Here is a 72,089-nt window from a genome sequence, read left to right on the forward strand (position 1 = left end):
GAGATACTAGCTAGGTCACCTGAGAGATGTTGATGCTGATTGTTCTGCCTGTAGGATATGGATATGGGGAGGGAGAAACGGGATAGGAGCTGGGCAATGACTCAAAGCATTGAGGGTTTGCTTTTTTCCATACTGAATCCTGGCTCGATCTTTATTCAGCCTCACATTATTCTCTAAACACCAAACCAGGAGCAATTACTCAGTGCCCTGAAGGGGGAGCTCCCAAACAGATTTGGAAGGGTGTTAAGGGGTTGCTTCTAGCTTGGAGCAAACATTTTGAAGGATATCAAGATGGTTAAATAGATTACTAGGAATTTCATCAAATACAAGGCTGAGAAACTTTTCATTAAACATAGGATTCTTGCAAAAGTTTGAGTAAGTATGTCATGGACAAAGCCTAAATGGTGAGGCCAAGTGAAAAAAAGAGAAGTCTCATTCAAGTTTGCTTAAGTAGAACTTCTCTGTGAACAGGGAAGTCTGAAAATAAGCCTGCCTCTAACAGTGGCTAAAGCATTTTGTTCTGAGGAAATATCTGTCAACATCTGTACACATTTTAATAGTTCAAACTTTGGTTGAGGATGATGCTTCAGGCTTTGAATTGGTGGTATTGGGTAGAAAACATGTGTCTATTTTTAGTTACAAATCTTACACACTCCTACACAAATAAGTATGTAGTCTGAATGTCAATAATGCCATGGTTGAGAAACAGTGTTTTATAATTACAAATATATGTAATTGCAAATCTAGAGAGTCTAGTGAGATTTCTGGCTCATATAAAGTATAAACCACTTACATGAAAGGCATAGAGTGAAGCTGAATGTGGCCGGCTGCCAGTTGCACCAGAAAGACAAAAACTGTCATAAAGGGTTTTTGTTAAAGGGAAACAGCTTTCATTGCAGTTAAGAGTACAACGTATGTAGGAGCAATGTGCTGGTTTATCTCCTTGTTATTCATTTCAAAGAATATTTATGCAGGTAAAAGGAGAATCTTAAGAATTCTCTTTGTCTATTTTTACACAAACATATGTGAACTTTTGGTTAAAGTAGTTGGGTCCTCGAAGTCATTAGGTTATCGCTAGCCTCTTATCTATTTCCTATATAAGGTATTTTATGTTTATTTCCTCACTGCTATGGGTCTTCAGTTTTGCTAACATAAAAAGAACAAAAAATCAATGTATCAAGGGAAGAGAGTATAAGAGTTTCTTTTGAGGGACTAGAGAGATAGTATAGCTAGCAGGGTGCTTGCTTTGTACTTCGCATATAGTCAGCTGGGTATGACTGCTAACTAAACAAAATTTTCTTTTTAAGTTTCTTTTTGTCCTTTGTAAAGTCTGAATTATTACATTTATTATTTTTATGGTGGAACAATTCTTAGTGTAATATAATTATTATCTTTTGTCTCATTTTATTAATGTCATATCTCCGTATTTCTCTAGGACTGTATTAGGTAAGACATGTTCTTTGGGGGCCAGAGTTTCAAGAAAATCCTATTTTGACTTTATTTACATATAACATTTGCTTATGTTCTTCTAATTTCAGCAACATAATTTATTTTCAATTTTATTCATTTCTGCTTAAATAATGTCACGGCAAATTTTATGGTATGCAAACTGTATACATGTACAGACCCACCCCCACATTTTGAAGGGCTTATGCTGTTTATTTTAATATATGCTTTTTTATGTCAGCTCTCTTAATATTTTTGTAAAAGAGGTCTCTATTTTCATCTTGTAGTAGGTTCAACAGATTATGTAATTTACTGTGAATGATAATGTATTTCACTAGAAATATGTTTTGATTAATTGTTCTAAATAAAATGTAATTATATTAAAAGGAAATTTCAAGGAATTATTTGTACTAAGGTAAACTTGAGAAAACAGCCTGAGGGACTAGTAAAGAAAGAAAAAAAATATTTGAAAGAGCAGCCTAAAAGTTTGGTGAGGAAAAAAATGTTTGGTCAGTTAGAGAATTTTACTTTATTTGATTAAGAATTCAACAAAGACCCTTTAAAAATGAAAGGAAATAAAAGTTAAATTGTAAAGGATGAAAATAATAAAGAGGACTGAGAGACAGTACAGCAGGCAGGGTACTGTTGACCAGTTGACCAGGTTCAATTCCCAGCATCCCATAATGTTCTTGGTGGATGGCCAGAAGTACTTCCTGAGTCAGAGCCAGAAGTTACTGCTGAGCACCTCCAGGTGTGGCCCAAATGAACACACCAAAAAAAAAAAAAAAAAAAAAAAGTAAAAAGAATGTGTACTTGTGACCATTCCATAAAACATTATATTGGTTGGGAAAAAAATAGAACTAAGCTATAATTAGATTATCAACCCCAATCTATTTGATTTCCATACATAAAGAGAAAGCAAGAGAAATAATAGAATTTTGACAGAAATTGTATTTAAAAAAATACTGCCTTTTGTTTCCATTTGAAGGCATAGGCACATCTCTAGCAGGTGACTGGTGGAGGCTAGGAGTTAAGAGTTCTTGTCCCCTTCTAAGTCGGAAAATTCAGCATGTAGACTAAGAACTCAACTGCAAATTAGCATCAGATTCAATGAGATTAACAAGGGACAAGTAAGAAGTAAGGTATTACATACAAAGCTACTAGAATATAAATTTACTAGTTCATATTTTATTAAGATTTACTGAATTATTCATATATAAAAGTTTATGTGTGTATTATCTAAGTGATGTCATAATTTTTATAACAAGGCATTTAAAACCAGTGGCAAGAAGTTCACAACTCAGAGACAAATAACTTCTAGTTGAATATGCTTTCATTATTTGTGATTCTGTATTCTAATTTCCCAAAGTTCAAAAGAATTTATTCTTTTCTATTGATTGCCAACTTGACTTTGTTCTTAAGGCACCTTCGAATATGTCTTATTTTCTCATCCCATCTTCTTTAACAGCTGCTTTCCCCTTCTACTACATGTACGTACATACAGAATTTTACTTCAAATGTTCTGACATGACAAACACTAAATATTTTCAGGATATTGATTTTTTTATATTTTCAGCTAATAGAACAGAGATACAATCAAGATGGTTACATTCTTGAGCGTTAAACTATTGCTTATAGCTCTGCACTCCTACACAAAGGACTTGAACACTAAACATTTTACTTAAAATCTATAGGTGGCTCTTACATCAGGCTTACATCTCACATTTTAGAAGATAGCACACCATTAATGCTGTATTGGCTACCAGCTGTATCTGGCACTCATGTTGATTTCTCCTTGTAAAGCCCAAGAAAAAGATTGCTCTTGAAACTCTTGCCAATTGTCTTGATAATTAGAGTCACTCAGCAGGCTACAACTGAACAGAAATATTCAATGGAAATTTTCAGCTCAGTGTCTGAAAACTTGTTTCTGATTGCTTTCTTGAACTCTTATGTATAGTAAAGGTTATATAAGTTTTAAAGCCCGTGCTTACTTCTGCAAGGCTCCTAAGGATGACTTGTCAATAAACAGCTATTGGATATCTACTTTGAACAAAACAAAACACAAATGACAACAGACTCTGGTTTATAAAATACATCCAGAATACATGGTATGACAAGAAAGAGCCTATTATTTAATATCAGTGATGCAGTAGAATAATGAAAGCAGTCAAATATGGCTAATGAGAATTTAATATGTACAATCTTTCGAAGCAAAAAAACCAACAAGATGTATCAACTGCCTTAAAGAGCAATTCTGTTCTTTGCCTCGGTAAATTTATTTCTGGATATTTATTAATTATGTAATCAGATTTATCAACAAAAATTGTATTTGCTTTCAAGTTTGAACATTTTGATAATTGTTGAAATAAAATGATCTTAAAAGTCAAGTACTGGAAAATAATTTAAATAAAACAGAAGAAATAAATAAACTTTTAATGGCAGTGTGTACTTAGCATAACATTAGGAATCAAATAAGAATTAAAATATATGTACATACGTAATATATATGCATGTATAGGTACACAGATAAGCATATATATAATATGAAGAAAACTATGTAGCTAGGGTTCAGTTAAGGGAACAATATACTTTGTGTATTTCAGGTGTGAGGAATTTTGCATTCAGTTTAGCTTTTCCAAAATGAGCTGTTACAATTCTCAAAATCTCAGAGAAGCTCTAACCAATTATCTCAGTCAACAGCAGCCAAGTAGAGAGTTCTTCAGTGCCTATTGGGAAAGCCATTTTGGATCTCATGTGAGCCCCTGAATCTGCCTGCCACTTCAACCTCTCAATTTCTTTTACTCCTTGAATATCCTGCCATTGCCACTTATTTTAGAGAAATGAGTCCTGGGAAATGTAGTTCTCTGCTTTTCTGAAGGGGACTTCAGAGAAATCCTTAATTCACAGCTAATTATCATTGCACAGATACATGACATACTGTTTGCAGGGTATATTTGGTATTAGAATTGGAATAAAAGAAACAAAGTTTTCCTAATATTTCTTCGAAGTTCCATATCTTTTGCTAGTAATAAAACATCTTATTTTACAATAAAAATATAAGCTTTAAATTATGTATAGGCAAAGGGCTAGAACATCTAAGATTGTGAAAGGTGGGCCCTTTTTACCATATTTGTTATGGTAAATATATGTGTATATACACGTATGTAAATACATATCTATTTGTTATGTAAAGTATGTTAACATCTTACATATAGATTTACTGAATACTTCACTTTCTACTTCAAAAACACAAAGCACAACCATTTCCTCATTTATATCAATATGTGTTTCTGTTCTTAGATATCAATTGGAAATACTTGGTAAGGATCTGAAGAAACAGACTCTTTTTCACCTATTCTTGAAGGTAACTTTAGGAATTAAGTGTAGAGGATAGCAAAAATCTTCAACCTTAAGATAAGTCTTTGGCAAAGGATGATTTCATGCGCAATTTGGTTTAAGTTATTTACCTGAAAACTTCTTTCCTAAGGATATTGTCTCCCACTGTTTGGGAGATACCTAGTGTTCTTATCTCTTTTCTGTGGAGAAGCAAGGCTTAATTCTGTATACTCTTGTTTTACTTGTTTTCTTTGATGGACTGGAGAGATAGCACAATGGGTAAGGGTGTTTGCCTTGCACATGGCCAACCTGAGTTCCATTCCTCGTCCCTCTCTGAGAGCCCAGCAAGCTACTGAGAATATCCCGCCTGCATGGCAGAGCCGGTCAAACTACTTGTGATGTATTCAATATGCCAAAAACAGTAACAACAAGTGTCACATTGAGACGTTACTGGTGCCTACTAGAGCAAATCGATGAACAATGGGAAGACAATGCTACAGTGCTTGTTTTACTTGATTTCTTTTATGATAACCTTTCTTAGATAACTTCTCTCTCCTCTTGAATATTTTAGTTCAAGTTTTGTTAAACTTAACTTTGTATAGCTTCTTGGCCTTTTGGCTGAGATCAAGTGAAATTTTGTGTTGCTTGCAGTCTGCCCACCCATTTCTGTGGTGCTGAGAGTAAAAATAGTTCTCTGGCATGCAAGAACTTAATTGCTGAGCTCACTCCTGACATTAAGGATAAAGCTTAACGATAAAGCTTCACTCTTGGCATTAGTTTTTAAACCAAGGTCTGAAATCAGCTGGCAAGTTCCTGGACTCTGTACGGTTTCATGATATATGGAGGACGCATTCCATGTTACTAAACCTATGTCTACTTTTTTTTTTTTTTTATAAAACTCTCTTTGGTGATTGTTTGACTATTTCTACTGATCTATGAAGAACGAAGAGGACTTTTAAATTATTTTTGTTATACAAAAAGCATAACAAAAGCTATTGTCCTCTTTTGGCAAAGTTGATGACCAATACAGCTGCCAGTAGAAGGGATGAGAGATTTTAGAAAAAGATACAAAATGTTTTTGCATGGACATAGGGACGTGGGTTTGTAATTATGAATCCAGAAGACATTTTTATAAGTGCTTTATCAAACAGTTTCCTGGAATGGTTGCTTAGAAGCTTAATTTCTATAAATTCTTAAGTAAATTCTCCACAGAAATTGACCTTGGACAGCAATTATGGGGCAACCCTCAAAAGTCATTGCTGTGGGAAGGAAATATAGAAAAAACAAAAATATTTTTGTGTCATTAAAGAGAAAAATATTCTCACATGAAATTACATGTGAATGATTGTGTATATTTACATACCGTAAAATACTAAGCATTAAGGATATCTTGGCCTTCTGGGCTTCAAGGGCTAATGAAGAAAATCTAGCTGAGTGCACTTAGAGGGTCATTTAGATATTTGCAGCCTCTGGATCATTCAACTGTAAGTCAAGGTGTTTACAAGTTTTCAAATTCCTCTTGTACTCTGGCATTCTGTGTCACAGCAAATCTATTGCAGGCAGAACCTGGCTGAAATGCTAAACTCAGAAATCCGCTCTTTAATTCCCTCACCAAGCATCTTACTCTCTTTCTGCTCTATTGCCCGTAGGCCATATCCCCAAGCACCCACTATTTGGGATCTTTCCAACTGTCTTCTCTTAGTCAGAGTTCATCAGCTCCGTGTCTCTTCCATATCTAATATGATACATAATATGTGCTGCTGCACTGGTGTGAGCTAATGAGGTAAAAGCTTGCCAGATGGCATATTTGCATTTTAACAGGGGCCTTCTGGAAACAATGCCTCAGTACAAAGGAGTGCTATAATTGGTGAGAATGCTATCAAACAAGGTAGACCATCTAAGGAAAAAGACCATGTATAATAAAGATAAGTCAATCAAAGCTTATCAAACTGAAACTCTATTCCTACTTTGAACTCACAGTACATTGACATGGAGAGAAAATTTTTGGAAGTGCTGTGGGGGTGGAGTGTATTTAGTAGGGCTTATTTCTGGCTCTGTGCTCAGGGATTACTCCTAGCACTGCTCCTGGGACTATTTGCTGTACCAGGGATGAGAGATCAAACTGAGGTTGGCAAGGTGTCTTAATATCTGCACTGTCTCTCTGGTCTATTTCTTTTTGTTTCTTTTGGGCAAAGTTTCTTAGACTATGATTCATAGATATGCTGTTGTGTTGTTGACTCTGAGTTGAAAAGAGTGAACACAATAAGTACAAAACAGAATGTGAACATCCAGAATGGTTTCAAATTCTCCAGTTCATGTTTTAAAGTGTTCTCTGGAGAAGTCTTGGTTCTTTTTCAGAGGAATTTTCCTCATCAAGTAAGGACATTCTGTACTTAAATAATCCACTCCTTTATGTACACTATTATCATATGCCAAAGTTACTTCTGCTTTACAAATAAAATCACATTTGGGTAATGATGACAGTACAGCATGTAGGGTGCTTGCATTGCACAATGTCCATCCAGATTTGGTTCTCAGCATCCCATATGATCCCCTGTGTCTGCCAGGAATAATTCCTGAATGTAGGACCATAAATTAGCACTGAGCCTCACCAGGTGTGATACCACCCCTACCCACCCAAAAAAGAAAAAAATAGAAAATATTTAAAGGGAGATGCCTGAGTCAGTCAATACTTCCTAAGTGGAAATAGCATTAACCTATGTATCAAAACATTTTGCCAGAGATATAACTGAAGTAAAGGCAAAGGTAACGCACATGACTAGAATGTATGAGGCCCCGACTTCGATCCTTGGTACAATATGACACCTGTGTACCTCTTGGTGAGGGTCTGAGAGCCACCATATTTTTAGGAAAATCACCACATCATCAGATCCTCCCCACAGGATGGAGCATTGCCAGGAATTTGCCTTCACTGATCCTGAGCACCACTATTTTTTTAAACAAAGATAAAAGTGCTTGACATCTAAGCCCTAATAAATATCAAGACAAAAGTCATATTGGCCGACCTGTTTCAATATACATATCTTAACTCTTGCAAATAATTTGTCACAATTGTGGAAGTTACTGATTATCTCTAAATCCATTTTGTGAATAGTTTGTAGCACTTAAATAAAAGTCTGAAGTCTCCTACTATACTCAGAGATGGGAAAGACTTTTTAATAATTACATTATTTTATGATTACATTCATTGACTAAATTGTAATAAACTAATGCACGCCAACAGGCATGCGCACTCGCGGGCTCTCAAGGCGGCTGTCTCACCGCCCGTGTTCAGTGCTCTGGAGCCGCTTTGTACAGGCTGAATCGGGACAGCTGTTGGCCAAGGACAGGCGAAAGAACGAGGACCAAGCTGCTTGCTGGTCAGTTACCTTTTATTCAATCTTCCATCTTTCTCATCTCTAGCACTCCTAACTCTGTCCTCTCTCTGCATCTACTGCTGCCCCTCTCTCCTCTTTCTCTTCCCTGCTTCCCTTTTTTTCTCTCCCCTTTGCCCCTAGGCTCACAGCCAGGTAGCAAAATCAACATAAGAAAGCCCTTCAAGAGGGCCCTCAGGTTCAAAGGCAACACTACCTAAGGGCATTCCAAAGCCCTTCCTGACTCTTAAGGTGTTTTACTCCTTTCCTTAGTCCAAACACTCATTCACATCTTAATACTAGTTATTTTTGTATGGACATAGCAAGAGATAGATTGAGGTTTGCAAGGCATCTCTCCTGGGAACATCTTGCCAGATTCAGACTATAGCACTCAGGCCAGATTAGTCATTCCTAACCCTAGCAGGGTCCAAATCTAGTTATCACTGTTTGGATCATGACAGCATTTGTCCATGACCGAGCTCTTAACTTTTTTTTTAATTTTATAGTTATTCCCCAATGACCTCATTTATGCCATTCCCCAAAAATCCTCAACCATCTTTGCGATTTGTTTCAAAATCACTTTACATATCACTATTAAAAAATCATTGATGCACATTGTTTCTTATTGATGAACTTTAAGTTTTAAAACTATTAATTAAAACAATGGAATTATACCATGTTTGGGCTTTGAAATAATAATAAAATAATACAACAAAAGGCATGTGCTTAAACACTTTTTAAGTTGATGATTTAAGAAAATATTCTTCCATTACATTGTTCAATATCATTCAAGGAACTGAATAACTCCCTTCAGGCAGCTGTTTATTTTGATATATGATAGTGACAATTCACCTATGTCAAGTACAAATAGTATCTTGTCCAGTAAGACACTATATTTATTCGCTCTAGAAAAAAAATATTGATCAATATTTCTTAAATTTTTCTGAAAACTTGGGAGGGAGGGAGTGTCATTAACTAAAGAGCCCAGAGATCTTTTGAAAAGAAACTAATGAGGAACCCAATAACTCATTCCAAAAGTCCTAAATCATTAACCTTCCTAAGATTGAAACAGGTGACCCAAACATAAGGACAAGAAAAATATGAAGCATGAAAAATTGCTGTGGAAGTAAAAAGTAAAATTGATCTTGCGTCAAGTCTTGTGGTGAAAGGAAGATCGTTTTGTGTTCATAAAACTTCAGTCTCTGAAACATATTCAATCACTTCTTAGACAATTTTGTAGTGTAAGGTAGTTGACAAACTAACAATGGGTTTAGGATAAATGTTCCTTCCCATGCTGGAAGGATCCTTTTCCAAAAGGATCCCCATGAAATCTCTAATTCCTTAACTGAGGAAAACTGAAACAAACAGCTTAGCCAAACCACCAGTTCTGAGACATGATTCTGTACTTTACTAAGCTTTTAGAACTTTTATGTTTTTTTTGTTTGTTTTTTGCTTTTTGGGTCACACCTGGTGATGCACAGGGGTTATTCCTGGCTTATGCACTCAGAAATCTCTCCTGACATTGCTCAGGGGACCATATGGGGTGCTGGGATTCAAGCCTGGGTCGGCAGCGTGCAAGGCAAATGTCCTACCCTCTGTACTATTGCTCCATCCCCAGAACGTTTATGGTTTGTCTGTCTCTTAAATGGGGATATCTATCGTTCCAGTACTTATAGCAATAATAATGCAACCAGCATTCCTTCTTAGGAATGGTTCACAGTGCTGTGTGTCAATGATGACTGTTCTGACATTGTTTCCATCCTGTGGTTTCCGAGTCTTGGTCCCCATTCATGTGAATTTTCACCTTTCTAGGAATATCTCTATTAAAAATGGGCGGAGAAGTTGAGAAGATTTTTTTCCAAAGAAGACAAATAGTTGTTAAACAAACAGATTAAAAATGCTTATGATAACTAATAGTCTGGAAATGCAAATAAATATTAATATATTATCTTCACACTAGGAAAATAGTATATATTGTAAATATCAGAAACAATAACACCAGTGAGAATTTGTAGAAAAGGGGGGCCTTTATTTCACTTCCGGTGCAAACATAAAAAGGGTTCAATGTCTGTGGAAAACAGTTGAAGATTTCTTTAAATATAAAATATAGAACTATCATATAATCTATCCATTCCACTCCTATATATTCCATGAACACAAAAACATTAATTTAAAAAGTTATATAGAGACCTTTTTTCATTGCAGCACTATACACAATAGCCAAGATATTAAAATAATACAAAATACTTGAGAGGTTAAAGCACTGCCTTGGGCCAGGAGGACTGTTCCACGATCAGATGTCTACCTCTAGGACTGGGGGAGAGGGCAATGAGTATAGAGAAGGGACAATTATGACAATGTTGGGTGGAGGGGATCCCTCTGGATGGGAGATGTTCACTGAAAGTGGGTAAAGGACAAAACATGATGGCCTCCTAGTATCTGTTTTGCAAAAAATAATGCCCAAAGGGCGGTATGTATATGTGTGTGTGTGTGTGTGTGTGTGTGTGTGTGTGTGTGTGTGTGTGTGTGGAGAGAGAGAGAGAGAGAGAGAGAGAGAGAGAGAGAGAGAGAGAGAGAGAGAGAGAGAGAGAGAGAGAGAGATCTTCCATAGAGGCAGGCGTGGGGGAAGAGGGAGGGGGAGAGAGAAATACTTCGTATATTCTTGCTGGTAAATGTAGACTGAGAGAGAGATTGAATTTTTGAATGTTGTATGAAAATGTAGAAGGTCATAAGACCTTATACCCCAAACTAGAAACTAAACATTGGCAAGACTTTAGAAATAAAGAACTTTTAGACACTATTAATAGGAATAAAAGCTAGAAGGTCTCAATTAAAAAGTAACTGGGGGGCTGGAGTGATAGCACAGCGGGTAGGACATTTGCCTTGCACATGGCCACCCCGGGTTCGATTCCCAGCATCCCATATGGTCCCCTGAGCACGGCCAGGAGTGATTCCTGAGTACAAAGCCAGGAATAACCCCTGTGCATCACCAGGTGTGACCAAAAAAAGCAAAAAAAAAAAAAAAAAAGTAGCTTGGAAGCTACTTGAAAAACAGATACAAATTTAGAATACATATGACTCAACAAAACCAGCCATAGTCATTAACTCAATACCAAAATTTTAAAAAATTAAAATATTGTTTATACTCTTGTGTTCTTAATAGTATGATTGATTTAAATATGAATTTTATGCCCATCAGAAGATTTCTGAATAAAAACACTGTGATGCCTATACTCAATGGAACTAAGCTGTTAATAACATGACATCATACTTTTGTGACAATATGAATAGAACTTGAGGTGAATCTGCTAAAGATATCAGGAAATTAAGGAAAAATATTAGTTTCCTTCACTCCAATGTAAACAAAAATAAGCAAAGCAAACAAACTGGTGAAACAATAAAAAATATTCTTGGGCTCTTGCTAAAAACAGAGTAGCTATCAGAGGGTAAATTGAGGAAGAATGAATGGAAAGAATTATCTTTTATTTTGTGTTGGTCCTAAAATTTTGGCAGTGAGTATAGTGATTCTTCTATACACACAGAGGTTTGGAGTTGTACTTGCAAATTTGTACTGTAAATTAATGGAAAACTAGTACAGCGGGTATGGCGTTTGCCTTGCACGAGGCCGACCTGGGTTCAATTTTTCCATCCCTCTTGGAGAGACTGGCAAGCTACTGAGAGTATCCCGCTCGCACGGCAGAGCCTGGCAAGCTCCCCGTGGCTTATTCAATATGCCAAAAACAGTAACAAGTCTCAAATGGAGACGTTACTGGTGCCCACTCAAGCAAATCAATGAACAACGTTACTACAGTGCTAGTACAATTTCATTTTAAAAATAAAAGTCAGTTAAAATATGTCAGAACTTCTCATCAAAACAGGTAGAAATTTAAAAATGACTCATAAATATTATATATATATACCTAAGTGGTATACAAAGCATTTGTGTATTTGAGGCCTGCATTTTTTCTAATACCATTTCCAACCAAATACACAGCAAGAAGTTTCTCTCTGATTTTTGACATGTTATACCTACTTATTTGCAAATATTTATTTCTTTCACGTATGTAAAATGAATTTATAATAGTTTTGCTAGCTTATAAAAGTATAATTTTAATCCTTTGAATAAATATTAGTAACTATCTCAATCAAGGTAAACAACCTCCCACTTCTCTATTAAAGAATAGTTTACTCTATATATTTTTGCTATAAAATCTCCAAGAAAACAAATGTTCACAGCATACCTTTAATACTATTTATTTTTTGTAGCACTTTTGAACTTATAATTAAAATTTATTGGCAAGTAAAAGCAATATGTGCATGAAGTTACAATATGCTTTGTATGAAAATTAGTTTTTCCACAAACACAAAAAAGTCCAAATTGCTGCTATACTAACCTAATAGTAGTGTTTCATTTTATCTAATCTTCCCAAAGATTGTAAGATGAAAAAAATTGATTTATCTTATATTTATCCTATTTTAAGCTCAAATATTTCCTTATGACCTCCTTATTTTTTACTTATTTTACCCATATTACTAGACATTTGACTGATGAAGGTGTGTATGTAGCTTATGAGGTTGAATTTGATAGCAAGTAAAGCATAGCCTATAAAATCTGTAAAATCCTAGAAATAGTATGTAAGAAACAAATGAATGAATAGAGAATTATATTGATTTAAACATGGGATTCCATTGAAATTTTAATTTCATAACTAAAGTCAATGAGAATTTTAGATACATTTTTGTTTTGTTGCATGAGTATTGTGAATGGTTTTATATGGTTATATAAATTACACAATTATGAATGTCCTTAAATTTTACTATAACCCAAACTCTCTTAGTTCTTAATGTAAAGGTCATATATAGCTCTTTAGTTATTGACAGCTCCCCACTGTATTCATAGATCACTGGATCACTGTCACTGTCATCCCGTTGATCACGGATTTTCTCAGGCAGGCTCCAATAACCTCTCCATTCATCCCATCCCTGAGATTTTAGCAGCCTCTCTTCCCAGCAGTGCCACATTGGAGGCTCTTTCAGGGTCAGGTGAATGAGACCCATCATTGTTACTGTATTTGGCATATCGAATATGCCACGGAGATATCTTGTCAGGCTCTGCCATGTGGGCAGGATGCTCTCGGTACCTTGCCTAGTTCTCTGAGAGAGAGAACTAGGCTATAAGAGCTTCCAGGAGCATGGTTTTATAGTCTCTGGTTGTTGGCCATTGATAGGATTACACGGGGGCAGTTTGTGAGTGTGACTGCCAAGCTACTGGAAAATAGGGGGTCTGGGTGGAGGAGGCCCCATCCCAACCCGAGCAGGCCTGGAGATCTAGCTCAGTCGGTGGAGTATGAGACTACAAAAATAAATATGAATATTTCAGGAGGCAGAGTTCACGAACCCCTCTTGTGAAAAAAAATTTACATACATTTCTGTAGACCATTTTTGAATATAGACTTGTATATAAAAGTGCTTCTTTATATAGAAGATTGCTTGTCTAGAATCTTACTACTGTATCACTGTATCACTGTCATCCCGTTGTTCGTCGATTTACTCGAGCGGACACCAGTAACGTCTCTATCCTCCCAGCCCTGAGATTTTAGCAGCCTCTCCTTTCTTGTCTTTCCCAATGATTAGAGGCTCTTTTAGGGTCAGGGGAATGAGACCTATCGTTACTGTTTTTGGCATATTGAATACGCCACGGGTAGCTTGCCAGGCTCTTACTACAGTTCTATAAAAAGAAACACTGGGCCACAGAGCTAGTATAGAAGGTAAGAAAAACAAAATCATGTTTCTCATGTGACTGGCCCTAATCGGTCCCAGGTGCCACCAGGAATGATCCTGGACCAGAGAGGAGTAAACCCTGGGACAGCCTCTGGGAAACCCCAAAGAGTGCACAACATTGCTAATGACACTTCTCTATCTCACAACTATCCCCAGGCCCATATATACTATCTCCTACTTGTTACACCATGGGGTTCCCCACCTCGGTCCAGAGAACCTTTCTCCTTGTGCAGTTTGGTCAGGATAGACCTCAGGCCAGCTGTGTTGTTGACCCATTCAATAATCCCACACACATTGTTCAGTGGGATGACAGCATATGTTCAGATATGAAGTTCTCTGCGGTGGGATTCTGCATCTTTCCATAAGCACTATTTGAAAAACAGGAGCTGGAAATTCAGATGTTCTAAATATCATCATTTCACAGAAAAATGAATGTCAGGGAAAGCTAACCAGATGAAATATATAAATCATTTTTTCAGAAGTTTAGGCTAAATAACTACTGGGACAGTAATACCTAATCGACTTCCTAATCATAAAAATGATTACCCAAGAGGTAAGGGCCAGAGAGATAGTAAGGTACTTGCCGTGCACATAGTCGGCCCGGGTTCAATCCCCAGCACCACACATGGCACAACCCTGAGCCTGGCCAGGAGTGTTCCCTGAGCACTAAGCCAGGACCAAATCCTGAGCACTGCCCGGTGTGACCCCAACACCGAAAAAATTATTACACTGTTTTGGTATAAATATAAAAATATTGTGGTTGTTGAATTGTATCATCTTTTGCTATAAAGGCTCATAAAAACAAATATAACTATATATGATTTAATTTTAATTATTTTATACTGCCTGACTATTCTCATGCTTTCCAAAAAAGTTGCTAATTTAGGATGTTAAAGCAATATATAATATTCACATAGGAATTTATTAACTATGTATAATACATGAAATATCTCAAATCATGGTGATATAGTATCAAATATACCTCAAAAATTCTCTATTGTAGATTACATTGCTTTGTCCTTTTTGCCACGCCACAGGAAGCTTAGGTTTATTGGGTTACTACCATCACAGTGCTCCATTCCTCTGTTCTCTGTGTTTATTTGTAACCTCTTTCTTTGTGCTCTGTTAGCCTGTAAATATTGTTTTTATCGTTTCCTTAAGTCCTTTGCATAGTTAATTCAGAGTAATGTTGTTTATGTATAGACACAAGAAGACAGTGAATGCTATGCTTTTGTACTTGGGAGTTAATTGACTCCGAATGATATTTACTCCTGGGAAACTGTTCTGTCAATTTAAGCCTCAACTGCCCTTACTTCCTAGCACTCCAAATGCAGGGTCCTGACGAGAGGTTGGATGGACCCAGGGAAAGCAGTGAGCTACCCTGGCATCAAAATGGGGCAGGCCAAAGTGCCATGATACTTATGGTCATGGACAAATTCTGTCATGATTCAAAATGTAACATCTAGATTAGGACCATCTAGGGTTAGAAAAGATTATTCCGTCCTAAGCACTATAGTCTTAGATCTATAGTGATTTGTTCCCAGGAGAGCCACCCTACAAGCTTAATGTATCTCTTACTGTGTCCATACAAAATAACTAGTATTAAGAAGTAGAATTAAGGCTCCGCGGCCCTGAGCACCCCGGGCTTCCCTCCCCTCCGGGCTGCCGGCCGAGTGGCCGGCACGCCACCCCCAGCACGTTGACCGCTGTCGGGTTGTGGGGAAATGGGCGTGGCCTAACCACCAGGGGGCGTGGTCTAAGAAAAGTGGGCGTGGCCTCATTGCCGGCGGCCAAAGCTCACACGGCCGCAAGTAGTTTCCTCCACATCCCATCCAAGACTAACATCCTAGCTATTCGCAAGCAGTAGGACAATAAAACACAAGACTTCACATAAGAACTGAAGGAAACATCTCAGTAGGAGACCAGGTTCTACAACCGGCAAATAAAAAGCCAACCACTATTAACTGAGCCTATCCACAATCCTTTTTCGCAACAAAAGGAAACAGGGACACTCATCATCAAGGGCCCTCTTTCATATCATCACAAACAACATGAAGAAACAGCGAAAATCCCCATTGCAACCAGAGGACGATCAAAGAAGTCCGGAAACCTCAATGGGCGCTTCCTACAAACTTGACCTCTCTGAGAAAGAATTCAGACTTGAAATCCTCAACATGTTCAATCAACTCAATGCAAAGATGGACAACTTCAAGGAAGACCTGGCGGAAACAATACAACAGACAGCCGACAAAATACGGGAAGAAATGAGAGCAGAAATAAAAAACCTTCAAAAAGAAATGAAGGATTCCGTACATGAAATCAAAAACTCTCTGGCTTCCCTCAACAATAGGATGACTGCAGCCGAAGACAGAATGAGTATGCTTGAAGATGAGCTGCAAGAGGCCTACAGGCAACATCAAACCATGGCAAGAGACCTCAAAATAGCTCTAGCCAGAATCAGAGTCCTAGGGGATGAATTCAAGAGGAACAACATTAGAATCATTGGACTACCAGAACCACAGGGAACCAACCCCAACGAAAAAGACACAGTCAAACAAATCACTGCGGAAAACTTCCCACAGCTGGACAATGCAGGCATCCAGATTCAAGGCGCCCGAAGAGTGCCAGCTAAAAGAGATCCTAACAGAAAAACCCCAAGACATATCATAGTTACAATGATGGACATCTTCCAGAGAGACACAATACTCCAAGCAGCAAGGTCCAAGAAGGAAATCGCATACAAAGGAGCACCCCTTAGGCTCACAGCAGATCTATCAGAGGAAACCCTCCAAGCTCGAAGGCAATGGTGGGATATAGTGAAAAAACTCAATGAAATCAACGCTTCACCAAGAATACTTTATCCAGCTAAAGTCTCATTCAAACTAGAAGGAATCATGCACTACTTTGGGGATAAACAACAGCTCAGGAACTTCATAGACTCAAAACCAAACCTAAAAGAAGCACTAAAGGGGCTATTGTAAGACAAGAACAACCCCTACAAGCACAACAAACCCTTGCACAAAGACGGCACAAAATCCCATAACAATAATCTTCCTTAATGTCAATGGTCTGAATTCACCAATTAAGAGACACAGACTGGCAAAATGGATTCAGAGACTCAACCCAACATTCTGTTGCCTGCAAGAAACACATCTGAATAGCCAGAACAAACACAGACTCAAAGTCAAAGGATGGAAAACAATCCTGCAAGCAAACAACTCCCTCACGAAAGCCGGGGTGGCTTTACTAGTATCGGACAACATAGACTTCAGGTTGAAAAAGATTAGAAGGGATAGTGAAGGCCACTTTTTATTAATCAAGGGATGTGTACATCAGGAAGAAATCACACTCCTAAATGTCTACGCACCCAATGAGGGACCAGTTAAATACCTACAACAGCTGCTAAGAGACCTCGAGAAGGACATCTCGAGCAACACAATAGTAGTTGGAGACTTCAACACCGCACTGTCTCCTCTGGACAGATCTAGAAGATTAAAACTCACCAATGAAATACTGGCTTTGAAGGAAGAAATAGAAGAGAGAGGGCTAATAGATCTATACAGGGCTTTATATCCCCAAAAAAGGAATACACATTCTTTTCCAGTGCACATGGAACATTTTCCAGAATAGACCATGCGCTGGGCCACACAACATACCTCAACAGAATCAACAAGATAGACATTGTACCAGCTATCTTTTCAGACCATGATGCACTGAAGATAAAACTTAACTGTGGACAGATGCAGAAAACCAAATCAAACACCTGGAAATTAAATAGCTCGATATTGAACAATGAGTGGGTCAGGAAGGAAATCAAGGAAGAAATCAAAAGGTACCTAGAAACAAATGAGAATGAAGACACGAGCTACCAGAACCTGTGGGACGCAGCTAAAGCCGTTTTAAGGGGAAAATTTATAGCTCTCCAAGCATTCCTCAGGAAGGAAGAAAGGGCCCACATAAATAACTTGACTTCACAGCTCAAGACCTTAGAAAAGGACCAACAAAAGGAGCCAAAACCAGGCAGAAGGAAAGAGATAATAAAACTTAGAGCAGAAATTAATGACATGGAAACCCAAAAGACAATCCGGAAGATCAATGAAACCAAGAGCTGGTTCTTCGAGAAAATAAACAAGATTGATAAACCACTAGCAAGACTCACAAAGAAAGAGAGAGAGAGAACACTTATAAGCCGAATCAGAAATGAAAAGGAGGACATCACAACAGAAACCAATGAAATTCAAAAGATCATCAGAGACTACTTTGAAAATCTCTATGCCACGAAACAAGAGAATCTAGAAGAAATGGATAAATTCCTCGACTCCTATAATCTCCCAAGGCTGAACCAAGAAGACCTGGAGTACCTGAATAGTCCAATTAACATCAAGGAAATTGAAATGGTAATCAAAAGTCTCCCCAAAAACAAAAGCCCAGGTCCAGATGGATTCATTAGTGAGTTCTTCCAAACATTTAAAGAGGACCTTTTGTCAGTCCTTCTCAAGCTCTTCCAGGAAATTGAAGAAACAGAAACCCTCCCTAACAGTTTCTATGAGGCTCATATCTCCCTAACACCAAAAGCAAACAAAGACACCACAAAAAAAGAAAACTACTGGCCAATATCCCTGATGAACACAGATGCAAAAATTCTCAACAAAATATTAGCAAATAGAATTCAACAACTCATCAAAAAGATCATACACCACGACCAAGTGGGATTCATCCCGGGGATGCAAGGATGGTTTAACATCCGGAAATCAATCAACATAATCCACCATATCAACAAAAGAAAAGATAAAAATCATATAATCATATCAATAGATGCAGAGAAAGCATTTGACAAGATCCAGCATCCGTTTATGATGAAAACACTAGCCAAAATGGGTATAGAAGGGACCTTCCTCAATATAGTCAAAGCCATTTATCACAAGCCTATGGCAAGCATTGTCCTCAATGGGGAAAAACTAAGAGCCTTCCCTCTGAGAACAGGGACGAGACAAGGATGCCCACTCTCTCCACTTCTGTTCAATATAGTACTGGAAGTACTTGCAATAGCGATTAGGCAAGAAAAAGACATTAAGGACATTCAGGTAGGAAGGAAGAAATCAAGCTCTCACTATTCGCAGATGATATGATACTATACTTAGAGAACCCTAAAACCTCTACCAAGAAACTCCTAGAAACAATAGACTCGTACAGTAAAGTTGCAGGCTATAGAATCAATACCCAAAAGTCCATGGCTTTCCTATATGCAAATAATGAGAGAGAAGAAAGTGACCTGAGAAAAGCAATCCCATTCACAATTGCGCCTCAAAAAATCAAATACCTCAGAATCAGCTTAACAAAGGAGGTAAAGGACTTGTATAATGAAAACTATAAAACACTACTTCAGGAAATAAAAGAGGACACGAGGAAATGGAAAGACATCCCCTGCTCATGGATTGGAAGAATTAATATTGTCAAAATGGCAATTTTCCCCAAAGCATTGTACAAATTCAATGCGATCCCAATAGGGATACCCTTGACATTCTTCAAAGAAATGGAGCAAGCACTCCTGAAATTCATATGGAACAATAAGCCCCCACGAATAGCTAAAGCAATCCTTGGGAAAAACAAAATGGGAGGAATCAACCTCCCCAACTTCCAACTCTACTATAAAGCGGTAGTCATTAAAACAGCATGGTACTGGAACAAAGGCAGAGCGGCAGACCAATGGAACAGGGTTGAATACTCTGACATACACCCCCAAATATGTGATCATCTAATCTTTGATAAGGGAGCAAGAAATGTGAAGTGGAGCAAGGAAAGCATGTTTAACAAATTGTGCTGGCAAAACTGGACGGCTACATGCAAAAAAATGGGCTTAGACCTCCATCTATCACCATGTACAAAAATCAGATCAAACTGGATTAAAGACCTCAACATCAGACCAGAATCCCTAAGGTACATTGAAGATAAGGTCGGCAAAACCCTCCACGACATTGAAGCCAAAGATATCTTCAAAGCTGACACGCCACTGGCTAAGCTAGTGAAAACAAAGATAAATAAATGGGACTATCTCAAACTAAGAAGCTTCTGCAACTCAAAAGAAACAGTGACCAAAATACAAAGACAGTCTACAGAATGGGAAAGGATATTTATGCAGTACCCATCCGATAAAGGGTTGATAACAAGGATATACAATGCACTGGTTGAACTCCACAAGAAGAAAACTGCCAACCTGATCAAAAAATGGGCTGATGAAATGAACAGAAACTTTTCCAAAGAAGAAATCCGAATGGCTAAGAGGCACATGAGAAAATGTTCAACATCACTAATCATCAGGGAGATGCAGATCAAAACAACGATTAGATATCATCTCACACCACAGAGACTGGCCCACATCCCCAAAAACAAAAGCAACTGGTGTTGGCGTGGATGTGGGGAGAAAGGGACTCTCCTTCACTGCTGGTGGGAATGCCGACTGGTTCAGCCCTTTTGGAAAACAATATGGACGATTCTCAAAAAGTTAGAAATTTAGCTCCCATTTGACCCAGCAATACCACTCCTGGGAATATATCCCGGAGAGGCAAAAAGGTATAGTAGAGATGACATCTGCATTACCATATTCATTGCCGCTCTGTTCACAATAGCCACAATATGGAAAAAAACAGAGTGCCCGAAAACAGATGATTGGCTAAAGAAACTCTGGTATATTTACACAATGGAATACTATGTAGCTGTCAGGAAACATGAAGTCATGAAATTTGCATACAAGTGGATCAAGATGGAAAGTATCATGTTGAGTGAAATGAGTCAGAAAGAAAGAGACAGACATAGATTGCACTCATATGTGGAATATAATGTAACTGAGAAGTACAAGTTGGCAACGATGCAACTTCTGGCAGATATCTCTCTGGACTTAGTTACTAAAATACTAAATTACAGAAACCCAAAACTGAGAGGCCGCTAAGTGTGGTCACTCGACCTCATACCTCTTCATCCTCAGCAATGGAAAACAAATTATCTAATGCTTCCTTTTCAGCAGGTCTGACTTTAGGGGAGAGACTCTCCAAACAATAATAGTGAGTTTTGTTGAAATATTGTATGCAATCAAAGTGAAAGTAAAGTGAAATTTATTAGTTACACAGGCGCCCCCCCGGGGGGGCTTAGGGTGGGGGGGCTAGGGGCGTGGGGGGGTTTGGGGTGTGAGGGGGCGGGGTAGAGCTATACTGGGATTCTTGGTGGTGGAATATGAGCACTGGTGAAGGGATGGGTATTCGAGCATTGTATAACTGAGATTTAAACCTGAAAAATTTGAACTTTGTAACTTTCCACAATAAAAAATTTAAAAAAAAGAAGTAGAATTAAGATGTTAATTAGCATTTTAATAAAGTTATTGGACTAAGGAGAGGAGAAACACCCCTAGGTGGTATTTCTCTCCTTTGAGACTGATCCGTCATCAGGAAGGGCTTTTGATATGTTGATTGTGCTACTGGACAGGGTGTGGTGGCTACCTCAAATGCTGGGGAGTTGGAGAGAGACGAGAAAGAGACCAGGCCAGCAAGATGGAGCACAGAGAGACTAGAAGGTGGACAGAGGGAGAAGAATGTAGGGGAAGAATGCAGGAGCAGGCACATAGAGAGACAAGAGACACGGCTACATGAGGGGGAGTGGAGAGATGAGCGGGAGAGACAGGAGGAGACGGGAATGAGGATCAGTGTGAGACTAGAATGGGGAGCTCAGTGAGACTGGAACAGGCATGTGGAGAGAATGGAATAAATGGCAACTGATCACCAACCAGTCTGGCGGCCTCATTTCCTCCTTCATCTGTCCATAGTGTTGGCCGTCTGAGATGGGGGGAGGGGGAGAATCAGCTTGAGTTCACTGAATGCAGGTGATGAGAGAGAGCAGGGTTCTCCCAAGCCACTTGGAGATTACACACTCTATTATTAACAAGTTTATAACTCAATAAGTTTACTTTTATTTATTGTTCTTAATTGAATCATCATGAGATACATAGTTACAAAGTTGTCCATGATTAGGTTTTAGTCATACAATGTTCCAACACCCATCCCTTCACCAGTGTATATTTCCAACCACCAATGTTCCCTCCTTCCATATCCCCCTCAAACTGCCTCTATGGAAGACACTTTCTCTCTCTCTCTCTCTCTCTCTCTCTCTCTCTCTCTCTCTCTCTCCATTCAAGGCATATGGTTTACAATGTTTACAAAACAGGTACTGAAAAGTTATCAGGTATGATGATCACTACCTCCTTTCAGCACTCAGTTTTTGTCCCGAGTGATCATTTCCAACTATAAATGTCATCGTGGTACCTTCTCTGTCCTAATTGCCTTCCTCCTTGCCCCACTTTGTGTCTAACTTCCAACCATGAAACAGTCCTCCTGGCCCTTGCTTCTACTAATATGAATATTAGTCTCATACTATTATTATATTACACAAAAGAGGGCAATCAGTCCATGCCTGTCCCTCTCCCTGTGACTCATTTCACTCAGCATGATATTCTCCATGTCTATCCACGTAAAACCAAATTTTTGACTTGTTTTGCCTGGTGGCTGTGTAGTATTCCATTTTATAGTTGTACCAAGTTTCTGCATCCAGTCATCTGTTCTTGGGCACTCAATTGTTTCCAGATTCTGACTATTGTGAATAGTGCTGCAGTAAACAAAGAAATGCAGGTGACTTTTCTGCATTGTGTTTGGGGTCTCTTGGGTATATTTCCTGGAGTTGTATTTCTGGGTTATCTGGAAGCTAAATTTCTGATTTTTTGAACAATGCCATATTGTTTACCAAAAATTCGGCAGTCCCACCAACTATGAATCAGAATCCCTTTCTCATTCATCTCATTCATCATGCTGGCAGCCACACCAAAACTGATCGATTTGTTCTTTGTGAAGTGAAATGATAACTCTATGTTGTTTTGATTTGCATCTAATCATGCAGATGATTAGTGATGTACAGCATTTTTTCAAGTGCCTTTTGACCACTTTTATTTCTTCTTTGAGAAAGTTTTTGTACATTTCTTTCCCCATCTTTTAATGAATTGGATGCTTTCTTTCTTGTAAAGTTCTACCAGTGCCTTATATGTCTTTGATATTAACATAAATCAACATAGATGTATGTTGGGTAAATAATTTTTCCCATTTCATGAGCTGTTTTTGTATTCTGGTCACTGTTTTCTTTGAGATGCAGTAGCTTCTTAATTTAATATAGTCCTGTTTGTTTATCTTGCTTTCACTTACTTGGTGTTTCATTTTTGAAGATGTCATTAGGTTTGATGTCATGGAGGGTTCTGCCTATGTTTTTCTCTGCATACCTTATGGACCCAGGTCTGATATCGAGTAACACATTTTGATCTGACTTTTATGCATGGTATTAGAAAGAGGTCTGAATTAATTTTTGCATGTAGCTGCTATGTGGAGAATGCCCCATGAGCAAGGGAGAAGAATATGTATTAGGCTTTTGGAAGGATGAAAGCACCTGGATAAATCTATTCCCCCTCTTCCTTTCTTCCATTTCATTCATTAGAGCCAGTATTTCCTTGCTGAGTTTTAGTCTATTCATCCATCAAGATGTGACAAAGTGGTGTCAAAGTCCAACTACAACATCCAACTACAGTTGTGTTGCTACCGATGTCCTTTTTGAAGTCTAATTGTTTTAAATATATTTCTGATCCTTCACTGGGTACATATAAGTTTAAGAGTGTAATTTATTCCTGATATACATATCCACTGAATATGTATGAATGGCCTCACTGTCTCATAAAGTTTTCAACCTGAAATTTATGTTGTTGGATACTAGTATGACCACCCTGGCCTTTTCAAAGGAGCCATTTGCTTGAAGAATTATTTTATAGCCCTTGACTTTGAGTCTGTATTTCCTCTGACTATTCAAATGTGTTTCTTGTAGGTGTTAGAATATTGGATTCAATTTTTTAATTAATTTTGCTACTCTGTGTCTCTTAACTTGTGCATCTAGACCATGTGTAATAAGAGAGATTATTGTGCCATATTTCTGTGAAGTTTGTTGTTTTTGTGGAGTTTGTTTTGCCTTATAGTAGCCCCTTCGGTTCTATCAAAATTGTTTTTAAGCCTATGAAGTTTCTTAGCTGTTTTTTATCTGTGAAATTGTGTATAATACCTTCAAACCTGAATGGGAGCCTAGATGGGTAAAGTATTCTTGGTGTGACTTTATTTCATTACAGTTTTCTTTTTTACCATTATATCCCACCATATAGTGAGATAGATAGATGATAGATAGAGAGAGAGAGAAAGAGAGAGAGAGAGTGAGCCACTCTCTACATGTTCAGATGAGCCTCACGCATGGGGAACCCACAGAGGAACTCAGGTGTGGGGGACCCGGGGCCAAGATCTCCAAGGCTGCTTGGATCAGGACTGGGCCTTTTCCACCCAGATCCCCCATTTTCCAATAGCTAGGCAGTCACACCCAGAGACTGCCGCTGGCACTGTGTAATCCCATCAATGGCCAACATCCAGAGACTATAGAACAAAGCCCCTGGAACTGTGCTTTTCGATGCGGCCAAGTGACATCAAATAGCCTAGTTCTTCCTCTTGGAGAACCTGACAAGGTACAGAGAGTCTATTGCTTATTCGGGAGAGCCTGGCAAGTTCCCCATAGCATATTCATATCCCAAGTACAGTAACAGATATATACATACCTCTTGGAGAGCCCGGTAAGCTACCAACAGTATCCTGCCCGCATGGCAGAGCCTGACAAGCTATCTATAGCATATTCGATAAGCCAAAAATGCTAATGATAGATCTCATTCCCCTGACCCTGTAAGAGCCTCCAATCATTGGGAAAGACAAGTAGAGAGAGGTAGCTAAAATCTAGGGCTAAGTGTAATAGAGATGTTACTGGTGCCCACTTGAGTAAATCGACAAACAACGGGATGACAGTGAAACAGTGATATCCCACCATTGACCTCTGGCCTGGAAAGTCTCCTGTAACTCAAAGAGCTGCTCCTTTATATGTAATTTCGTTTTTTGATCTTGCTGGTTTAATTATTGCATCTATAATTTTTGTTACTCTTATTAGAAAATGTCTTAGAATATTTTCATTAGGGTTTCTTTTAGCTGGGACCTTCAGGCTTCCTGGATCTGGATGCCTGCATACTCCAGGTCTGGGAAATTATCAGCAATGATGTCTTTTATTTTATTTTATTTTTATTGAATCACTGTGATCTACAGTTACAAAACGTTCATGTTTGAGTTTTAGTCATACAATGATCAAACACCCATCCTTCCACCGGTGTATATATTCCACCACCAATGTCCCCAGTATCCCTCCCCCCTCCTCCATTCTACCACTTCTTCTGCCTTTATGGCAGACAGTTGCCCTCTTTCTCTTTCTCTCTCTCTCTCTCTCTCTCTCTCTCTCTCTCTCTCTACTTATGGGTATTATGGTTTCAGAAATAATGTCTTAGCTGATATATCCTCATTGGGCATGCTTCCTGTTCTTCTCAGACTCCAATAACTCTTAGTTTTTCCTACTGAATTCATCCCAGTGTTCTCTTGTCTACCATTGATTTGAGGTATTTTTTCATCTTTTGTTCTTGCCTGGAGATTTTCTTCATCTTCATCTCATTTTCTTCAAGCTCATTGAACTCATTCTGGCTTCAGCTGCTATTACTCTAGTGTTGAAAGCATCCATTTTTACATTTAACCTACCATTCTTTTAATAATGATATTTATTTTGTATTTTTTATTTCTTTTCTCAGATTCTTCTGTTTTATTCCATGTCTTTTCCACTCTTTCTTTGAGTTCATTAAATATCCTCATCATTTTTTCTGAGTTTTTTATCAGAGATATTATGGATGTGGATATTACTGATTGAAGCTTCAAGGTTCCTACTTTCATCTTCTTTCTGTGGTGAGGTTCTGTGCTGTTTCCGCCTGGTGTCTATGGTCATCTAGAATCAAAGAGGTGATTCTTTGCAATCCACTATCATTATCCCCCCTTGATGCCATGGAGGTGTGGAGGAACTCCATGGAAAGTGGTCTCTTCTTTCCTGTCAAAACTATTCCCATCCAATTTGGTGCTCCTGTTTAGTGGAGTTCTTTATTCAAATCTCTAAATTTACGGTAATGATAATGGTATTGACAATCCATTGAAGGGTAAAAGTTCTCTATAAACTCAGATGGTTGTCTGGGTCATTGGGACAAAGTTTAAAAGGTTGGCATGGATGCTTTGCATGTAGGGAGCCTACGTTCCATGTAGCACAATGGATTCTGAACTCTGCCAGAAATGACCCCAAGTAACTAGTCACAAGCAGCCCTTGAACACTGTTGCGTACAGTCAAAACTGATGTTGATGATGATGATGATGATGATGATGATGATGATGATGATGACGACAATGATGACAATGATGATAAGAAGGCTGGAAAAAAATTGTTTCCTTGCATTTGTAGAAAAGATGACTGCTTACTTCTCCAAGGAGAGCAAAAAGACACTGTTTTGTTTTTTGTTTTGACACATCCAGAGGGGCTCAAGGATTAACCCTGGTTCCTTACTTAAAAATCAAGGAAGTATGTAGGATACTTGGCAGCTTGCAAAGCAAGTGAACTATCCACTGTATTACCTCTCCAGCAACTCCATACCATCTTTAGAAAGGGCTTCACTGCTAAGTTTAAGCCTACGAGAGATAATTTCACTTTATAGTGATACATAATATAGAAAATAAACTAGAAATATAGTAAAAACACATGGAGTTCTCAGATGATACTAAGTAACTGAAGAAAAATAGTGAGCCTTCATTATAGGAAGGTAAGTACAAATTAATGTTAAACATATTTTATGTTAGTTATTCTTTTAAAAATGATTAAAAGCATTTTGTCTATTATTGACAGATTAGAGCAGTGGTATCTTCAAATATTGCTGATAGAATTTTAGATAGGTATAGTCTTAAGGAGGATATTTTAGTAATATTTATAAAATATAAAATAATAGTGACCTACAAACAAATTTAGACTTGCTATATATTCATAACAATCAAGAAAGTCTAATTTGCATAAGAATAAGCTCTTAGATAAGTGTATAAGAACAGAGTACAAAAAATTCCATGCAGATAAATACCACCAAATAATTTTTGATAAAGTATCAATCAATTTTAATAATGTACAAATAAATAAATTTCAATAAGAAAAATATGAATTTTTCAACAATAATTGACCATTTATAAACATTTTGTTGTTGTTGTTTCTACTCAGTAATGAAATTCCAGGTTGTGATCACTTTTTTTTGTAACAAACTGCATATTGCAACGGAAACTATACTAACCTAAGCATCAGTAGATTTAGATTTTACTCGTGACTGTTTAGTTGAGATACCTTCAATGGGTCTTTATATTATTGGCACTGAGTTATAATTTTAAAAGGGAAAGGGAAAAATAATCAACCCTCTTGTACTTCCACTGTCACCGTCATTGTCATCCCGTTTCTCATCTATTTGCTCAAGCGGGCACCAGTAACGTCTCCATGGTGAGACTTGTTACTGTTCTTGGCATATCAGTATGCCATGGGTAGCTTGCCAGGCTCTTCGAGAGGGATGAAGGAATCGAACCCAGGTCAGCCACGTGCAGGGCAAACGCCCTACCTGCTGTGCTATTGCTCCAGACCCAGGTACCTTAAGAAAAGAAAAATTATAGCATCCTGAGACACACCATCTGATAAGAGCATACAACTATTTCAAGGAAAGATTTGATACTAGACTGCATGATATGGGTATTGTTAAAATAAACCAAAAATACAATTAGTTCTCTATTACAAATCCTTGATTTCCCTCATTCTAAACCAGGATTATAGATAAATGATTAGTAATAATTAGTACCTAAAGGTTAGTGTTGTATTGAGAAAAATATGTATTTTCATATAAATATTAATCACAAACATGATTAAATACCTATCATTTTTAAACATTAAAGATTTTTACTATAGTTAGAAACTTGAAAAGATTATAAGAAAGTGGGTTACTAACTTGAGTTATCTTGTTTGTTTGTTTTGGGACTAGGGCGATAGCACAGCTGGTAGGGCATTTCCCTTGCACATGGCTAACCTGGGCTTGATTCCTTCATTCAGAACGCCCAGCAAGCTATCGAGAGTATCCCACCCACATGGCAGAGCCTGGTAAGCTACCCGTGGCACATTTGATATGCCAAAAACAGTAACAACAAATCTCATAATGGAGATATTACTGGTGCTGGACATTACCACTCCAGCAAATCAATGAACAACAGGACGACAGTGATAGTTTCATTTAAGTAGAAGACCAAAATTGTGTGCCAATGATTTATGGAAGTCACCGCCACCAGAAAGTAGAGGAAATGTATGAAACAGACATCTACTCAGAATCTCTAGAAGGAAGTGAACCATCCAACACCTACATATTTTGTAGTGATCTAATATGTTTAATAAGGGATATATTTTAATTGCTACTGGAAGGGAAGATGTGGTGTCATTTGTGAAATAATTTATTTGCAAATAAGTGGATCTATTTGCATCATGTTGTGTAATGAGTCAGAAAGAGAGGGACAGATACAGAAATATCGCACTCATTTGTGGAATATAAAGAAGCAGAATGACAGACTTACACCAAAGAATAGTAGAGATGAATACCAGGAGGATTGCTCCACAGCTTGGAAGCCAGTCTCACATGTAGGGGGGAAGTGGCAGCTCAGATAGAAAAGGGACCACCAAGTATGGGGAGCATAGAGGGCCTGCTCAGGATGGGAGATGTGTGCTGAAAGTAGACTATAGACTAAATTATGGTGATCCAATACCTCTATTGCAAACCACAACACCCAGAAGGAGAGACAGCCAAAGGGAATGCCCTGCCACAGAGGCAGGGTGGGGTAGGGGGGGATGGGGTGGGAGTGGTGAGAGGGACCCTGGGATCTTTGGTGGTGGAGAATGGGCACTGGTGGAGGGATAGTGCTTGATCTTTGTATGACTGAAACTAAGCACAAAAGTTTGTAAGTTGTTACTTTACCCGACAGTGATTCATTAAAAAAAAAATTAAAATTAAAAAACTTAGTATAAATAAAGAAAAAAAGAATAGTAGTATGACTATTATAGTAACTTGACACAGACATTGAAAGATAAGGTAACTATAGTTAAGAACTGAAGTTCTCTGATAAATTAATACAAGTCTCTATTCTACATAAAGTTAATTTTCCATGCTAACAGAACGAAATGGAAGAATATCCAAATCAGTGAGTTCCAAGGTATTGTCCCCAACATCTAAAATTGCCAACATTATCAGAAACTAGTTCAAAATGTAAAAAACTTAGGTGCCAAAAGACACTTACTAAATCATAAACTCTGGGAATTCGATTTAGGAATATACATTTGACCAAACCATCCAGGTAATCCTGATGCATGTTGAGGTTAGAAATCTCTAATTCATACCTTCTCAGGCAGAGCAATCTGCTTGTTTTGTTCATAAGGTCACATGATAATGCTCATGGATACGGCATAGATTAAAAAAACCTGAGTGAGTGCTAATAAAAATAACATCATAAAAGAAAGAATGTGTAAAAATAGTCATCCTTGTATTCTTCAATAATGCTTGGATTCATTCACACCAATATGTTCTCATTCATCTCTCTCTAGCAATCTAAAATTGATCAATCACATAGTTAGGGATTGTTAGTATGATCCTTCTGAAAACTAGAGTACAATGATGAGCCATCTTGAGATCTTATCTCTGAATTTTCACATCATTTATACTTTAAATATTCATGGCTATAATCTCCCTAAAATTTTTAATAGAATGTTTCCACCATCAGATAAAATCAAGACCTATAAGCTCAGAACTTTTAGATAATTTAAAACCAAGCTGACAGGCAACTCAGGCTTTGCCGATATAAGATTTAAAAGATTTCTAGGAATAACTGAAAAATTACTGCTGATGTTCCTTTCATCACAGTTATAAACCAGTTTGTGTTAGAATGAACCTTGCTTTTTCCACAGAACTTATAGTTAAACTTTAAGAAATTTTACAAGCCAGATGTTAAACATACTATTTATTAAAATGATATCCTTAAAGTAGTTTTTAAGGCAAAAGTAATATATATGAAAGTGATCACTCTTACTATTGTGTATGATTTAAAGTAATTGTCAACTGAAGTAATATATTTTAACATCATGTAAAGTTTCATTACAACACATTTCCTCCCAGGTCTTCATTTTGTCATATCATTTAAAGTTTAATTTTACTCATTTTGTAGTATTTGCATCATAACATTTAATAATTAGGAAAAAATCATACTTTTTCTCCATAAGGGGAGAGTTATTAAATATTTACCTTCACATCACTGGCTGTGATTGAAGTATATTAAAAGTCTTATTAAATCTATTGCCTCTGAAGAAAAGACAATAAACATTATGTAGACATTACTATAAATCTGTTTAAACCTCATATAGTTCATAAAATCAGATATTCAATTAACAAATTTATTTTTAACTGATTATAAAAAAAGTATGGCACTGTTTAATTCAATTAAAAATTGGTGTACAGAAGAAAAGGTGAATGGCTAGAATGTAAACTTAGAAACAGTTTTAGGAATATTTGTGCATTTTTAATAAAGCCCCAAGTATATCTATAAAGTCTTATTTTCACAGATTCCTATCCATTTGTTTTTTTCAATTATGGAGATGACAGTTTCATTCATTTTAAGTGATACTTCTGCTCCTTTTACTTTTGAAAATGTAAAATGTCCTTTTGAATATCAACCTTTACTAGTGAGGGTGTAGTAATTGGTTTCTTTCTGTCAACCTTTTAAAGAGAAAAAATAAAAGAATAGGGCACAGTGAAATTATTGGGTCAATTGAACCTGCATGTTTCATACTTTGAATTAGTATTGTTAGGTGTCCAGGAAGATAAAATCTCCAGCCTTGAGAAATTTGTATTGTGAAACAGTTTCCTTATCAGTGAGGTTAATGAAGATGTCAGCAAATGGGATGAGGTTTTGCCAAATGGAATTACTTTCACCTCCAATCTAACTTGGAAAAGGTGTTAATCAGTATATTAATCTTATCAGCAGCCTAGAAGGAGAATTTGGATGTGACCATTTATGCTATTCATTAGAAAACTCTGAAAAGATAATTATTCTCAAAATCCATATTATCTATACTATTTTTTTAAAAAAAATCTTTCTTTTGTCTAAAACTTTGTAAAGCAAAGGCAAAGATGAATAGATGTCCCAGAAAGAATTTTAAAAAGAATTCAGACAGGCATATACCTAAAATGCATTTAAAGTTTTATAGAACATTCAAGAGCTAAGTAAGCCACATACTATGCCAAAACATAGCTATGAAAAAAAAAAACAGAAATAAACCATAAGTAAAATAATTGCAAAATTTAAAAGAAACAATATCCCTTTGAAAATTATATGCCTGTTATTTGAAAATGGCATGGTGTAAAATATCAGTAAGGCTTGCTGTCAAAAAGTTCTAAACCGGTGCTGGAGTGATAGCATAGCGGGAGGGCATTTGCCTTGCACGTGGCCGACCCGGGTTCAAATCCCAGCATCCCATATGGTCCCCTGAGCACCGCCAGGAGTAATTCCTGAGTACAAAGCCAGGAGTAACCCCTGTGCATCGCCAGGTGTGACCCAAAAAACCAAAAAAAAAAAAATTTCTAAACCTTGGGTGTATTGTCTGGTTAAAAAAAAATTAAAAGTTAAAAGATGAGAACCCCTACCTCACACTATACCTCATGCACAAAATAAAGTCTAATAGTATTTAACTTATTTAACAGAATAGGTACATTATGAAGTTCTAGAAAATATAAAAGTAGAACATCTACTGACACAAGGTTAATTAATAAAGCATAGAATTATTCAATTGTAAAGAAAACTGGTAATTTTCATTTTACAATAACTAAAGACATTTATTAATTAAATTAAAAATAGCATTAAGAGTTAGTTACAAGGCAAGAAAGAATAAAGGAGACATAGGAAATGCATTCAATAAATGAAGAACTAATACCAATTAAAGAAATATAACAAAAGACAGAGTAGCTAACCTCTAAAAATAGACAAAAAACTTGAAGAACTATATTAAAAATAACAGCATTTCAAATAGATATTTAAAAAGCATAAAACATTATTAACTACAATGAGATGCTACTTAAAAAGATGCTACTTAATTGCAACTAGAAGAAAAATATAATGACTGTAAATGGTGTAGATGAGAATAAAAATTAACTGGAATTTTTAAGCATTATTTTTTGTACTATTTTCATATACTAGTAAAGGGAATAAAATCAGTATGACTGCAGAGCCAGTAGTAAGTCTTAAGCATAGGGGTATATGACCAAATCAAACAGACAAAGAAAGTATTTGGTAAAATTGACCATACAAATATACTATAAATAGCATTTTTTTGTGAGCTATACTAACAGAAACATTTAAAATGAAATAAAATTTAAAAATCCACAAGAGCGGATTCTGTACTCAGGAATTACTTTTGGCAGTGCTTGGGGAACCATATGTGATGCTGGGTATCAAACCTGGATCATAAAATAATAATCCAAAATATCTATGGCTACTAGGTGTCAAACTGCTAGAGATAACTTTTATCTATCTACAAGAATATACTTGGTAGTTTTATTTGTAAAAGCTTTTAGTTATACATTATATAAATTCATTAGAAAAAAAATTATCTCATGCCCATTCAGTCAAATACCAACTAAACAAAATAAGGTCCCGTTCCTAGCCTGTTTGAAGTTATAAAACATTTGGAGTCACAATAACAAAAGTGGTGCCATGTTTATCATGTGTCCAGAGTTTGCTGATTTTCACCTACATTTTATATAGTAATTTTTCTTATCTTGAAGGCAATACTGCTTCTAGGAGTTTGTTATCTAGCCTGAGAAGCTAGAAAGGGTCAATTTTCACCTACATGAACTTATTGTTTATTTCAACTTGATACAATGGGGGACATGTTTCTTTCTGACTATAAGCTTCTACCTCTGAGAACAGTTAGTTTAGATACCTTGCAGATGTAATCTATTTCTCTATCCCTTTGAAATCTATATATCTATGATGTAAGCATATGTTTCGTGTCTTTTCTAAGGACCTAGGACCCAATTATCTTTTAGAAAATCAGGGACTAGAGAAAATAGCACATGGGGTCAGGTGTTTGCCTTGAACACTGCCCACTCAGGTTCAGTCATCTGGACTGCATATTGACCACTGAACACGAGCAGGAGTCAACCCTGAGCACAGCTGTGTGTGGGCCAAGTCCCCTGAACCACCCCCACCCCACAAAAAAGCAATGTAATCATCAATAACAATATACCTTGCTCCCAAAGTCTATGGGAGAGCAAGCATCAATTTTGACCAACTCCAGTGAGCAAAACCAGAGGACAAGTATCACTGATTAACCTACTCATTGTGCTCAAGTACTTTTCCACAAATTTTACATGTAATCCATATATTTCTTTAGGGGTTAATATTTCTTTAAGGCTATTTACCAGTGAAAATTCCTAAGCTTGGGGCCAGAGAGGTAGTACAAAAGGTTGAGAACTTACCTTGCTCGTAGCACCCCTGGTATCCTACATGGTACCCCAAGCACCACCAAGATAAATGCCTTAGCACAGAACCAGGAATAATCCCTGAGCACCACTAATCCCTGGCCCCAAGGCCAAAAAAATAAAGAAAGAAAACTGAAAATTTAGTTTTTTATTTCACGGAGTCGAACTCGATCTCTTTTCTTGATTGCAATAGTCTTAAATAAAGTATTCCCTGTCATTCTATTTTAATTAGTTTGGGGGTCACATCCAGTGATGTTCAGAGGTTACTCCTGGGTCTGTACTCAGGAATTACCTTTGGCATTGCTTGGGGAACCGTATGAAATGTTTGCTATCAAACTTGGGTCAGTCGTACCCAAAGCAAATACCCTACTACTTATCTCACTATTCCCAACTCTTCCGTTTTAAACAAGTACTCAGCACCATTTTCATTTTATTTTATCATCCATGATATCTATGGCTAGTATATGTCAAATCACTAGAGATAACTTATTAGAAATTATAATTAGTAAACTCATAGCTTATTGTACATCCTGGCTTTTTTGATATATATTTTCTTCATGCACTTGCAGATAAATTAGAAGGTTCACAAAGTAAAATGTATTTGAGCAACAATCTACATATTTCCTTGAGTTATGTCTAGTAAGTTTGATACAAAAGTTGCATTGTCTAAATCAACATATTTGAACTTGGGGCCAAGGTGAATATTGTGTAATTAAGGGACCACAGAAGGAGACTAGGGAAAGTAAGACAGAGGCCATAAGAAGGATACAATGTCATATGTAGAGAAAAATTGAGACACACTAATATAAATCACCATTGATCAATGGAAAGTCATGTGCATTGTGTGTCCCAGATAAATCACTGCTAGTTTTTAAAAAATCAGATTCAGGGGTTGCACCCTAGAAAACTGATATTCAGGGATGATTAGGTTTCCCTTAGTCACCACACCATATAACATTTGGTTTTTCCTGTTTATTATGTCTTGAAAAAAAATGCAGAAGAAACCTATATGCTGCTACTGAACTTTCGTCATAGAAAACAAAAGCCCAATTCAGAATACTGGAGCTCTAAACTTCTGTTATAGTAAAATGTTTTAATGTTTTTATTGGGGACGTCTTTGGGTCACATCCAGTTGTGCTTCAGGATCACTCCTTACAGTGCTCTGGGGGACCACAGGTGGTACCAAGGATCAAACTGGGGTTAGATGGGTATTGATCAAGCATCTTAAACCCTCTACTTAGCTCTCTATAGTACATAGTCCCTGAAATAATTTTGTTTTAGGGAAATCATATCACCCAGAATTTTTGTGATTATCTTATTCTTATACCATTCTTGATCATTTTTACTTATTATTCTCCTTTCCCTGAAGTCTAATCAGGAGAAGAAATATTTCTGCCTAAGAAAAATAAAATGAGAGAACAAAAAAAGGCAAAGTAGAAGAGAATGATTTTAATGATGTTCTTGTATAATCTCTCAGCCAAAAGTTGAGTCACAGCTAAAAACTACCATGGAAGATTTGGCTGTTAACTCTGGGTCTTACCTTCCAAAGGAAATGATGTCTTTTTCTTCATATGAAGGCACTCTTCATTTTCCTAGCAATATCCCGTACAACAATAAGTGTCTAGAAAGATGAAATACCATTTGAATGCCAATGTGTCAGGTATTCTTAAATATCCTTAGCAAAGCAATATAGTCATTTATTCTGACTGTATAAGAAGAGCAGAAAATCTCCTGAGAATTTTCTAATTTATTTCCTCCCCCTATTGTTTTAGGAAAAGTCTCATTTACTTTATCTTTTTAATTGCTTCAAATATTCAATATTTTTAGCTTGAATGAGAACCTAGGATCTCTAGACTTAATTATATTTTAAATTGATTCCACATCAATTAAATTGATAAATACATCAAATTTAAAAGAAAAATAGTACTGAGTTCAAAAGCTTGAGTCCTACTTGCGCATATTTCCAAGGGGCACAACTTTATGTTTAACTCTTAAACTACAAAAGAGGAGGATAATGAAGACAGAGGTCCTTAACAGTGTAGATTAAATGAAATTTCAGATGAAAAAGTGCCATGAAAGTGTGCGAACATTATTCAAATGCAAACCATGACTGCTAGGCAAAGAAGAATAATTGTTGTCTTTTGTTCTTATGACACACATTTTGATTTTAGTCCTTCAGATCATTGTCCCCTTCCCTATCCCTGCCCCCAGGATAGCATTAATAGCTTAATAGCTACAGTCACTTTTCCCATCAGTAGTCACAGTGTGTTTAAGTTTGTTGTTGATTTTCTTTTTAATTTAATTAGAATTTTAATGAAATGATTGCAACTTTACATACTTCGTGTGGTGACTTAGCAGATTATGTTTACCTGGAGGTTTTTTTCTTTTAAGTCTGGAGGAGACATGTCAATAGAGAAAATTAGTAAAATCATGAGAGCAATTTATTAAGAATGGTAAAAAAGAAAATGCTTGGGAAATTCCATTTGAATGCCAATGTGTTAGATGTTCTTAAATATCTTTAGCAAAGCTATATAGTCATTTATTCTGACAGTATAAGTAAAGCAGGAAATCTCCTGAGCCTTATCATTTTGCTTGTCTAATCATCTACTCAATATCCTTAAAACATCTAAAAACCTCAATCATAATCTCTAAGGTACTGGTTTCTTCACACTCTTGTTCTATAATTCCTTACCTTGGTTAAGGATTAAATAATTTTGTGGTTGGTACTTTCATTGCTGTTTTTTTAAGACTATAAGCATACATGAATTATAAAAGAATATAAGTATATATGTATCACTGTATCACTTTATCACTGTCATCCATTGTTCATCGATTTACTTGAGCAGGCACCAGTAATATCTCCATTTGTCCTAGCCCTGAGACTTTTAGCAGCCTCTCTTTACTCGTCCTTCCCAACGGTGCCACATTGGAGGCTTTTTCAGGGTCAGGAGAATGAGACCCATCATTGCTACTATTTCTGGCATATTGGATATGCCAAGGGGAGCTTGCCAGGCTCTGCCATTTCTTGCTAGTTTCTCTGAGTAGCTTGCCAGTTTCTCTGAGGGGGAGAACTAGACAATAAGAGGTCGCATGCTTCCGGGAGCTTTGTTTCAGGCTCTGGATCTTGGCCGCTGATCGGATTACATGGTGCAAGGGGTAGTTTGTGGGTGTGACTGCCAAAATACTAGAAAAGGGGGGATCTGGGTGGAGGAGGCCCAGTCCCAATCCAAAGAGGTTGGAGATCTCAGCTCGCACACCTGGGATCCTCTGCCGGTTTTTTCATGCGTGAGTCTCATTGGAGCATGTGGAGAGTGGCCTTGAGCATGGCTATAGCTGGATTTCAGAGGTCTTTGGCTGCTGGAGCTCTGCTTGGGGTGGGGAGGGAAACTCAACCCACTCCGCTCCGAGAGGCCCCAGTGAAGACAGCCAGGCACGGGGGCAGGAGACTCTATGTATAAATGTATATATATATATATTACTTTATACATTTATACACAGAGCATACTGCTTTTTAAACAATATAAATTGTTCATAAATTGCTTTATAAACAGTATATATGCAATTATATTTTGATAGCTATTATGTTAATTTGATATTAATAATGATAATGAAGTAAACATGATATATTTTGTTACATAATAGACGTATACACTGAACTTTTAACCTGGACATGCTCTGTGAACTTTACCACATAATATCATTTAAATTTTGCAAAAAAAATCTATAAGAATGAAACAGGTGCTGTGAGGCAACATGAATATAAAGAGCAGATCGTTGGGCAAGTCTGAGCTCTTTAAGTGTAATTTAGCAAAGTAATTTGCACTGGCACCTACACCATACTGTTGGAAAACAGACTCTGAGAACAAAACTTTCTGGAGCCCTGTACCTCATCCAAAATCCCTCACTCTGTTTCTATGCAGCTCAAGTTCACTTCATTTTCTGGAACCCAAGTCTTCAAGTTTAAATTGAAGGAATGGGGTTTCAAGATCTTTAGTATTTCTTACGTCTAGAATAGGTAAAATGAAATGTACCTATGACTTTATGAAAATAATAGTTTTAAATCGTTTTCTTTTTATAAACACTTCCAAAACTATGCACAAAAGTTTTCTAAGCCTAAATGATCTCATATATATCTAAACAAATCTCCCAAGACATTATTTCCACAGATTGATTCTTGGTTTTCATGGGAATTAAAGTGGAACACAGCTCATATTTGCAAGTTAGAGATCCAATTACAGACTTTGTAATGCAAATTTAAAGCTCAATTGTAGAAAGAACACAAAAAATATAGGAAGGTAAGGCCTTAGAAAGGTTGATTCTTTTTTTTCCCTACATAAATCTAATTTCTAGAGCACAAATCCCTGATTTATATCCCCTAACTTGTTCCCAACTCAGTTTCCCTCTCTATCTTGCTGTACTTGAATAAAACAAATTCACTTTTTGCATTTTAGTCTCTAATAAGAATAAACTAAACTCTGTCCTCTGCCTATTAATAACTCTTCCGTGCAGGAAGATGATTTTTACTTGCATGAATAGTCAGAAACACCTAACTCAGCTGAAATGCTCTTCATTTCTGGGCAGGATGGTTTAATGCTAGGACCTAGAGTAATGCTAGGACCTAGAGCTGTGATGTTATTTTAGTTCAGCAGCATGGGAGGGCACCAGGGCTAAGATTTTAGTGCTCAGAGCAGCCATTCAGTTCCAGGGATAAAACTGCCACTTGTTTATACAACACATATGCCCTGACAACTGTTTCTCTGCTCATGCTTTCCATTTCTACAACTGCTATTCATAGGTGGACTAAATTTTGAAGCTAGAGGGAATATCTCCAATTTCTGGAGTTTCTTTCACTTTACCTTCCTCCTGACCTTCTCTTTCAATTTGCTTTAGGTACTTTTTACAATCCTTAAAATCAGGACAAAATTTAATAAATTCCCCCTCATCCATTTTCACTTGTTCGACTGCATTTATCATTCAAAATTCACCTTAACTACCACTTCTGAGAAAAGTCCCTGGAATCATAAAACAGAAACTATCGTCTCTTTGCCTCTAAGGCTTTTTATAATATTCAACATCTTGTAATTCTATTTATCTGGCAAACTGAGTAGAAGAGGAAGCCTCAGTTTACCCTTGCTAGCTGATGTGGCTAGCCCATTCTACATTTTCTTGACATCCTGCAAATTCCAGGACTTTCTATGATACACAGGGAGTTAAAAATTGTCCATTATAAAATTCTCCCTCAGAGTTTAAGCTCACAGGAGGTTACAATAATGAGATGGAGCTGGAGCGATAGCACAGCAGTTGGGCGTTTGCCTTTCACTCGGCCAACCCGAATTTGATTCCTCCGCCACTCTCGAAGAGCACGGCAAGCTATTGAGAGTATCGAGCCTGAGTGGCAGAGCCTTACAAGCTACCTGTGCATACTGGATATGCCAAAAACAGTAACAATAAGTCTCTCAATGAGAGACGTTACTGTTGCCCGCTCAAACAAATCGATGAGCAACAGGATGACAGTGACAGTGACCTAAGGCAAATGACCAGTCAAGGATCTGTTATGTCCTTGCAACCTCTGTAACACATGCCAACAGACCAATTTATAGTTAAAAGTCTACAGGAAAACCCTTATCTTTAACTTTCCCTCATTCCCTGTAACACAAAAAACCAGTTTTCCTGTATAAACCCCACAAAAAAGCCATAGTTAGCTTAGTTCTATACTAAGTCCCCGCCTCTTCTGGGGAGTTCCTTTTCCTTTTTCTTCTTCATTGCAATAAGCTTTCTACTTAATGCCAGAACCTCTTTATTATTCAATATTTCATTTCTTTTCCTTTTTGAAAATATTGAGGAACCTGGGAATTGTAAAAGAACAGAGACCTGCTGCCACCATTTGTGCATCATCTGCATCCTGAGTGTACTAGCCGAGAAGAATACATGTGTGGACAATATGTTCACAATCAGGTACTTGATGTGTTTTTAAAAAGCAAGCAAAGGTAAATTAAATAAAACAAAATTTATCAATTATATCTTAAAAATTGTATATATGCGTAATCAATCTTCTTTAAAAGGGAGGTGGAGTATTCAGGAAAGTGAAAGAAATTCAGATTTTATACTTTATTCTTGAATTAGTCTAAGAAAATAAGAGAAACTTTAATGTAGATTTAATCCTACCACATTTTTAAAATACTAAATATATACAATGACAATGAAATATTGAGTACTGAAGTGAAGGAACTATTCGCACTTAATATTTAAAGCTATGATGAGTAATATTTCCATTTAATTATTTAATATTGCTGTATGGTTGCTCATTTTAGTAACTTAATTAAATGAGGCTACTTTCAGGAAAACTCATTCTTATTCAAAAAGCAATACTCATGTATCTTGAAAAATGCTTTGTGAAATAATAACTTACATACTGAAAATATTTGACAATTTCTATAGATTAAAATATTTGGTAGGGTTTCTGGAAACCAGTGCATAGCTTTGTAGATACAAATTATTGCGAAGTGGCAACTCTTCTGGCTTTGCTCTGACCACAATATTTGTGGATTTTTGTTCCTGGCTATAATGCACTCAGGATTAGTCCTTTATTATTCCTGAAAATTCTGTAAGATATTTAAGAATGATAATCAATCCATGGTGATGGAAATTAATACAAAATATTGCTAAGTAATTATCCTTTTATAATTGGAGAAATTGAGGCTTAGGGTAGTGAATGTGATTAAGGTACACAATTAAGATATGGCAGAAGTTGTATATTATTATCATCAGTTGAACAGCTCTGTAATAAAGAGATCACAATCTTTTTCTCTATACTTGTAATTTTATACACTTATTTATTTATTCATTTAATTTTCTTGTTTGTTTTTTAGTTTTTTTGGGCCACACCTGGAGATATTCTGAGGTTACTCCTGTCTCTGTGCTCTGGAATCACTCCTGGCAGTACTCAGAGGAGCTTATGGAATGCCTGGTCAGCCAAGTGCTCTCCCTGCTGCACATTGCTCCAGCCTGTTAATGTTCTTTTAAAAATATTTTTTATTTAAATCACCTTTAGATAAGCAGTTACAAAGTTGTCTATGATGTCATGTGATGTTCTTCACCACTGTACATTTCCCACAACCAAAGTCCCCCAATTTCCTCATTTCCTCCCTTCCACTCCCCACTTCTCTCTCCCCCCCCCTCTCTCTCTCTCATTTTGGTCATTATGGTTTGTGACACAGGTATTGCAAGGTTATCATGTATACTCCTTTACCTATTTTTAACACTCAATTCAGCCTCATGACCCAGCAATACCATTTCTGAGAATTTATCCCAGTGACCCAAAAACACACAGCAGAAATGCCACATTTGCACTGCTATGTTCATTGCAGTGCTATTCACAATAGCCAGAATCTAGAAACAACCTGACTGTCTAAAAACAGATGATTGGATAAAGAAACTATAGTACATCTACATAATGAAATATTACACAACCACCAGGAAGAATGGAGTCATGAAATTTGCTTATAATGGATAGAAATGGAGAATGTCAAGCTGAGTGAAATGAGTCAGAAAGGGAGGGACATAGAATGATTACACTCATTTGTGGGATGTAATTAACACCCTATGGGATTATTACCCATGGACAACAGAAATGAGGGCCAGAAGAACTGGGCCATGGTGGAAGATTGTCACAAGTGGGGAAAGGGAAAGAGAACAGTTAAAATGGATAGAGAAAGGGCCACTATAACAATGGCAGTTGAAAGTGATCGCTCTGGACAAGTTGAGTTCTATACTTAATTATCATTGAGAGTAAAAGCATAATAAACTGAGGACTCAACAAATCTGTGAGTACATGTGAGTATGCTGGGGTTAACTTAAGTGAAGGGGAGAGAGGTAGCTTTGTGAAATAGTGTCTCCATCCCTGTGCTTGACTCAACTTGGTGACCAGAGGAAATACCTGGTGTGGTTAGGATTGCTTAAATCTGGTACAAGTACCTTCGCCACATGGATGCTGGTATCCAACCAGCCTCATAGTGCAGCTGTCAAATTGTCTGCATGGTACAGGAATGGGACCCCACCGCCAAAGGTCTCAGGATTCAGGATGGAGTGAGAAATTTCTCTTTGCAGAAAAAGGAGTCAGTCTTGACTTCAGCTCAGGTGTTCCAGGGAAATAGATTTCTCTCAGAGAGAAAATTTGCAGGTAGAGACAATTGGTATAAAGCAAAATAAAGAGAAAAATAGAGATGTTCAAGAGTGAACACAGATTTCAGACTGGGAAAAAACAACAAATTTGGAACAATGTTAGGAAGGAGATTCCACATTTCTCCCAAAACCTATTTTCCACACACATAAAAATTAATCTGGATGTTGTTCCTGGGGAAAGCCTTGGGCTCTTGATGGTCCTTGCTGCTTCTTATCAACACCTTTAGAATCTTGTGTAGCTCCTTCCCAGGTGTTCACAATACTCAGCTGAGTGCCTCCCTTTATATTTCAGGGTTTTGCTTCATATCCAAAGATTTAGTATTTGCATCTCAAAGGGATGTGTTTCTCATGCCTTTAGGGGCGACTTCTTCAGAGCCTGGTAGTATTTTCTAAGTTTTTCTGATTTCCCAAACTACATTACCTAGACCCCTCTGTCTGTAAAAAATCTAATCTTGACACCAGAACTTTTCAACAGGTGTTTGTGTTCCCAGACTACCTGCTGTATATTGTATGAATGTCAGTGAATATATATATATGTATATATATATATATAAAACTAAACCATTATATATAATGGTTTAGTTAATTTTATAAATTTATTTCTTTTATCAATTATAGATTGGGATGACAGTGATCAATTATAGATATACACATCTTAAAAATTTCATTTCCACTGCTGCTTGAGGGCCAATCAAATTAGAGACAATGTGACAGGCTGAGAAAAAGCTTAACTGAAAATAAGCCAATAGCTGGGAGAGGATGGACTCTCCTCCTCAGAGGAACCAATTAGTTTAAACAGTGACTTTAAAAGAAAAAGAATAAGGTTTTATAAAAGATAACAAGCAAACTGGATTTAAGAAAGATGGGTTCCAGATCAGTGGGGTACCATATGGCACATCAGGATTTGCCATAAGATCTTCTAGATCATTCCCTCAGACACACAGACTTCTCTGAAAACCTCAACAAAGTCTTGCAGGTGAGAGACTCATCCCCCAATAGCAGAGAAACTTATGTGAGGTAGCTAATGTGAGGTGACAGGTGGCAGTCTCTATAAACAAATGAACCTCTCTCTCTACCCATCTTGGTCACCAGAAAAATGCCTGGGAAATCTAGGACTGCTGAGAGTCTGGAGATAATCCAGGAGCCATGGATTCAGACTGAAGTGAAAAATTGTTTTTTGCTGGGAATTCCTAATCTGTGTGTATTCAGGATTTACTGCCTTTTACTAACAGAAAAAAAAAATTAGGAGGAGACTGAATAGTGAAGTAAAACAAGTTTATTTGTGAAAGAATGAGAGGGATGAGAGAGGCATATGAAGATGGCTTCTCCAGAATGGTAAGAGCCCTTAGTAGACTTTTGTGGAAGGTTAAATATGGATCTTTCCCAGAACTGCCATTTTCCAAATTCTTTAGACAAGTAGAAGTTAATGGGTCCTTTCCTAGGGAGAAGCATTGAACTTCTGATGGTCCATTCTGGAGTATCCATCTCAGCCTTTGTCTTTGCATTCCTGAAACCTGGGTCCTGGTCCTAGAATTTTGCACCTCAATAATTCTCACCTGCCTCATGAGTTGGTCTTTTGTCAAAGGCCTCTGTGTCTTTTACCTGGGTTAGGTTTCAGGCAATTTTTCCCTAATATATATTATCATGATCTGCTTCCACATCTCCTTCCTACAAAAAAAGGAAGGTCTAGACTTTGAGGGGAAGGATAAACCAAGGAAAAACTGCCCTTATCTTTAGCCTTCAGGGCAAGAGCAGTTGTCCTTATCTAATACTGATTTTGGCCCAGTTTAAGAACCTCACAAACATTTTTATTTATTGTATAGGATATGCCAAAAACAGTAACAAATAAGTCTCACAATGAGAGACTTTACTGGTGCGCGCTTGAACAAATCGATGAGCAACGGGATGACAGTAACAGTGACAGTGATAGTATAGTATCTATTATGTAGTGTAATACCACGTGATACTATATCATATATAACTAAAATTCAGTACTAAAAATGAAAATTTAATATATTAAATATATATTTAATTAATAATATAACATCATGTTAAGTATCAGTGATGTTTTAGAAGCACCAAAGTTATTTGACACTCTCCAACAATCTTGAGGTAAAATAATAAAATATCTTAAGTTTTGGAGTACTTAGCATTGATGCACTTTCAAATTATTTAAAAATGCCATCCATTGATAAGCAAAACAAAAACAGCTTTAGGTACAAAGTCTACTGTTCCTTCTATTTCATGAATAGACAAATTTTATTGCTGGGACTGGAAAGATAGTACAATGGATAAGGTTCTTGTCTTGCATACAGCAGACTTGAATTCAATCTTGACTCAGTGTGTGTCCTCCAAGCCCCACTACAAGTGATTGCTGAGCACAAAGCCGGGAGTAAGCCCTGAGTATCATTGGATGTGGCCCACAAACCAAAAGCAATCCATTTTTCAACTGCATCAATATAATTTTTACAATTACTAATATATGATCCTAGTTTTTAGCCTACAGACATTCCTATGTGTTTATGTTGAAACTATATAGTAGGTTCTAAAAATATTGAATGTTAAATGAGCATAGATTTAAAAGTGTTTCATTCAAGTCTAACTATCTGATTCTTCATTTTCTATATTTAATTGGACATGAATTTAGAAAATCACTGTTCAGTGGTCTCTGAACTGCTTAATAGTAATAGATGTTGTATGAAGTATTGGAGATAATTGGTCTCAGGATAAAAATGACACTTTTTAAATAAGGTATATGTTTTTAGTATATTTCCTTGTGCGCTGTCTATTGCAATCTTGCCACATTGGCAGAGCAAGTGTTTTAAAAAAAGTGGTAAAAAAAAAAAAGAAAGAAAAAAAAAACTTCTACGTCAAAGAGAAAACTCAGTTTGCTATAGCTCATGTTAAGCATGCAGGAAATCCCACTTGAATCCCCAGAACTGTATGGTTCCCCCAAAAGTTGCCAGGAGCAACCTCTGAGCACTGCTAGGTATAACCTCAAACAAAAAAATCAAACAAAAAAACCTGCTTAAATATCTAAGAAAAAATAGTTCTATACATCCTCATATATGAAATATATATTAATTCTTATCTTTCTTGAATAAAGTCTAGAAGAGGGCTATCATTGACAAAAGTATAATTTTATCATTAACAAAAGTATGGGTAGAGTATCTTGTTGGTTTCGGAAATCCTACAGGGAAACTTGTGAGTTTGACACACAAAAGAAGTTCTCAAGAACTCTAGAAGTTCATTTGGATGGAGGTACATGGGTATAGGTTGGACCAGTCCTGGTAGTACCAGGGGGAATTCAGGCGGAATGACTTCTGTTTCTGTGCTGGACAGCAGTGGAAAAAGAGTGTGCGTGCGTCGGTGCGTGCGTGCGCGCGCGTGTGTGTGTGTGCCGCTCTCTATAGTACACAGGGGACCATATTCTGTATTCCAATTTCCTGTAGTACTCAGGGACTATACTCTTCAGGATCATTCCCTGTAGTAAACCAGGGAACTCTAGGGCTAAAGACATCATATTTATGAAAATGGAATATCTTCTTGAATTTTGTGATTTTTTTTTTTTGAGTACGTGGAATCTAAAGGTATGGTTCACTGTGGTCCTGATAACAGCTTTAAGGTTTCCTTTAAAACTGCAGTTACCTTTCCAGCACTTTTCTTACAATATAGTTAATCAACCGGTCAATGAAGAAGTGTGGCACCCCAAACAGCACGAACCTCACATTCAAAGAAGTCTTATTTCTCTGTTCTGCATCCTGGAGTTATAATAGAGATGGTCACAACAGGATGATTTTGCTGACCTCACAGAAAACAAAGTAACAAAAGGAAAATAATCAAACCTCTTGTTCAGAATGCCAGAAGATGCTGTGAATAAAGGCAAGACAGCAGCAGTCAGCCGTGTTCTGCTGCTGGTGAGGTTTAGCTAATCAATATGAGGTTTGTGTCTAGAAGTGCCTAAATCCAGGAAGAATTTAGCAGGAGACATTAGGAAACTTTCTTTCCATTGTATTTTTCTCTGTAACTGAGGTGAAGAAACTATTGTCAGTAAATAATATAATATGTGTTTCTTAAATTTCTGATTATCCTCAAATTTCTATTAAAATACACATTAAGCTCTTAAGTTGTAAACTTTCACATTAATTTCATCAATTGCAAAATATTTCAAGAATATGTTTCTACAAAGGGTTGACACATTTTCATTCTCTAGGAGGAATGGAATTTATTTTTATTTTCTTTAAATATACATGTTGGGCCAGAGAGATAGTACAGTGGGTAGGGCATTTGCCTTGGACACAGTCGACACAGGTTTGAACCCTGGCATTCCATATGGTCCCCCAAGCACTGCCAGGAGTAATTTTTGAGTGCAGAACCAGGAGTAATTCCTGAGCATTGCTGGGCATGACCCAAAAAGCAAAAAATAAAAATAAAAAATAAATATACATGTTAAAAGTTTCCTATACTTCAAGAGCAGAAAGCAGATGAAGTCCAAAGCTCTTTGTATTTCTTTACAGAAAGAAGTAAACATTACAGCTTAGTCTAATAATCTTTATTTTAGATATCAAATGCACACATTGGTGGATAGGATGCCTTGGGAACTTTTGAAAATATCGATTATGATTAATTTCTTGGAAGTTAGAGTTGACAGTGCTTTAGTGTAGACCCCAAGCAATGTTAAGTTTGTCAACAATTCTTTGCTTTGGACCACACTTGGTTTAATTAGTACTTACTTCTGGCTCTGCACTTACAATATCACTCCTGGCAGGCCTCAGAGAACCATATGAAAAAATGGGTTAGCTACATGTAGGCAAACACCTTCTCTGTTGTGTTATTGCTTTGGCTCCAACAATAGTACTGTTGAATATATGAGGGAATGAGGATTATCACAAAGCAGTAAAGTGAGTATATATATAAGTATATGTATACACAGATATATATACATACGTGTGTACATGTATGGATATACATATATATATATACATTGGTAATTCACTTCAGGAAATAATTTGACAAAAAAACTGTTGAAGACATGATATATTATTTCCTAACATTTCATTCCCTCACTTAGTGATTATTGAACAGGTTCTAAAGTGATTACAGCAAAATTTTTAATAAGAGTAAATCTGAAATTATTCAAATAATCAATAAAAATAATAAATAGATTTAATAGAATAGAATACTATAGAATACTGAAGACCAATGGACTATGAGTCCGTAGCAAATGATTCTAAAAGACAAAACATTAAATAAGCAAATAGGCACACACACACAAAAATGTTCAGTACAAATGCATTCATACAAGTGTCAATCTTGGCAAAGGCATTATATATTTTAAAATGTGTGTATCCCTTTTTCCGCTGCTGCACGAACACAATCCCAGAGGCAAGTGAACTACTTTGGACACGAGCAGCTCGTAGAAATGCTTCCAGACTGTGATCAGAGCCACCGCCCCATGCGGCACCAGCGGGGCAGGGTTTTTCTCTCTCAACCCTTCCTTATTGGGCACAGCGTGGCGATTGCCAGTTTTTAGAACACAGAATGCAGGTACCAGTGGGACGCCCAGGGGGCGAAATTGCCGGACCCGCCTTTTGCTGATATTTAAGAACAGCGCCAAGCGAATACGGTCTTTTCCGCTACAGCACGAGCACGATTCCGGAGGCAACTGAACTACTTTGGACACATGCAGCTCGCAGAAATGCCTCCAGACTGTGATCGGAGCCACTGCCCCATGCGGTGCCATCAGGGAAGGGTTTCTTTCTCCAGGCTTCTCCATCATACGAGCACCACAAAAGGGAAGTAAAAGCTTGCAGTGATGCAATTACTGGCAGAATTTCCCCTGAACTTCATACAAAAATCCAAAACCAAGCGGCTGCAATAGCGGCCACGCGACCTAATATCTTTTAATTGTCAGCAATGTGAAACGGTTCCTTTTTAGCAGGTCTGACTGTGGGGGGAAACTTCAAACAATAATACTGAGTTTTTTGTTGAAATATTGAAGGTAATCAAAGTAGCAGACATTTCTCTAGACTGTGAACTAAGCCATAGCCCCACGCCAGCCGAGGAGAGGAAGTATCCTCCTTTCTTGGTTCTTTTCCCTTTTCGGGGAGAAACGCAGTGTGGCGTCCACCATAATATGAGGTCTATTAAGCAGGCACAAACATAGAAGTGCGGGAATGGGAGGGAAAAAAATTATGAACTTGGAACAGCAGGACTCTTGGGCAGTCTCGGGCCAATTACCAGTGCATGCTCCTCCGAGATTCGACCTGGGTGACCACACTTTTGTGCTGCCAACGTTGCTGCTGATCAACCAGAATCTGGAGGTCAACTAGACTACTTTTGGTTCCAGAACTGCTTGTAGCCATGTCTCTAGACTGTGAACTAAGCCATAGCCCCACGCCAGCTGAGGACAGGAAATATCCTTTTTTCTGATTGTGTGGCATGGCGTCGGCCATAGTATGAGGACTGTTTATTAAGCAGGCATGAACTTGGTGGTGCGGGAAGGAGGAAAAAAAATTGTATGTACTCGAAATAGTGATACTTCATATCTCTCCATTCTCAGCAATGGAAAACTAATTATCAAATGCTTCCTTGGCAGTAGGGCTGTCTTTCTTGGGGGGAAACTCCAACAATAGTGAGTTTTGTGTTGAAATATGGAATGTAATCAAGGTAAAGAGAAAATGAAGTGAAATTTATCAATTATGCAGGCAGGGATGGGGGTAGGGGGGCGGGGTTGGGAGGTATACTGGGGTCTTTGGTGGTGGAATACTGGTGAAGGGGTGGGTGTTTGAGCATTGTATAACTGAGACATAAGCCTGAGAACTTTGTAACTTTCCACATGGTGATTCAATAAAATAAATAAATAAAAATAAAATGTGTGTATGGGTGTTGGATCATTGTATGACTGAAACCTGATCCTGAATAGCTTTGTTACTATATATCTCATAGTGAATCAATTAAAAAATAAACAAAAAAATAAAATTAAGGAATAAATTTTGAAATCTTTAAAAGGTAAATAGAATGTGTATATTTATCATAAAATGATTGCCAAAAAACACAGGATATGTTTACACAAAAGGGTGGTGATATATTGTTCCCTGTTTGCTCTCTTCTACATTAATTTTAAAGTTGCATTCCTTTTTCACCCCTTAGCCACTTGCTGCTGCTTCTTTGCTTCCTATATTTTGGCCATGAAACATATTCCACTACCAAGAGTACTCAGTTGTGCTCAGATACTGCTCAGTACTGGTATTTTCTTTCTATTTTGCACCAGAGTCCACTGTCCTTTTCACTGACCAGAGAAAGAAAGATAATGTTGGAAGTCACCATGAGAAATCACATCAAATAGTACTTTTAGATGCAATAAACAATAAGTCCACCAGTTCACCAGGAATTTGTGCTGCTTCCAAATAGCTTCTCTGAATTTCAGTGCTTTTCTCTCTGTCTGAAAGAAGCTGAATCAACATAAAAATGTACCACATGTTGTGACACCTTCCTCTTTTTGAGATCACTGTAAAGGTAGTAAGAACCAGCAGGAGTAGTTTTCTTTGAGAAGTGAGTATACATGAAGTATTTGATGTTATGATCAGGTTGTGGCTGATTAACACGCTGGGGAAGAAATGTACAAAATGAGCAGTTAGGACTGTTTCCATGGTTCCCACACTCCTTGAATAGAAAAAAAAGTAAGAAGGCCTCTAAAGGTCTCTCAAGCCTGGAGTTAAGCATAATTGAGTCCTGGAAATGCAAGAGAACAGGGTGTACGTTTCAAAAGGCAGTCCTGCTACACTGATAATGCTGTAAGCTTATTAAGCCAATGAGGTTAAAAACAAAACATTAATACAAAATAGAAAACAAAGAAAAAGAACTGCCCTTCCCCCCTCCAAATGCCCCATGCTTTTAAAATCACATTTGACATTGTGACAATGCTATAGAATACTGGACTTTGTAGAAAATTTCCTGGGGAGGGAAACTGACCTTTACTCAACATACTCTACAAATTTGGAACTAGCTCTCTTATCTATGTATCAAGAGACATAATTATCCTTGCTCTTATCTTAACGGATTAGAAACAGATTAAAAGAGATCAAAGTGCCTACCCAAGGCAAACACATGAACCTTTCTCCAGACCCAAAGCCATTGCTACAAGTACTGTATTGAAGACTGGCATCATGCAATTTGCCTTTGTTAGAAATTGTATGGAATAGCCTGACAAAGCCTGTTTATTGCTCTACTGTGTTTACACCAAGGAAGCTGCTCATATCATTATCGATGTCCTTTGAATCTCAAATGTACTTTAAAAGGATATTTTGTATTAATCTTGGAATTGGCTTTGCTTCCTTTTGAATGATCAGTTTGTTTTCATGTAATGGATTCTATTGAATCTTTTAGTGACCATGCAACCATATTTGCAATGCCCTCAAAAATGTTTTGAGAGAAATTTGAACTTAAGAAGCTGATGATTTTAACCATATTTATTCTCATTTTTATGCTAACTAGTCTTGTTCTTTTTAGTTATATGCTTTTTATTGTATTTTCTTTTGCTGAATGTCATATTTATATCAGCAGTGGGAATGCATTGTGAATAATAACTATTTTCTTTAAAGACAAACTTCATGTTTCATCTGTATAAATTTTATAAAAGGTGCCTATTCTTAGAGAACAGATTTTCTACCCACATCTCTGATTTCTTCTTCCAGAATGTTTTTCAAAGTGTCTAATATGCTGCACTTTAGAGATATCTGCTAGAGACAACAAAAAATCCATTTCCTCATGTTAAATATTTGTCAGAAGAATGAATTCTGCTGTCTCATTCTGACCTTTTGATTGTTAAGCTTTGACAGATTCTCTTTCCTTCACTTGCCAGTCAGTCCTGAAAATAAAGGGGGAAGCTGGTGTAAAGAGGACATCCAGTAATTCTGAATGTATCTATATTACAGAAAAGAAATAATCAAATGCAGGTTTTAAATAGAGTAATTCTGTTTCTTTCTCAGGAGATCTAGTGGGAGAGATTTATAAAAGCTTGTTCAAATTTTGCACATCACATTACTTACATTAAATCCTGTTCTACAGCAAAAGAAACGTGTTCTCCTCTAGTTGTTCACTTCTGTCATCCCACACACACCCCAAGCTAAATAATAAGATAGCGTGAACAGAAATCAAAGTTGGCTCGCACCGCCTGAAGCTTATTGGAAATGCAAAACTCTTTTGGTCCACACAGAGGATACTACCAGCACAGGTCTCAAAAACAAAATGCCACATCTGTAACTTTAGAAACATGGTATTAAGAAAGACTGCAGTAGTGCTTATGTTTAAGGGGGATGCATATCAACTTAACTGAGCATTTATTTCCACTCTCTCCTTGCAGCTCCCTCCCTCTTCTTCTCCCCCCTCTCCTTGTCTCTCTGTCTCTCTTTCACTCTCTCTCTCTCCCCACACATACACATAAGCATGGTCACTCTCTTTTTTGAAGGACTACAAAAAGAATGTGTATGTTAATTAACCTGCTCAAAGCATTCTGATTTATAACTTGTAGAACTGGGGTTTAGATCACTGATATAATGTTTTCTAAAATTCATCTCTGATAAACTTTTAGTGAAATCCACTGCCAATTTTCAGACTATCAGAATCCACTTTTTTTAAAACTTGGATCACTGTCTCCTCTCAGGAATTTCGGCACATTTTAAATTTTATTTGAGATTTAAAAAAAAAAAAAGATGCTCTTCACTGCAGGTCCTTTGCCTTTTTTTTTAAAAACTGTTTTCCCTCAGACTTCTTAAGTATTTAGTCACTAATCATCTCTGGGATCATTTTTCTCCTAAAATTTCTGGACTTTCTCACCTTCTTCACCATTATATTAAAATGCTCCTGAACCCCATCAAAAAATGGGGCAAAGAAATGAACAGAAACTTTACCAAGGAAGAAATACGAATGGCCAAAAGGCACATGAAAAAGTGCTCTACATCACTAATCATCAGAGAGATGCAGATCAAAACAACCACGAGATACCACCTCACACCACAGAGACTAGCACACATCCAAAAGAACAAAAGCAACCGCTGTTGGAGAGGATGTGGGGAGAAAGGGACCCTTCTACACTGCTGGTGGGAATGCCGACTGGTTCAGCCCTTCTGGAAAACAATATGGACTACTCTCAAAAAATTAGAGGTTGAGCTCCCATTTGACCCAGCAATACCACTGCTGGGAATATATCCCAGAGAGGCAAAAAAGTATAATCGAAACAGCATCTGCACATGTATGTTCATCGCAGCACTATTTACAATAGCCAGAATCTGGAAAAAACCCGAATGCCCTAGAACGGATGACTGGCTAAGGAAACTTTGGTACATCTATACAATGGAATACTATGCAGCTGTCAGAAAAAAAGGAGGTCACGAATTTTGTAGTTAAGTGGATGGGCATGAAAAGTTTCATGCTGAGTGAAATGAGTCAGAAAGAGAGAGACAGACATAGAAAGATTGCACTCATCTAGGGTATATAGAATAACAGAGTGGGAGACTAACACCCAAGAATTGTAGAAATAAATACTAGGAGGTTAACTCCATGGCTTGGAGGCTGGCCTCACATTCTGGGGAAAGGGCAACTCAGAGAAGGGATCACCAACTATAATGTAGTCGAAGGCCATATGGGGGAAGGGAGTTGCGGGCTGAATGAGGGCTAGAGACTGAGCACAGTGGCCACTCAACACCTTTATTGCAAACCACAACAGCTAATTAGAGAGAGACAACAAAAGGGAATGCCCTGCCACAGTGGCAGGGTGGGGTGGGGGGAGATGGGATCGGGGAGGCTGGGAGGGATGCTGTGTTTACTGGTGGTGGAGAATGGGCACTGGTGAAGTGATGGGTTCCCGAACTTTGTATGAGGGAAGCATAAGCACAAAAGTGTATAAATCTGTAAATGTGCCCTCAGGGTGATTCACGAATTAAAAATAAATAAATTAATTAAAAAATAAAATAAAATGCTCCTGAAGTTTGAATATTCATAATTTGTTGTCCCATTCTCATCCTGGGCTCTATACGCACATTTTTTTCTGAGTTCAGTTGGATGTCACAGAGGCATTTGTTATACTTAAATATTATTAGTTTAAAATTTGTGTTGCATATTGTATTATTTTCCACACCCACTGTGGTAAATTTCTTTAACTAACAAACTGAATCTTACAGATTGAATAGCTCTACATAATTGATCACCAGTATATGATTATATAAATTAGGTAATGTTAGTAATTAACCTGACACTGCCTGATATTTAAATATATGTTCTGTCTCTCTTTAATACTTATGCTGAAATTATTACTACCTGCTTCCTCACTCTCTTCTTCTTTCCTACCCTTCCTTCACTCACTCTTCTCCTGTTTTCCTTTTCTTTCTTAAAAATAAAAAAAGTGGGGGGGAGGGTGCAAGGGGTGCACTCCAGAATTTGTCATATAGCTTTTCAATTTGTAACTATGAGACATTGCACAATGTTCCTGTGATTAATTATGTAAATGGTAAGAATTTTTATTCTTACAGATGGGGTAAAGATTATATCTATATATAAGTACTATGGAAATTTATATGTCGCCATTAAAATATTTGTTATTCACCTATATCTATTGGCATAGAATCTCTGGAAAATTTCTAATGCACAATTCTAGATTTCTTCCCTATTTAAAAGAAACTCGATTTTTAAGCATGACAGTGACATTTTAGTTAGGTACAGTTACCTACAAGGTATTCATATGACACCGATAACTTGAATGGAAACTTCTCTAGTATTAATGGAGTAGCAGGTATGTGAATTCTTACTTTTGCCCCTAACTTGTTATACAAGAAAAATTATAGAAATTCAGGGAAATATTGTAACATTAAATCTATAAAAAATGTTATAATTTAATAAATACCTATTTATAATTTAATCTGAACTGTTTTTTAATTTGATTAGTATGAATTAAAGCCATAGAACATTAAACTCAGTGTATACTTCAGAATGATTAAACATGTACACAGCATTGATAGTCTAGCTGAATACTATCCTTTTAACATTCTAGTGATTGTTATCCTATATACATAAATGGAGATATGAATGTGCATTTATAATTCATAGAATTATACAACATATATCACATATTATACAATGAGATGAATATTTACTAAAATGGCAAACATTTCCCCTCTGTAGCATTGAAATGATGGAGGTAGGGTGATAGTAACCTCAGGTGTAATTGAGGAGTTTTTTTATATCTGTTTGCTTAAAGGGGATGGAATTTCAGGAAAGTGCTGAATTATTTCTATTCTGAAAAGAGAGTAGGCGCAATAAGTAGAGAATCTCTAAGACAAATTCTAGTATATATAATTTATAGAAATACATATAGCAAACTATTGTATAAAGCAAATAAAGGGACATATATCTTACCACACCTCTATAGTTAAAGTATTTTTTTTAATTTCTACATATTTATAGAGTCACTTCCAATAACAGAACAGTGAAATATAAACATTATGGAATAGTTTGCAAGACCTCAGTTCTTTTCTGAAACATAAATTTAACACATTTGTGATTTAGTGTATTATATAAACTGGTTGCTATTATAGGTCAAAGTCATTATTGGTACATTGGTAGTATGAACCATTGAGCATAACTATGCTCATTAAAATATTTTAATGTTCATATACATTAAAATATTATTTTTTGTAATAACACTTTTATACCAGGAGTTTACACATTAAGAGAGGAAATATATGAGAGATAATGTATTTTTTTTTCTGAAGTATATATGTAACAGGAATGTGGTCAACACTTACTCTAAGAAGTGTTGGGAAGAAGTATATGTGTGAGATGAGTTCTATTTTATTATTTTAAGATATTTTTGAGTTATCTAAGCCAGAGGATTTCTCATTTTATTGTACAATTATGAAGAAAGATGCTTGAGTCATCCATAAAAATATAATAATGATCAGGTAGCTACCCTTTAAAGTCATGCCCTTGGTTTTATTGAGGCTTGATACAAGGAAGAATCAAGTCATATGCAGTGACTTCCAGATTTAGCTGCATAATCATTTTTGAAAGCATTATCCAGATACATTATTCAATGTTCCCTGTAAAGGAAGACCTTGAGTGATATACTTTGAGAACATATCAAGGGAAAATAGATTTTGCATAACATTTGTATCCTCTTATTATTGATAAAAGTTTACTTTGTTTCATTTTCTAGATATCAGAAATCTCAGTGTTGTATATAATACTAACTTAGAATTAAATAAACTATTATGGTCACAATATTTGCCTCATATATTTTATTTGAATTTATATTTCTCTATTTTAGGTAGAGTTTTATTAGAAGATTTCTTATAAACTTCTTGTAAGCTTTCTGGAAATGGGAAAGTGAAAATATTAAATTATTAATCACCTGTAATATGAAATAGCATGTTAAGTGAATTACGTATGTTTCTTACATTATCCATCACAATATTACCCATGGGACTCATAGCATACTTTGTCAATTCTTTTTAAACCCTGAGAAGTATAAATATTAAGCTGATCACACAATAGTCACTTAAATTTGTATAACAGATTTGTTTCTAGCTTTAATCTCTATATTTTTTTCAAAAGTAAAAAAAGTAACACACAAATTGTATCAGTCTCTGATATGTTTATGTGAAATATACAGCTTCCTTTATATTTGATCCATCTGGATAGTGATATCAACTCTTCATTCCCTTTGTCTTATATTAAATATTAATACTAATATAAGAGCAAAACAACAAGGAGGCAAGATTCTTTCTCCTAATCTTTCTCATTATATACTGCCATTCTGCTTAAGAGGATTTATTTATTCTGTTTCCATCCAGGGAATTAAAACAAGGTTGGGGCACATGTCTTATGTGAAGGATAATCTTATTTTTTCTGCAGCATCACAGTAAGCAGTCTAAGTACCATTGTTGTAGTCTGAGTGGACCCTGGGCACGTTGAAGTGATTTTAGATGTCCCGGGCAGCCCAGTACCTGAATAATACTTCATTCTCGGGACCTAGTATTCAACAATCTAACTGTATTGGCTCAGAGTCACTAACAGTGAGCCCCCATGTTACTCCTGAGCACTGCTTGGCAGAATGGCAGAACAACAACAACAAAAACTATGTATCCATGTATCTATGTATTTATTATGCATTTATGTGTCTATGTATCTATCTACCTATCTATCTTTGATTAGGTATGTCTTGGTATTGCAAAAGTTTTCATTAGTATTTTTAGATTTCCCTAAATCATTCTAATGTCTCAGTTGAAAAATACCCTGGAAAATTGATATGTATCAATGAGACTGAAAGACAAAGAAATTATACTTTCCTATTATATTTAATAGTTTGCTACAGGTTGACTTTAGGTTGACCTTGCGACCACTCACTACTTTTGGACAGGCCGGACTAGATGCTGGAGAGATATCACAGCAGGTAGGGCATTTTCCTTGCACACAGCCAACCAGGGTTTGCATTTCTCTGTCCCTCTCGGAGAGCCCGGCAAACTACCTGTGGCATATTTGGACTACAGCGCTACAGTGCTACATTATATTAGATAGAAATTCCCTGCTCATACTAAACTGGAATTCATTTATCCCCATAAGTTATATGGTTCATTTCGGGACTCAGTGCCACTAGACTTTAGAATTTGGTTTTACAAGGTTTCAGAAGGTTGTTTAGTGCACTCAATATACCAAACCCATGGGTATCTTTACAAAAATACAGCTACCATACAGATGAGGACAAAAGACAATCAACCCTCTAGATCAACTTTTTACCATAGCATTATGTAAAAGGGTTTGTTATTAAAATGGACTAAGTGATTACTTTAACCATGGACTAAAAATTGCTACTAATGAATAGCAAGAATTTTACCTCATGCAATAGATCACTTCCTGATCATTAAAATTTACTTTAGAAAATAATGTGTGGTTACTTTATTTCAAACACTGCTTCATACATAAAAGATTTTTTAAAGCCTAGTTAAATGTTCCTGGCAAATTCTGATAAAGTGCATAATTTCAAAAGCACAATATTGTATTTTGGAACAGTTCACTGATCAAATATTATACAGTGGCACCACTAACATCACTGACTGAGTGTTTATGACAATTGCACTCAAAATAAATAGCTTCATATCAAAACTTGAATCATAGCTGGGAGCCAAATTAAACTGAAGGACAGCTTGCAAGAATCCTTAAGTTATATATTCTTCCCAATTCCCTCTTAGAACTGCCTTTATCATTTTAATCCACATAATAGTTTCCACCATTATAAATTTATCAACCAGATTATTATTCATATGCATGGCATGCATAATTATAATTAATTTGCTGAAGGCTCGTTTTGCTGCTTCTATTAATTATGATCCTATGGCTCTGAATAAATCAGGGAGAAGAGGGAGCTATACCTAAACCAGAAGAATATAGTAAACTAGACCAATAAATTGCATTACACAAATGACACTCCCTGATGGTGTCAGGGAGATAACTTAATGATATTTTGAACATCAGTCCTGAATTAAAAATTTAACTAGTAAATTTAACACTGCATGATTCAGTTCTCTTCTCTCTTCCAGATCAATTTCTACTAATAAATAACCAACACCACAAAAATGAACACAAGGGCTAAAATATGGCAATAAAAAACAATGAACAGTATAAATTACGATTCTCAAGAAATTTAATAAGGCTTTTCAATTAAAGCAAAATGAACTTTTCTCTCTAATTAAGTAAACAACCTCTATCTACCCCCATACTCACCAAACAACAGCAAAGCACTTTTACTAACTCCTTACTGTTGCTCACTTTGAAAGGTAAAACTCAACTAAATAATCATGGTAGGAGAAAACCAATATATCCTAAAAAACTGCAGGGAAGATATTTGATAATTTATTGAAGACATTTTTTAGAGTATGTAGCCTTTGATCATGAAAGGCAATTTTTGTAAAATGCCTAATAGTTTTCAGTAGTTAAAAAAAAGTGAGGGTTGTTTGGGAATATTAAATAACACAGTATTTCTAAATGCAGGTTTCTGAACAATAACCTCGTGGGAATACATTGCATTCATTGCATTATAGCCCTGGGCCATAACTAATTCACATTTTCAGAGATTGTTTGAATTATAACATCTCTCATTTAAATAAAAAGATTTACTTGAATTGGAAATCAAATAAAAATGGTACATGTTTCACGTTTCTTAGAAAGCTCTAGGAATCCTCAAATAAGCATTTTGGTGAGGGAAGTTTCAGAACTGCTTAAGAATCTGCACATTTCCCTTATAATAAAATAAACAAAAAATCTTTGTAGTAGTTCTTTGGGCCACTGTCACTGTCATCCCATTGCTCATCAATTTGTTTGAGCGGACACCAGTATAACATCTCTCATTGAGAGACTTATTGTTACTGTTTTTTGCATATCCAATACTCATGGGTAGTTTGCCAGGCTCTGCCATGCAGGCTCCACATTCTCAGTAACTTGTCGGGCTCTCTGAGAGGGGCAGAGGAATTGAACACAGGTTGGCCGCATGAAAGGCAAAAGCTGAACTTCTGTGCTATCACTCCAGTCCCTTTGGGGCACATGCAAGGCAAATGTCTTACCCACCTCCTACATCTCTGCAAGGCTAGTACCTTACCCACCATCCTGTATCTCTGTAAGGCAAATGCCTTACCCACCGTTCTATCACTCTGGCCCGAAGCAAATAACTTTCTTAAGGGTTGAATCTGAAAAACAAAACACTGTTCCTCATTGTTGGGGTCTCCACAGCCAGCCTGAGACTTTGACTAAACCCCCTGACTCTGAAAACAAGAGCCGGCCCTGTTTACAGGGGCTCAGGGGCCCTGCATTCCACACACGCCATCATTCCACACACAGGCACTCTGGTTGAGGAGACAATGCGACAACTGAGGGGGGTGACAGTTAACATTTGCCTGAGCTAGTTAACCCTGCCCTGAGATTGGGGAATACAAATCATTAACTAGCATCTGTACTGAGCTCCATGAGATAAGCGTGATACATGTGTGGCATGCTGTAAAAAAACTAAGGCTCGCCGAGGGGCGCGAGCACTCACGGGCTCTCCGGGCAGCTCTGTCTCACCGCCCGAGTTCGGTGCCCTGGAACCTCACTGTGTGCTATCGGTCGAGGGAAGGCGATGGAAGGAAGAAGGCCAAACTGGTTGCTCGATCAGTTTATTTCATTCTCTCTCCCTGCTTCTCTCCCGCTCTCGGTCTCTCTCTGGGTCTGTCGATCTGGCCCGTGGATCTGGCCCCCCAACCCACTCTTACAGCATAGTTAAATCTCCACAGCATGAGGGGGTTGGGGCGTACACATAGGTGTGGTCATCATCAATAGGGTAAAGTTCCTTTCCCTTAGGGGATACTTCTCCTAGGACTTAATTCTCTTTCAGCAGGAGGATCCACCCAAGGGTGGAGTCCCATGAATGTGTTTCTCTTCTCCTCAGCCAGTAAACATATAAGAATTCATAATATTAATCATTTTGTATGGACACAGTAAGAGATGCATTAAAGCTTATGGAATTGCTCTCCTGGGGCCATCTCAATCTCAGACTTCAGTGCTCAGGCCAGATCAGTCTTTCCTATCCCTAGCAGGGTCCTAGTCTCATCATTAGTTTTGGATCATGACAGCATTTGTCTATGATCAAGCTCTTAACTTATAGTTAAGCATTAGGCATTTTGGCCAGGCCCATCTCTATGTCAGGGTAGCACATAACTCACCGCTTGCCCTGGATCCTTCTCGTCCCTCGTCGGGACCCTGCTTTTGGGGTGCTAGGAACTGAGGGCAACTGAGGCTTAAGTGGAGAAAGCAGAGGCCTGGGAGGGAATAATATTCGAGGCCAATTAATTCCCAAGTTACAAAAACATAATATTGTCTTCTTGTGTCTATACAAAAAGGACATTGTTTTAAAGTAAATTATTCAAAAGGCACAAGAAGAGGAGAAAGGCAATATTAACTTATATAATACAAATTCAGTATCCTAGGAAGGTCTGACCTTACAAATTAGCAGAGTCAGATTAAGGGAAAGCCTCGGATTAACTGTTTTGGGGAAGAGAGCATAGAGAAGTGATTATAGCTAAACAAAGGGAGGGGAGATAGTCGGGAACACCTTGATGGGTGAGACTGGGGTAAGCCTAAACTCCGGGAAAAACCGGGACAAGCTACTCATGGCTAGGGGGGAGAGGACAAATTAATGTCATCCTACAGGATGCCCCTCTCTCCACCCCAGATTGTGTGCATAAAAACCCCTGTGTAAGAGTCAATAAACGGAGACTCCTTGACCACCAGACTTCCCTGCTCTGTTTGGTGACCTTCTTTCTCGGTTTCTTTCTCGGTGGCGGCAGCAGGAATCCAAAAGCGAGCAGAGGGCAGAGCAGAGGCTTCTCTTCTTCCCACTCCCTCTCCCATAGGGAGTAAGTCCGATGACTTCGGGGCTCATACTCCAGTATGCCGGGATTGACTGGCCAGGACCCGGACACCTCATTAGAAAGCATGAGCTTCTTTAGGCTCTCTGCAAAATATCCATACAGTCCACCAGAATCTCTCTTCAGTTTTACCTCTTACTATTGCTCTACCAAATTCTTTGTTTTAATGATAGCAATCTAATCACTAAACCGTCAATGTGTCCACTTCTGCATCGCCCCCCCTACTCTCAAATATCACATTCTGTTTTCCTTGACCCCATAATGTATTCATATGCCAAATGCCGTAAAAATGATGGGTCTCATTCCCCTGACCCTAAAGAGCCTCTAATGTGGCACTGTTGGGAAGGGCAAGTTAAATCTGCTAAAATCTCAGGGCTGGGATGAATGGAGATGTTACTAGGCCCACTCAAGTAAATCATTAATTAACAGGATGACAGTATATACATACCTCTTGGAGAGCCCAGCAAGCTACCAAGAGTATCCCACCTGCATGGCAGAGCCTGGGAAGCTACCTGTGGCGTATTTGGTATGCTAAAAACAGTAATGATAGGTCTCGTTCCCCTGACCCTTAAAGAGACTCCAATGCCTCGGAAAGATGAGTAAGGAGAGCCTGCTAAAATCTCAGGGCTGAGAGCAATAGAGACGTAACTAGTACCAACTTCAGTAAATCAATGAACAACAGGATGACAGTGATGCAGTGACAGTGACAGTTTTTCTGGACTGGAGCGATAGCACAGTGGGTAGGGAGTTTGCCTTGTACTTGGCCAACCTGGGTTTGTTTCCTCCATCCCTCTCAGAGAGCCCAGCAAGCTACCGAGAGTATTCCGCCCACATGGCAGAGCTTGGCAAAATCCTCATGGCGTATTCGATATGCCAAAAACAGTAACAAGTCTCACCATGGAGATGTTACTGGTGCCCGCTCGAGCAAATAGATGAACAGAGGGAGGACAATGCTACAGCACTACAGTAGTTTTTCTATCCATCCCTATCGATTGTTTCAGAGTAATTATTAATAGTATGCACTTAAATAATCAAAAATGACTTCATTTAAAAAGTAAATCATGTAGCGATGTCAAAATCAACAAAATGAATAAAAACTTGCTATTTTACTTTTCTGTGAGGTTCAGAGGTTTATAGATTTTGGTCACTATTTTTATGTGTTACAATTTTGTATCACCTGAGCTAGTTGAGATTAATATTTTAATGACACCTTCATAGAATTATCCTCTCCCCGATTTTTCTGTTAAAAACACACACGTTTTTAGCAGTGTCTTGACGGTGCTTAGCTCCCCCCACCTCCAAAGACCTACCTGTTGACTTTCTTCCAGGCTCCAGGTACAATTTCCATTTACATTAGCTTCCTGATTCTGTAGTGGAACTCAAAAAGCAGCATTTCAAATTATATCACTTTCTCACAAGAAGGGGTTTGTATGCAGATAATTTATATCCATACAAAATATTTACATATATGTAATTACTGTATCACTGTCATCCCATTGTTCATCTATTTACTCAGGTTGGAGCCAGTAATGTTTCCATTCGTCCCAGCACTGAGATTTTAGTAGCCTCTCCTTACTCATTTTTCCCAACAATTGGAAACTCTTTAAGCGTCAGGGGAATGAGACCTGCCATTGTTACTGTATTTGGCATATCAATTATGCCACGGGGAACTTGACAGGCTCTTCCATGCAGGCAGGATACTCTCGGTAGCTTGCTGGGCTATCCAAGAGGCAAGAGGCATACATATTCATATATATATGTATATATACATATACATATATTTCCCTTTATGATGATGTATTGTGTGGGCACAACAATCTCTGGCAACCCAGGGGTCACACTCATAAAACACCTCCTGCCGGCGCCAGATAATCTCCTCATCAGCCATCCTCCAGAACTCATGGATGTTTCTCCCAGAAGGGAGCATAAAATGTGGCCCACATAACCATGCCAGCGGACTTTGCACTAGGGGTCCCCCAGAGAAGGGTAGGTGAGAACCCTCCCTGCCCCAAAGGAACCCAGCCCTGGCAGCCCAGCTAACTTCCATTAACCAACCACCACCACACTTAAGGCCACTTTCCACATATATGCAATATTATGCCATAATTTGGAGATTATTTCAGATACTAGGATTATAAATTAAAGTTTAACAATGCAGCAACAGTGGATTAAACTATCATTATAAGACATAGGATAATACTATGGTATTCGGTCCATTAGCCTTTTGTATATGTGTTTGTAATGAAGCTAAAATGTCTACCTGCAAATAAGTCTAGCTAAAGACTGATTTCATGTAAGTGCCTCTGGTATCTCGGTAGAGATTGCCTTTGAGAAACAGTACTTAATTTGGCTAAATGTCCCAGTTGCCAAAGAATAAACTCCTGTAAGTGATACTAGCTTTGATTATCTTGTAACTATTAGATCCCATTTGCCCTAACTATAATAGGGAACCAGTACATATATGCTGAATAAACCCATTAACAAATTAATAAAACACCATAGTGTCACTGCAGGGCATAATGCAACTCAATATTGAACATAAAGGGTTTTATTTTTAAACAGGGATCATGTATAATAAATTTTCTGTTAATCATAAGTCACACCACTGATATACTATACACATTAGAGAAAATTGGCATCTTATGCAATAGATAAAATGAAAACAAAAATATGACAAGTATTTCCACGATACATACATATGCATGCATTTTTCTATTTCATAAAAACTATCCTAAGGTATAAAATATGTCCAACAAAATAAATATAGTCCAAATAAATTGCACATTAGCATATATTTAAATATCATAAATTGGCCCATTTTGCACATTTCTAGTTTGCTAAAATATGTTACATGGCAAATTTCAACTCACTATTCTAAAGAGTTCAAATGGAACTTTTCCGCATGATAAAATAACATAAAGAAACAAGGTCTAATATAATCTCTACAGGATATCTACTCTAAAGATCATATATATGTAAATCCTTGAGAAAACATTACTATTAGATCTGGAAAAAGTTGGCTGTTGTCTATAATTCAATGTTTAAAAATTCAACAAAAAACATTTTAGGAGAATTTAAATAAAAATTGAAGCTGCTATATATAAAAAATATTTTTAAAGTGTACCATTGAATTTAATATGAAAAAGTGATGACCATCCACACACTGTCCACCATTAAGCCACCGGTTATATTACTGACCTTTCTACTTAATAATTTATATAGAGATATGCTGTACTTCACTTAATATATCACCTTTATTATTTATTACATATATACATTATGCATATACAACTAACATAAAATTACATACATATTTTTTCAGTTTTTGTGTTCACAAAATAGTTAAAAAGTCTTCTTACACAAAATAAGAAACACAACAGAGGTATCAGAAAAGAAAGCTTTGTCCTAAAGCCAACCTTAGCTGGAATAATAACTGAACTTCATATATGATCTTTATTTTTCAGGCTTAGAGAACTTGGAGATAATAAATTCTATCTATTCATTCAAGCTGGGCAATTTTACAGAATTTCTACTACATACACAGACTTCTACATTCTATCTTTTCATTGTAAATATCCAATAAGACCCTTTTCACCACCCAGTGAGGGGAAAACATGGATATTAATTTTCTTTATGAGGTTACTTTAGATATTAACTTGGCTGGGGCATAGGGGCGTACATATTGATTGAACATTATTTTAAGTATTTTTATGGTGTTTCTTAATGAATTTTTTTTCTTTTGGGGGCACACCCGGCAATGCATAGGAGTTACTCCTGGCTTTGCACTCAGGAATTACTCCTGGTAGTGCTCAGGGGACCATATGGGATGCTGGGAATTGAACCCGGATCAATTGGTCATACGCAAGGCAAACGCCCTGCCCGCTGTGCTATTAGCTCCCTCTTAATGATATTTATATTTGAATCAGTAAACTAAATGAAGTGAATTGTTCTGCCTAATGGGGGTGGGTCACATCTTATCTGTTGGAGACCTGGAGAAAATAAAGATGAAATAAGGGGGATTTCCTTTGGTTTTGAATGGAGAAATCTGTTTTCTGCAATTAGACTGCATGTGACTTTATAAGCTTTGTTTCTCGACTCTTTGGCCTTAGGCTAGAAATCATACCATACTGATTCTCAGTCCTTCAGACTCAGACTAGAAATACATCACTGATAGTCTTGGATCTCTAGCTTGCTGAGGGCAGATCATAAGACTTTTCAGACTTACAACCATGTGGAGTATTTCCCTAAAATAAATCTCTTGGTAGATAAACTAAAAGATATACTATGTGAAGTAAATAAAGATGAGATACAGATATCCTATCACCTCATATATTTACACATCTGTAAAAAACTAAGGCTCGCCGAGGGGCGAGTGCACTCGCGGGCTCTCCGGGCAGCTCTGTCTCACCACGCACGTTCGGTGCCCTGGAACTGCAGTGTGTGGTGGTAGAGAATGGCCTGATGGAGGGACGGGTACTCAATCATTGTATGACTGAAACGCATGCACAAAAGTTTGTAAGTCTGTAACTGTACCTCATGGTGATTCACTAGTAAAAAAAATAATTATAATAAAATCACAATCACAATCACAATATCCCCATTAATCACCAATTTCTCAGGTGGGCTCAGTAACATCTCATTTCGTCCTTTCCCTGAGATCTTAGAAGTCTATTTCGACTTGGCCCTCCTAATGATGTTGCACTGGGGGCTCTTCAGGGTCAGGGGAATGAGATCCAGCTAGTTACTGGATTTTGCATATGAATACACTATGGGGAGCTTGCAAGGCTATCCCATGGGGGCAGAAAACTCTCAGAAGACTGCCAGTTTCTCCTAGAGGGAGAAGTAGGCTAAAGAAAGCAGCCACACGCTTCTGAGAGCTTGCTTTTAAGTCTCTGGATGTTGACCTTTGATAGGATTACACAGACCTGGGTTCCTCTGCCGGTACCTTCATGCATGAGGCCTGTCCGAACGAGAGGAGCCTCCAGCGTGGCTAGCAGCTAGGTTCCCGTGGTCTTCGGCTGCCGGGAGCTCTGCTTGGGGTGGGGAGGGAAGCTGGAGCCCATCCCCTTCAAGGGGCCCTGGAGAGGACAGCCATTTAATAAAATAAAATAAAATAAATAAACAATCGTAGTTAGAGATTATGAGGAATAAAAGAGAAATAATAATGATCCTAAATAACATGGGCTTCCCCAGAGGTGGAAAGACCTGAAAGTACACATCTCAGGTGAAAATGTCCATCACACTCCACAATGGGAAGTGCCTTGCTTGCCTTTGTAGAGTTGGTTTTAAAGGTTTTCTTCCTAAATCAGAGTCCACTGCTAAGGTACTACCAAGAGGAAGAGCTTGAAACTTTAGGTGGTCCATCTTGATATCCTCACACCTTTTGTTTTTGCTAGAACTTCTCTGTGGACCTGTGCTGGTTTTAGTTACTCTCCTCAGGCCTCAGCTCCCCTGTCTACCAAGTGCTCTGACCATAATGCTTTTAGCTACATTTAGCTTTTAATGCTAGTGACAGAATAACCTCTTAAATCCCATCTTGGCTTATTGCTTCCCAGAACAAACTACCAGCCCACTGCACCCCTTCCCCTCTAACTGCCTACTTCAAAAGAATAGTTTTAAGATAAAGATTGTCACTGTCACTGTCATTACGTTGCTTATTGATTTGCTTGAGTGGGCAGCAGTAAAGTCTCCATTGTGAGGCTCATTGTTTCTGTTTTTGGCATATCGAATATGCGTGGGGCAGCTTCCCAGGCTCTGCCGTGCGGGCAAGATATTCTCGGTAGCTTGCCAGACTTTCTGAGAGGGACGGAGTAATTGAACCTCCCCTTATTAAGATTTACCAGCCTCTGGCTTATAAAACTTCTACAGTACTGGAAAAAAAATTTCTGTTGGAGAAATAGAGAGGACCAGACCTTTCAGTCAAAAACCATCTAACTGCTAGGTATGGTCTTTATCTACAGGTGAACTTGATTGGATCAAGGATCTTTGAGGAGGGTCTGGAGCACAGCATTTGTAAAATACTGAAAATCAAATTTGTGGTAAAAATTCTTCCTGGAGAAAGTATCTTTCCAAATAACAAAAATTAATTAGAATATTAAGTCCAAAGATATATGATTTTCAATAAAACTGTCAAAACACAATAAGGACGAGGACACAGTAAGCAAAATAAGAGAAAATTGTTATATCAAGGATATGAAAACAATGTGCATAAAATGCTTAAAAATAAGCAAGAATGGCAAACAAAAGTAGAATTAGAAAAATACATTTTTGGATAGAATTGAAAATATATATAAATATATTTATGTATATAAACAAAGACAGTGAACAGAAAGTACAGCAGATAGGGTGCTTGCCTTGTACACAACAAATCTAGACTCAATCCCTGGCACCTCCTGTGGTTCCCAAACCCACTAGGATACAAGTCTGAGCATCAAGTCTGGGTTAGGCCCTGAACTCAGCCAGGTTTGGCTCATAAAAACCAAACAAACCAAGACCAAAGTATATACAAAGCAAAAGTCAAAAAAAGAAGTGTAAGGGTTTGACTTCTGACCAGATTGGAGTACCTAATGGAGTAACCAATGGAGTAGAATGGATGAGATTTTCTCTTCCACCTGAGTTAGCAAAATAAACTAGAAAACATGCTAAACATAATTGTTTTTGAGGTTTTGGCTTTTAGGAAATAAGGAAAATTGATCATTGAGAGATAAGTATTAAGTTAAACCCTAAAATTCACCTAGGCAATTTCTTAAAGAATTTCCAGCCTTAATTCACAAAGACAAGAGAATATTAGGAATTTTGAATATAGACACGGAGGGTAGTATTCTCAGGACAGAGCGATAGAAGAGAGTTTCACATAAAGATGTCTTTGAATGGTGACTGGTTCAATTCCTTTGGGAGAAAAATATGGAGAGTTTTCAAAAATAGGACGAGGACCATCACTATGAGTTGTCCATGCCGCAGTAGAGATGCAGAAACAAAAGAAGGTTTCAGAGGTCTCAGCTTCACAGAGCTTTGAGCAGTGGATGATGTTGTACTCTCAGGTAGGGGCTGACCTCCATTTTAGTGCATCCTGGTGCCACTGTGAACCTGAATGGAGTGGAGTGTGTCTGCAACCAAAGCTACCACTAGCCGGGGAAGTAGGTCCCCTGTTCTATGTCTACCTTGTAGCTGCTTTCTCTCTTTCTTCTCCCCCCCCCCCCGCTACAGCAGGTAGGGCATTTGTTTGCCTTGCTTGTGGCTGATCCAGGTTCACTCCCCAGTACTCTGTACCCCCACCCAACCCTGCCCCGTGCTTGCCAAGAGTGATCTGGAGCTCCAAACTATGAGGAAGCCCTAAGTTTACACTATCAGGTGTAAACACCTGTCACTGCCGAAATAATTGTTTTTTTCCCTTGTATATAGGTATAAAAACCCTTGGTAAGATTAAATGGTGCTTATTTCCCAGAACCATCCTTGTTTTTATTATAAGTCCGTAATTCTCATCATTATTGGAGTTTGCACATATAGCTGAAATCGTGTCTCCATACAAAGTAGTTTACAAGACATAATTATTTTAGTTAATTTGTACAAAATATGTTAATTGTGTGGTTTTGTTTGGGACCACACCAAGATGGTGCTCAGAGTGTTACTCCTAGTTCTGTGCTCAAGGTTCACCTTGGTGGTGCTGAAGAGCTCGCTGGGGTCAGCTGTATGCGAGACAAGTGCCTTAACAGCCTCTACTACCTCTCAGGCCCAAAAGCAATTGAATTTTAAGAAATTTTAATGAAGTCTCTTAGTAAATTTCAAAGTGTTCTTGTTCCTCTTTAATTCCAGCTTTCATCCAAAAGTGAGAGATAAAATAATGAGGTAGAAAAGGCAGAACACTAAAAGTAACAATTAATTTGCTAGTATTTATCCAAGACGGATGGTTTTACTGTAAGGTCCATGAATGTACTGGAAATAACACCACTTGTATTAATTGACTAGTAGACTGACCTTTAGGACTTTGCACAAACACCTCTTACCTTCTAAAAATCTCCTTCTCAATTATAAAATGGGAATACTGTACAGTTATCTTTCCTGATATAAGGAATTTGGGTAAAGATTTTTTAAAAAGTTAATGAAATAATTTGGGAATTATGTATTTCACTGTAAATGTAGGGCTGGAGTGATAGCACAGCGGGTAAGACGTTTGCCTTGCGCGCAGCCAACCCTGGTTTGATTCCTCCATTCCTCTCTCGGTAGCCTTGCAAGCTACTGAGAATATCCTGCCCTTTCAGCAGATCTGCCAAGCTACCTGTGGTGTATTCGATATGCCAAAAACAGTAACAACTCTCACAAAGGAGACATTACTGGTCCTTACTAGAGCAAATTAATGAACAACGGGAGGGATGACAGTGCTACCATCACTATGTCAATTCTGGGTCCTAAAATATTGAAATAAATGGCCTAGTTCATTACTGTTTAGGCCTATATATCCTTAGACTATCTACATAGATATGATGTATACAATTATAAGTTGGTAGACTTTAATCAGTTATTCAAAAGTTATTTCAAAATTTATTAGGTAACTATGTATTTTGTGTTTGTACTGGAATTAGTGTCAATCATAATAAAGATAATGACCAGATATTTAAAAAGCTTTGCATTCGTATTTACATGCGCAACTGTTTCGTACATAATAGTCTCAGAAATAAAATTCAACAAAAATTATGATAAACATATAAATATCTAAGATAAGCATACTATGAAATGTAAGGGAGAAGTTAAAATTACATCATAAATAAATTTTGAGACATATCTCTGAGGGTTGAGGCTATACCTATAATTGCTGGAAAACAAAATCCTTATATCTTATTTCTATTTTAGACAATGCATAAATATTGCAAACATGGTTATATTTATTGTGAATAGCTGATGTCATTTTTCAAAGTTTGTGATTACCAGATATTATATAGTATTCTATTAAAAAAAGAATCTATCAGATCTGAAATCAAGAACGATAAGACTCTATTTTGTACATATGGGACTTTCTGATGATAACTATTGTATTACAAATTCACAGCCACATTTCATAGAGTTAAAAAGAAATAAAGCTTCCATGATGAAGTTAAGGAATATTTCTTACACTAATGTCTCCATGTACATATATACCTCTTTTTATCTACCATTAGAAAAATTCACCTGAAGCTTTTACTTTCACTTAGAATTTTGAAGAAAAGTAGGAAAAATGCAAGCAGATATAAAGATATAGTATCTGTTACTGGTTTGTGTTTATTAGTTTCAAATTGTAAAGTAAAATATTTCCTTACTTTTTTATATTATTCTAAAAAAAGTTCTTGAATAATGTTCTAAAAAATTCTTTAAATAATGTTTGTGTATATTAACTGATTACTTGCAAATTGCAAAAAGATGTTGAACAAATACAGCAGCAAGCTTGTGCCTGCTGATAGGGCAGGGTTGGGGATATGGTTGGGAAAGTGGGGACAACAGTGGAGGAAAAGTCATACTAGAGGTGGAAATGGTGTTGGAATATTGAATGTCTCTAGTAATTGTATCATAAAAAACTTTGAAAACCATGGTGTCTAAATAAAGGGAAAAAAAGAGATATCCACTTGAACGTGGGAAGGTAAAACTTCCACTTACCACAGAATATACCAGCAAAGAGTGATGTATTTATGCCATCAAATACCAAGAAGCACAGAGAATAAATTATAACATTGTATGTTCAACACAGACCAAAACCAGAAACACATTAAGCAACTGTCAGTGGGATATCTTTTGAATTAATTAATTCAGTAATTCAATAAACATACAGTGAGCTCCACCATATTATAAAAATTAATGATAGCCATATTCTCCAAGATTCAAAATCTAGGGACAAAGAAAGGTTATATCCTTGTTCCTTTCATTTTAAAACACATTACTTTATCTTTATTTGATGACATATAGTTATTTCATAATCACTGTCACTGTCACTGCTTATCCTGTTGCTTATCAACGTGCTCAAGCGAGCACCAGTAACATCTCCATGGTGAAACTTGTTTGATACTGGTTTGGGCATGTTGAATACACCAAGGGTAGCTTGCCAGGCTCTGCCATACAGGCGAGATATTCTAGATAGCTTTCCGGGCTCTCTAAGAGGGGCGAAGGAATCAAACCTGGGTCGGCCTTGTGCAAGGCAAACGCCCTACTGCTGTGCTATCTCTCCAGCCCTACACAAAATAAATAAATACATAAATAATATTTTTTACCATCACATTGGTATTGGACATGTTTCAAAAGAAAATTCCAGCTTTATAATTCTATGAGCAAGTTTTGCATAGATCAGAACATGAGGTTCCCTGAGGAAAAAAATGTCCAATGGGAACTTTTTGTTATTCCTTTGTGAGAAAAAAAAAAAAAGGCAAAACAAATTACTCAAAGGAAGAAAATCAGATGGCAAGAATTATTGTAGCACAGAGAATGAGGATAGATGATCTGAAAAATGTGATGAAGAAAATAAAATGTGAAATATAAAAATAAAATTTATTAGACAAAACAATTTATATACGGAAATTGATAGTGAAGGAACTAATAACCAAAGCTTTGGAGTAAGACACTTTTTAGTATGAATTAGAGTTTTCGGTACTATGAAACTACTGTTGTAGCAATAGCAGGTGTGGCAAAAGCTATAGAAAAAGGGAGACAAATGAGATCTCTACTTAAATCATTCTTGACTAAATTTGCAAATTAAATTTAAGATAATATTTATATTATTTGATTTTATTTTTGGCTTATCTTTGTTTTCTTGAAACCTAGCTGAGATCACAGTATGGAAGGGTATTGTTTCAAGCCTCCAAATGAGACAGACTGAGAAAAACATGTTCTGATTCAACAGAAATTTTGAAAATTCCTCGAGTGGATCAGATACTAAATAAAATATTTTCTGGGAGACTAATAGGCACATTAATTACAAAACATCAGTTACAGTTTTGTTTATATATATGTACATATATATATATGTGACATGGATATCAATGTTAAATCCCTTGGACCACAGGGCTGGAAAGATAGTACAGCAGGTAAGGTACTTGCTTTGTATGCAGGCGACCTAGGTTTGATCCCCTGCATCCCACACAGTCCCCCAAGCTCACCAGGAGTGATTCTTGAGTGCAGAGCTAGTAGTAGCTCTTTAGCAAGCCAGTTTTGGCTCAAAAAACCAGTCAATGAATCAATCAATAAAAGTAAAATCCTTGGGGTCAGAGAGATAATACATGCCTTACATGTGGCTAACCCTATCTGATCCCTGGCAGGGGGTCATAGAGTAAATAATCCCCTGAATACTGCCAGGTGTGACTGAAAAGTACAGATCCAATAGTAGTTCCTGGGTACTGGCAGAGGTGGCTGCTAAATTAAAAACAAACTAGCAAACAAAGAAACAAACCACCTGAAATCCGTGGAGAGACTAAATACCCACAGATGACTAATCAAGTTAGTTGTGGTGTGCTTTTTGGTGCTCCTGTAAGAGGAATTTCTTGACTATCCTAGTTAAAAAAAAATGACTGGTGTAGGAAAAATGAGAGCATCTAGATGTGTTAAGCCATCAAAAATCTTTTTCTTCGGGATATCCACCTGTCTAAGATAATCCAATCCAAGAATTTCCCTAGAGTGGCCAAGTAGATGGGCCAAAGGGCTGGAGCATGTATGCATTTTGCTTGCAAGACTCTTGATTTGATCTGCAATGCCAAAGGGTTCCCAGAGCATGGACCAAGGGTGGCTCCCAAGCACCAGTTTGTATGGCCCCAATATAAACAACAATAACATCAAAAGATAAACTGAAAAACTTTCTAGGGCCTTTCTTACCCGAGCCTAGCTCTCACTAAAAAGGGTGGCAAGAAAAATAAGGGTTGTTCTGCTGTCTTTGAGGAAGTGACAGAACACATTCAGAAGCTGTTCACAGCTTGGGCATCCAGAGATGTAGAAATGGGCCATGAAGGAGAGGAGCCTGCA

The sequence above is a fragment of the Sorex araneus genome, chromosome 1, assembly GCF_027595985.1.
Source record: "Sorex araneus isolate mSorAra2 chromosome 1, mSorAra2.pri, whole genome shotgun sequence".
NCBI classification, from domain to species: domain Eukaryota; kingdom Metazoa; phylum Chordata; class Mammalia; order Eulipotyphla; family Soricidae; genus Sorex; species Sorex araneus.